This window comes from Symsagittifera roscoffensis, chromosome 3 (genome assembly GCF_963678635.1).
Source record: "Symsagittifera roscoffensis chromosome 3, txSymRosc1.1, whole genome shotgun sequence".
Classification (NCBI taxonomy): Eukaryota; Metazoa; Xenacoelomorpha; order Acoela; family Convolutidae; genus Symsagittifera; species Symsagittifera roscoffensis.
The window spans coordinates 50,089,133-50,161,221 of record NC_087064.1 but is presented as its reverse complement, the minus strand read 5'-3'; the positions used below and the strand labels follow the sequence as shown (position 1 = coordinate 50,161,221).

Here is a 72,089-nt window from a genome sequence, read left to right as displayed (position 1 = left end):
GTCATCAATCTTTTGTGCGGTATCTTTTTTATTCAATTTTTGTCATCCTACCTTAATTCCAATAAGTAGTGAAAAAAAAAATAATATGATAATAAATTGTTTCCAAGCGATATCTAGTTACAAAGTTATTTATGAAAACTTAGAAAATCAAATTAGAATTGTTCGGGCGAACACCATTAAGCCAACAAGGCCCGTTTTCAGGTGTCTCATTAAGCGGAGAACAAAAAAAATACTTAAATTCTTTAATCCAATGCAATGGATTTTCTACCGGTAACCATTTTTTAAATGTAAAACCTCTTTATTCGCACCTTTAAAGCATTCTCTATAAAAAAATTAATTTAGTTTTCTCAGGTAGTCTTTTCTACCCATAACTTAGAAACCAACAGAAACAAGTTCTACTTATTGATCAAAAAAAATCTCAAAGCATGCCCAGTAAAATCGTATTTCCTAGAATGTAATTATCCAAAAATTTATGATTAAAACTATTTAATTGAAACCGAGAAGCCCCTTTCAAGAAATTGACCCAGGTGGGAAAAAAAATTTATTACGAACATTTTTCTAATTTTAGGTGTAATCGACCCTCTGTTGAGTTTATTTCTGTTTATAGCTAACTTTTGATTTGTTTTTCGCTTTAAAAATATCACGTTCAATTCTTGCTCAGTAATAGAATATCTCAAGGTTTCAATTTGGCACTCTTTTCGAATAATTTTTCCGGTTAATTTCAGAACTTCCTAGGCAAACAATTCTCCTACGGTATATATTTTATTATCATGCATTATTTCAGTTATTGAATCCATCCTGTGTTTATAAAAAATTATTCTGATTAGCCTTCTGATTTTCATTTCCAGTTCCAACAGTTTGGTTTTGTCGGTATTTGCATAAACTAAAACTCCATATTGGATGATTGGTTGCACTTAACTTTTATACGCAAATATTATTTGCTGTCCAGTTAGAAACTTTCTCATTTGAAAAAACACACCACAGAATTGCAAAATTTTGTTCTTTACCTTATCATTATGCTAATGAAAATTCAATTTACGGTCAAGGAGAATTCCAAGATAGTTAAAACATTCAACATCTTCTATTTGGGTGTCATTTAAAAAATAATTTACTCTTCGTTCTTCAGTTTTCGTGCTCCGACAGTATCTCATGGTCTTGGTTTTTTTGACATTCAGTGTCAGTTTGTTCTTGTCTAACCAATCATTTACTTCAAGCAAAGCTGATCTATGTGCAAAAGCAATATAGTCTTTGTTGTTTGTGGATTTAAGAACAGTGTCATCAGCATACAAAAGTACCCCTGTGTTTTTTGTGGCTATTTGTAGATCGTTTATGTATAATATGAACAAAAGGTGGCCAAGGATAGATCCTTGAGGTACACCAAAGGATACCAGTTTAAATTCGGTCTTAAAAGAGTTAGTTTCAATTTACTGATAGCGATTGTCAAGATAAGATTCCAATAGATTTAAGACAGGCCCTCTGAATCCCATTTGTTCCAACTTTACTAACAAGTTAGAGTGATCAACTGTGTCAAAAGCCTTTGTTAGGTCTAAAAACGTATTCTGATAAATTAGTTAGTCGTTCGATAGCGATGTTGAAACTTCTTCCTACAATGTAAGGATGGCGTCAACAGTGCTTCTATTTGATCTAAAGCCAAACTGACTGTTTTGGATGATGTTAAACTTGTCTACATATGATTGGGCTCGTTTAAAAATTATACGCTCGAAAATTTTGCCCAGAACTGGAAGAAGCGAATTTGGTCTATAGTCTGAGGGGTCATCGATGTCTCCCTCTTTGGAAATTGGGACAATTTTTGCAATTTTTAAACAATTTGGATAGATTCCTGAGGTTAGGCAGTCATTAAAAATTTCAGTCAAAGGGCCTGCTAGTATAGTTTTTAAATGCTTGACAAGAACAAAGTTGATATCATAGCAATCTGTACTATATTTATTTTTTAAACTTTCGATGACTTCAGTGACTTCAATTAAATCAATTTTTTTCAAAAACAACGATTGCTGCTGACGTATAACATTTTTTTCCATGCAGTTTGATTTGCTCTGTGTAAGTCTGGCGCCAATATTTGCGAAGTATTCGTTAAAATGCTCAGTGTCCCCGTTAGATAGATTAAAAGATTTCGAATTTTTCCCTTTACCACTCATTTCCTTAAAAATTTCGAAAAAAGTTTTCGTTTTACAATTGGACTCAAGCATTAGTTTATTTTGATAGTATTTTCGTTTTTTACGGATGATTAGGTTTTTGACAATTTTATTTTGGGCACTATACTTATTCCGGTAATCCGTTGTTTTAATATTCAAAAACTCTTGTCGTAAACGTCGCTTTTTTGCTGCTGCATTTTTTACTTCATTGTCAATCCATGGATGTCTTTCTGATTGTACAAGTAAACGCTTTGGAAAAAAGTATCAACTACCTTCATAAGGTTCGAATTTATTTTTTCTAAAATCCTAGAAGACATTTGAGGGTCTTCGGGATTCCATAACTGCATACATTTGCCAATCTCATGTTGCAAATAAAAACTTAACTTCTCACTTATATCCCTTTTTTTTCAATTTTTTCCAGTTTCTAGCAAAAAGTTTTTCAGTAAAAACGTCTTTTTTCAGAAAATTTGAAAAAATCTGAACACCAAAATGATCAGACACAGAATTTTGATGGTTTTGGTTGAGAAACTTGATGTACAGAAAAATAAGTCAATCAAAGTGCTACTACGTTCTGTCACTTTTTTTGGGAGGCAGCTCATTTTGTTTTCTAACATGCCATTTCCTATCATAATATCCTCAATTTTTTTCGCTTTGTCGAGTTTAAGAGAAAATTTACGTTGAAATCACCACAAACTATGTGATCAGTTTCAAGCCCTAGCGCTAATCCATCCAAATAATTTTGCAGGCTTTCGAAGGTAGCGTTGTTTAGAAAATTTGGTCGAATGTAAAAAAACAGGTTACTACAACTTTTGGATTTAATTGTGTTTTTATGAGAACTGACAAGATTTGGATATTGTTATCTTTTTTTGTTTTATTATCCTATGATCTGACCTAGTGTTAACATATATGCCAATACCACCTCCTCGTTTATTTATAGCGCAACTATAGAGAGGATCGTATCCTTGAGTTTGGAAAATATCATTGTTAGAGTTATTTTTGAGCCAGGTTTCAGTTAAACAAATGATATCTGGACTTTGGGCCAACTGTTCTATTTCTAATTCAAATTCTTCAAAGTTTCGGGGCAGTGATCTGATGTTTTGTAAGAACACTGAAAAAGTTTTAGAATTTGTTTCCTCCATATCTCTGTTAACCATATGTTCTGTGTACAGTATAATTCTCGCGGGGTTTCTTAACTAGTTGAAAATTTAACTAATTTTTAAAAATCAATGAGTTGTCAGAAATCAGAAGCCACTCAGGGCAGTGCGGAAATCGCACAATCTCTAGGTAGTTTTTCCTCCTTGTCTAGAATATTCTTTTTCTTCGCAAAAATACGAATATTGCTAGCTTTCAATTTTATACCCGTATAAGGTTCTTTAATTTCTCCTCCAACCCCTCGCCTCCTTCTTTTCCTTTTTCAGCTTACATAATTTTCCTTTTTCCTGAACTTTTCCATTTTATTTTCATTGTTTTCCTCATGTTCAGCATCTACAATTAAAGATCGCAAGAGCAGCGCAGATCTCACGCAAGCTCTGGGAACTAAAAGGGCAGGATAATTTTTTTTTCGTTTAATTCTAGTTTGTTTTAAAAGAAAATAAAACATAATTTAGTTTAAATAACCACAAAGCAGCGAGGAAATCGCACCAACTTTTATTGGTTTTTCTTTTTTAAAGGAAGACTACTTGGACTGTTCTTCTTTATTAGGTATTAGACCAGCATTGCGGAAATCACACAAACTGACCTAAGGTCTTGTTAGAGAATAATCATTTATTTGTTTGCTGATAATTCCTAAGTTAAGAAAAATATGAAAACGAAACGCAAAAAAGAATATTTAAGAAAGAAAAAAATTATACGATAAAATGGAAAAAAAAATTGATTTTTGTCACTCGTATTTTTGCTATTTGTTGTCCGCCTAAGGGGAATAATAACAGAGAGTATTTCAACATGTTTTGTCACAAACATAACCACTTTGGGCTAGAATAGCAGTTCATATGCTTTACAGCTTAACTCAATTCATTTTGTGTTTTTCTGTCAAAGTTTAACAGGCGGAACACATTATCCGTTCAAAATCCAATCAATGAGTTGGTTTTTTGTTTGCAGGGGATTCCCCTTCATTGTTGTCATGACGAGAGTCGGTGTAGATTCGTTTTTTTCGCTTAACAGCATTAATCGTTTGCAATTCATCTACTGCGTCAACTCGCATAAACTTTGTTTCGCCCCGACGATTTTCATCATGGACAAGCACTGATACGATGCAGTTCTGAGTGGTAGTTATTAAATCCATATCATCGGCCGCTTTCTTAATTGTTGCCTCTTGTTCAGGAAGACGTTCCGTAATATATATGTTACGCTTGTTTAAAATGTTTTTTTTTCTGATATTTCAGATTCCTCCTGGCCTTGTATACAGCGTGCTTATCGTCGAAGTATACAAACTTGCAAATGATAGTGGGCATATTTTTTCCGTAAATTACCATATACATGTGACAAGGTTTAATTCCCCCACGAGAATTTGTTAACTTTCAGACTTGTCCTGAAAAAGTTAATTATCGCATCCGTAACGTCATCTACTGCCCTTGCATCGAACGGCGGATTCCATACAAGCACACTATTTTTGCTAGTATACCTTTCCTGAGCTCGCAGCCTGGTATCTATGTTTAACTGCTTAAGTTTAAGATCCGTAATTTCACATTCTTGTTTTTCAACTTTTTCCCGCAAAAATAACAGTTCCGTTTCCATTTTACTCACTTTTTTATCTCCCGTATTTTTACTCACGGATACCTCTTGGGTTGCTGAAACCTGAAGCTGAGTTCCACTGTCGGTTTCCATCATAATAACAAATTTTCAAATTGATAACAAAAAAAATCAAGGAAGAATCGCTTTTTTTTAAACGTCTGAAATAATTACTCAGTTTGGGAAATTATCTGAGAATTTTTGATAACAAACAGTGCTTATCAATTTATCAAGGCTTCCGAATTTTCCGTAGTTTTGAATTTATTTGAGGCTTGAGTCAATTTGAGGGGTTAGATTCGTAATTTTGTCATTCAAGTTTTTTATTGTTTGATCTTTTCTTTGTCGTTTCGAAACACGCGAGAAAAAAAAATGTTTAGAACATTTGCAAGGTCAACCGACCGATTTCCAAGTTTGAATTGCTCTTTTTTCACTATATTGGCACATTCTTTGATTTAGTGTAAAATGTTTGATATTTGGATAGCTTTTCATTGGTTTGGTATAGTTTTTGGCGAAACAAAAAATAATTTTTTTTATCTGAAATGTCCAAATTAAAAAAAAGAATTTTGCCTGTAATTTTCTAAAAGAAGAATAACAATAATGAGAGAGAAAAAAACGATGTTGCTAATCTAGCTTTTTGCAGTGTTGGCCCTCGCAATTTAAGCAAATTAACATATTTTTCTGCTAAAATGTGGTCAGAAAAGTACTATTGGTACTATCAAGGAATGAAAAAAGATTTCAGTTAGACAAAAAACTTCCTGAAAATTTTTAACAAAAAAAGTAACAGAAACGTTCCACAATTTTTTCTCACGCTTGCGAAGACAAGTTTTTTTTTGAATGAAAAACAGTTGTTGGAAGACAAATTTGTTTCCGAAAGAAAAAAAATGTAGTGGGAAAATAAATGTGGGTAATTTTTCCCTCTAAATATTGGTAAAACTGAAGCTTCGTACACTGACGTTTTGTAATACCTTTGAACCCTTTTAAGATGAAAAAACGGCTACAAAAATGCTGATAAAAACAAAAACTGAAAAATATTCAACCATTGAGACTGATAGTAAAATCAAGACAATTGACCGAGTTTTTTATAACAAATTTAACTTTTCGCAATGAGCCACTGTTTTATTTAGTCGGGAATGAGATAGTCTATGAGATAGTCTACTCTGAAAATAGATTGTTTGCTGTTCAAAAGTTACAGGAAAGAAGTTAATTTTTAGAACAGAAGAAGATTTTTTGTAGTTTCTAAAAAACAATTTTTCATTTATGAATCTTGCGTCCTTGTCCCTTCTGAAAAAAATATTCTTTGTGCTGAATGATAGTGGTTGTTAGACAGATAAGATTGTGGTTTGACTGTTAAGAGTTTGGACTGAAAGATTGTAGTTTTTGGACAGATAAAAAAGACCTGGAGAGGTATTAATGACCTGAGCAGATATGTTAAAATTATTTCATCTGTGATCATTTGGTAAAGTAAGGGGGGTGTAAACGTTGCCATCTTGACAAATTTGGGACAATTATTGTGGGAAATGTTTCGTTCTAATAACGCGAAAGCTCGTTCTAATAACGCGAAAGCTTTTTTGGAAAGTTCAAACATTTTTTGAAAGCAGACATTTAAAACATAGACGTAAAAGTGCAGTCGAAACGTTCAGGGCTTCACTTTGACACGAGCAGTTTTAATTTAATTTTTGTGAGCTGATCCAAGCTATCACCGTTTTCTGCTTTAACGGAAAATGAAGCCATCTTTTGAATTACTGAAGCTCTGCATTCTGTTATTTTATCAAATTTTGTTTGTGTGAAAAGCAATTGTCTGAAAGCAATTTTTTCGAACTACAAATGCGTGGCGGAAAAATAGACATGTGTAGATTTTCAACTTTAAATTAAGTAACACTAGATAAAAGTTTGTTGTGTCATTTTGAAAATCTTTTAACCACTATTTACGGGAAAATCAGCCTAAAAACTCTAATTAATAATTTAAAAGGAAGCAATTTTCTAAACTATTCAGATTGTTAGTCAAGTCAAGACAAAGAACGTTCCATTTAGTTTTTGCATCCAAACGCAACTGGTTTCAAAACAAGTTAATTGTTTTTTTTTGCACTGAGTAAATAATTTACTTCGTCGAGTCCTACCTATCATCCTACCGAACCCAAAAATCTTTTTTCAAAATCTTATATAATTGTCAAGAACTCTTCTTAATTGTGATCTTTGATAAATAGTTGACTTTTGAACCATTTGAACAACTTGCTGCGCTTTTAAATTTTTTCTTTAAGCATTTTTTGAGATAATTTTTGAAAATTAATTAATTTGATTGCTAATAAAAAGATAAGTAAAGAAGCTGGGTTCTTAACGCAGAACAAGTTATTTGTTTCATTTTTGTAAATATTGTCTCAGATATTGATTATAAGACATTATTCCGACTACTTTTGATAAAAAGGACAGAAGTTTTGTGCTTGTTTTTTTTTTGTTTCTCCCGTTAGTTCATAATTTTTAAACAAGCAGTAGTTAAATTTTTTTTGTCTATAATTTTGAACAATTTTTAAGGCCCTAAGTTCATGAGTACAAAAATTAATTCACTTGTCATCATTTGTTGTGACCTGTTTGGGGTGTAAGGATTGCCACCTTGATTACTGTTGCCACTTTGATGATACTTTGACAATTTCTACGTATCATTCTAATAAAACGTACGCTCGGATTTAATCCAACTTAGAAATTGTTCACTAATTTCGACCATGCAATAATGTCTTCTTAAAATTTTGCGCATGCAAACTATACCATTCATAGCATGTGGAAGGATGATTTGCATTTTTTCATTTTAAGAGCAACTATATAAACCATAGATCTTAAAACTCTGACAAATTTTTCAAAGTTTTGCCCTAATACGAGATTTATGTTTTTTTTTCGAAAGCTGAAACATCTGCCACCCGCATTCTGCTTTAAAAAAAATAAAGGTTTCGATTCGGTCACAGTTTCAATTAAATTTAAAGGTTTGATTGCTTGTATATAAAGGGAAAGTCTTGAACGTTTCACAGAAGTTTAAAGTCAATTGAAAAGTGTTTGGGTTGACAAACGGACAAAAAAACCGAAAAAAAATTATTAAAAACAATTTTTTTTTGTTGCTTCTTTAATTGATCCTCTCGCCAAGTGAATTACAAAAAAAAACTGCTTAGTGTCTCTAATTGTTTTGAAATTGGTTCTGAATATTGGTTTTAATTCAATTTGTAGTGCATGAGTTATCTGCTTACACGAATTGTAAGAAAGCAATATATAGCGTGTTATCTATTTTAAACTGGTCAAAATAACAATTTTTACACGCTCATCATTTAGCAATAACGATAACAGGTGAACTATTAATCAGAAAATGAGCTCAAGTCAATATTATTTACAACAACAACTTTTCTTCGAAAAAATCTGAACAAAATTGCCTGGAGAAGAACAACCTTTTTGTCCAATTTTCAAAAAAATAACGGATTACTTGTTCTCGGGTTAGTTTTTAAGAAATTTGGATTCTTTAATCAAAGTTTTTTTCCGCAAAAGTTTTTTACATCATTCGAAAGGTACTGTTAATCAAAATTAAAATTTAAAAAGATCGTTTGCCTTTGATTAGTTTTCGGTTACCAGTTATTCTTCTGGGTCTGAGCACAACAGTGTCTTCGGTTTACAGTCTATTTCAGGCAGAGAATTACTTTTTCGCAGCGTTTGTTTGGACAATTTTATTTCAGTCAATATGGTCCATGAAAATAAAAAAAAAGAAAACAAAAAAGCTAGATTTGCTTTCATTTTTTTTTTCAACAGTACACTTTTTTAAATTTTCAGAATTATCCAGAATTGAAAACAAGAGCAATAAATGTTAACTAATTAAACTGTTTGAAAAACTGCTATTGCTAATGATTTTCTGACTATCATGCAAAAAGTTGACAAAAGTGCTTGTCATGCAATTTTTTTTACTGAGATGTTTTTGTCATGGAATCTTGTAGCATTCCATACGTACAGAAAAAGGCAAAAAAAACCCTCTAATAAGCAATTTTTCATTTACGGAAATTGTGCGATGAAAATGTTAAAATGAATAAGTTTTTGTATTACAATTATTTTTTTGAACGAATTATGTTATGTCCAAAACACAATCGCCAAAGTTAATTGACAATAATCGCATTTGAACTGCAAGTGAAGGTTCGCAAAGAAAAATGATTATTGAATTTCACTCAGAATTATAATTAGACAAATTAAGTATAGGGCTAGAGAATTTTAGTTATTGATTTGCATAAAAAGCATCTTGACTTTGGATTAATCGGTACAAAAAAATTAGCGTGGACTTTGTTATAGACAAAACAGAACAAGTTTTGCGCGCAACAATTTGTTTTTGAAATTGTTTGTTTGAGCATAGAATTGACTATGCAAAAAAATACCCATAAAGCACCAACATTTTCAGTGGTCAGAACAGTAACGAGTTACAATGCCAAGCTCTTCCAAAATTTTCGCTGGTGAGATATCCTGAATTGAATTGGGGATTTGAAGTTTTAAAAAAACGTTGCAACCTCTTCTAATAATTTTAAAATCTGGTCAGTCGCAAAAATGTCAACAATCTTGACTGCGGTCTCGTTTTTTAATTAACATTTGTCTCATTCTTTGATTTAGTGTAGAATTTTCGATAATTGGATAGCTTTTTCAATGGTTTGGTATTTTTTTTGATTGAAACAAATGACAAAATTTTATGGAAGTTTTCTAAATTTATAAAAAAGAATTTCGCCTGCAATTTCCTAGAAGAGTACCAACAAAGAAAAAAAAACAAAGAAGTTGTTTATGTAGGTTTTCTTTTCAAAATAGGCAAATTTACCTGTTTTCCTTCCGAAACATTTTGAGAAAAGTACTATTGTTTTTTATCAAGGAGAAAAAGAAGTTTTCACTAATACAAAAACTTTCCTGAAAGTTTTAAACAAAAAAAAAACAAAAACATTGCACGATTTTTTCCTTGCGCTTGCGAAGACAAAACTTTTGTTTTGAATGAAAAACAAGTGTTGAAAGACAAACTTGTTTCCGAAAGACAAAAATAAGGTGGAATAGTAGATGTGAGTATTTTTTTTCCATTTGAAATTTGGTCAATTGAAAAATCGTACAGTGACGTTTTGAAATAACTTTAAAATCTTTTTGAATAAAAAACGGCTATATGAATGCTCATTAAAAAACGAAAAACATTTATTCAACCATTGAAACTGATACTGAAGTCAAAACAAATATTTTTCATTATACGACCAAATCCAAAACGTTGCTGGTTCGATAAAAAATTTAAATTTTTGAAATACGCCACTGTTTTACTTAGTCGGTTCCTATTTATCCCAACGGACATAAAAACAGACAAAAATTGAAAAAAGTGTTCATTTTATTAACAATAATTTTTTTTGGTGTGCTTCAATTACACTTCTCAATTTTTCAATAAGGTTGTCAGTCTATTGTGGAAGTTGATTGTTTTGGTATTAAAAATACAGGAACGAAGTTAAATTTTTAGGACAGAAAAAAAGTTTTTTTTTTTAAATTTCTAAAAGACAATATTTCATTCATAACTCTTACCTCCTTGTCCCGACTACTTCTTCTGAAAAAACGAATATTTGTGCTGAGAGTGGTGTATGCTTTTTGGACAGGTAATAATGACCAGGAGAGGTATTAATGACTTGTGCAGAAATTACAAATTATTTCATCTGTGATCTTGTTTGTGAAGTAAGGGAGTGTAAAGGTTGCCAATTTGACAAATTTGAGACAGTTATTGAGGGAAATAGTTCTTGTTATTGACGCTGAAGCGGGGTTTTAATCTGTCTTAGAAATAGTTTCAAATTGAATTGAAGCATGCTAATTGGTGTTTCTAAGAATAATTAAACCCTTTTGTACTTCCCATAGCGTGTGGGTTGATAAATTTCAAAAAAACTGAAGTTTTCCAATTATTTTCTTTTTTCTTTTTTTTTTCATTTTTAAAAGCAGACATTCAAATCATAGACCCGAAATGCAGTCGAGATATTCAGGGCTTCTCCTTGATACGAGCAATCTCGTTTCAATGTTTGTAAGCTGATCCAAGCTGCCACCAGTTTTCTGCTTCCAGGGAATTTGAAGCCCTTTTTTGAGGAAAACTGAATCCCCGTTTTTTTTAATCTATTTTTTTTGTGTGAAAAATAGTTGTTAGAAAACAATTTTCTTTCCCAATTACAAAAACGTGGCGGAAAACTACACGTGCGTAGAAATTCACTTTAAATTTAGTTAACATTAAAACTTCGTCATATTTAAACCCCAATAAACACTTTTTAGGGGAAAAATCAGCCTAAAATTTTTAATTAATAAATTAAAAGCAGAGAATTTTTCAAATAATGGAAGTCAGGTTGCTAGTGAAGTCAAGACAATTAATTTTCATTTTAAAAAATCCATCTAAGCGTAACTGGTTTTGAAACAATTTAAATTTTTCGCACAGAGTAATTTTTTTACTTCGTAGACTTTTAACTCAAAAAGAGAAAAACAATTTGAACTTTTTTATAAATTGAATTCAGAAGAACTTCTTTTCTAATTTTGTTTCTCTTTGAAAAACAGATTCTTTTTGAACAATTTCAATAACTAGGCGAGCTTTTAAATATTTCTTATTTTTTGAGATAATCTATTGTGAAAGTAATTGAATTGCTAAAGCAAAGTAAAATAAAATATTGGATTTTTAAAACAAGGTTTTTTTTCATTCTTGTAACAATATTTCAGTTATTAAAATTGCCTCAATATTCCGACTACTTTCGAAGAAAATGACAAAAACTTTGTTCCTGGTGCCCTCCCGACAGTTCATATTTTTTAACTAACAATTGTTGAAGGATTTTAAAATACAACTTTTGGAGGTTTTTTCATACACTGAAATCAAAAGTACAAAAGTTATCCACTTGTGATCATTCTTTTTTTAATATTTGAGTTGTAAAATTAACACTTTGATGACTCTGTGATATTTTTTTGCAATTATAACGCGTAAGCCTGTATTTAAATCACCTTTAAAGTTGTTCAAATTGAATTGAGCCATGCAAAATGGTCTATTTAATAATTTGCATATGCGAAACATTCCATTCTGTACTTGAGCATTAGAATGTGGAAGAATAATATTCGGGAAACAATTTTTCCTTTTCAAATCGTTTTATCCATTTTTTAAAACATTTATGTAGACCATAGGTCTTAAAATTCAGACGAAACTTTCGAAGTTTGCCCCTACACGACCTTTTTTGTTTTTTTTTGTAAACTGAAACAATCTGCGCCCTACATTCTGCTTTAAGGAAATGAAAGCTTCGAATCGGTCACTGTTTCCAAAATATACAAAAGATTGATAAGACTGCTTGTATACAAAGGCAAGCAATAATTTTTTGGCTGCAAATTAAGGTCAAATGATAATTGTTTGGCCTGACCAGTGGACAAACTAACCACAAAAAGAATTAAAATTTTGTTTCATTTTTTTTATGAAACAGTGAATTACAAAGGACGTGCTTATCGTCTCTTATTGAATTAAAATGACTGAAAAGTTGATTGTGATTCTTTTTTTAGTGCATAAGTTTTTTTGCTTACATGCCTTGTAAGAGAGCAACAGATAGCACGTTATTTATCTTAAACTGGTCAAAATAGCAAATTTTACACCCTCATTATTTAACAAAAGTGATAACAGGTTAACTTTTTTTTATAAAATTGAGCTCAAGACAATATTGTTGACCACAATAGCTTTTCTTCAAAAATCTGAACAAAATGCCTGGAGAAGGACATTTTTTTGTTCGGGTTTTAAAAAAATTACTTGTGCTCGGGTTACAAGCAAATTATTCAACATATATATTAATATGGTGTATGAGTTGACGGAGTTGCCAATAAAACCACTTCAAAAATTTTGCAAGTACGACATGTTTTTTTAATTCGAATTGCTTTTTGTCTCAAGAACTAAGGTATATAAAAACTCATGGAATTTGCTCAATCAATGAGTTACACGTATATGAGCTGCTGAAATTATTTTCTAAAGTAATAAGACGAGAACATGAAAATGGCAGCGTGAACAATTTCATTTCAAAACAAGCGTTAGAATGAAAATCAACAAACAAATTAACGCAAAATCTTAAAAAATTAATATCTGCTCGAAAACGAAAACTATATAATTCTCTAAATATTTTCAATATGAATGTCACTAAAGAAATTTTAATCGAGCCTAACCAGTCTAAAGACAATCTCATGCTTAAAATCAGAGATATTTTTTAAAATTATTGCGACCACTTCAACTGAATGTTTTGTTTACAAAGGTTTGAGCAGTTTTTTTAATAACTGAGCTATATAGCGAACACCCAAAACAACATCGTACTAATTGAAATGAAGCAAATATTATAAAATTTAATTTTCAAGTCTGATAATAGTTTTTTTGCTACTTTTCTTGGATTGTAAATAATACTGTAAAAATATATCAATTAAATGCAAGCTAATGGAAATGTTCGATTTTGACAATTATTTTCTTTAAATCTGTTATTTATTTTTTTCAGTATGAACGTTACTTAGATTAAGCAATCAAGTCGATATAAGATAGTTTTTAAGAGAAAGTTCTCAGTGGCGCTTCAGCAGGTTGAATTAGCTTCTGCGCTTGCTCAAAGTTGGTGCTCTATCAATGATTGTTTCTCTATCTTGGCGGGTTATCGCACTACTTGAAATAAACTTTGTATTATATTTATTGTTTTCTTTTGGTACCACGACAGCATCCATTTTCAACTGGTCAAACATAATTTTTTTAAATCCGACTTTGGCATCAAACTGGTTACCAATTTGGACTGTTTAACCGCACAAACTTTTTGAAACCGACTCGTTCCCCAAAATATACTCATTTTTAGATGAATGTGCTTTTTTGATCAAAATTTTTGATTATTGCCCAAAAAGGCTTATTTTGTCAAAATAGTACGTATTTGTTTAAATTATCAAGACTGAACTTGACGACACAATGTCAAGGAAAGTAATAATATAGCATTTCACAGAAATTAAGTCAGAATAATTGAATTTGAACCAGTCCATTACTTCAACTAAGTCGTCCTATATTTATTTTAGCAATCTCTCTAAAAATCACAACTGATTGGTACATCCTCAATTTATTTGAAATATCTTTGTTTTTCGACATCTCCTATTGTTTAGAGCTATCTTCATTTATTCAATACTGACCTTGCGCTTAATTTTTTTCCCAACCGTTTGGTTTTCTTACATCCAGCTCTTCCTAAAAAAATGATGAGTGGCCTCTTTTTTCGAAAATTTGTCTGTGGAGGAGAACATGCAGCAAAAATGGATTTCTACAATGTTGTTTTTTGAGAGAGCTCAATTGACCTAAAGAGATTCCGTCTCTATTCCGTCAAAACGTTATTTAACAACTGGGTTTACACTTCTACTAAACTCTATAGAAGCCATGATAAAATTTGAAAAAAAAATCTACTCCAAACTCCCCCCATTCTCTGTTCAAACTTAATGGGGAAAAGCAAATTTTCCCAGAGTTTGCTGTTCATTATTTAATGATTTCACTGTTTGACCTTCAGACATGTGATCTGAAAATGAATACAGCCTGTTAAGAAAAGATCCGAGAGAAATCTTGATCGCGATCAAATACAACAGAATATTTGCCTTGAACTAAAGTTTGAAATTTGTTCTTTTCTTAGAGAAGCTCGGTTAGAACTACTATTCAAATATAACAATTAATTTTATAAGTTTGTGCAAATTAAATTGTCACCAATAAATGAAGTTTCATTCAATTTTAAATGTGATATTAGCTATTTGTTTATCGAAAACAGTCTCTATTGATTTCGAATTACCCCTCAATGGTCATGGACTTGGCTCAGATGATCGCAATATATCTATGGTTAATGGAAGAATTGTGGACATAATCCATGGATTCAACAGTCCCCCTCGGTTGTTCTACGTGAGACTGAAACGGATATCTGGGTTTTGTGGGGGGACAATTATTAGCGCCCGATGGGTACTGACTTCAGGCCACTGTGTTTTTCAGCTAAGGCGTTAGTATTTTAGAAGTCAATTTTCAGTCGTTTCGTCTTCGAGCAAGAAAACACCCTGTTTCTCCTTATTTTTTATTTTTAGAGTGATTTTCTGATAAAAAATATCTAACTCTGGTCAAAAACCTGAATTTTTAAATCATTCAAAACGTCAATTGAGAGTTACTGGATAGTGGGAAGTCTCCAAGTGAATCAATATGCATCAGTGGGATTGAAGAACGATGCAGATCAACAATTGGTGGATTAATTATTACCTAAAAACTTTGTACACACACCACCCCTCCACATACAAACACGCACTTTTTTATCATTCCAGTTTTCGATTTTTCTGTACTCCGAAAATGATTCTTTTCAAATGTAAGATAAAAAAGTATCGGGCTCCATTATAAAGTGTCAATATACTTGATGAAGTTCATTCTTAGTTGAAAATTTTTAATGCCGAGCGCCATTCAAGGATAGGAATGAAAAAAAAAGTTTTTCGTGCGACCGCTTACTGATGCTGCCCAAAATAGAGGAACTACAATATGGCATGGACGACACATCAAAAACAGTAGCATGCATGCATTGGAATTTTGTGACAGGGCAGCTTTTATAAAATAGCTGTTGACTTTTTCAAGATAATTGTTAAAGCCAATTTCTATTTTTTTTAGCTCCCAAAAAAAAAATTTGCTCCGAAAACCCAAGATTGACAAAGTTCGACAAAATTTCTGAAAAAATTCCACTTTTTTGAACGAATTGCCAAATTTAAGACAGACCACCTTTCTTCCACCATTCGCACGCTCACGCATTTTATCATATTGTGAAGCCGTGGTTCAATCTGCAACTTGACAAATTTGATCAAAAACCAGTGTCAGAAAAAACACTGGATTTCTAAATTTCGCTTTTCAAACAAATTTAGAAGGAAAGAGCGGATAGCTAAGTCCCTTTGGACGGGGAGACCCAATGATGGAAAATGATTTTTAGGCAATCAAGCATTACGAAGCCAAACTTTGCACTGGATATAGGAACACAACTTGGTGTTTGTACGTCTCTGAAATCCAGAGACAAGTGTTTAAACATGTTAAAATTTTGTCGAAGCATCTTTAAAAAATGAAAGAACAAAAGAAGAACAAAACAGAGCGTTTTTGTTGCGGAGTTAGCTTACTTTTCACAAAATACACAATTTGGACTTGTTTTTAAATTTAGTATTTAAAAATTTGATGTGAATAGCATTGAAACAAGGCCAATAAAACTGACCGGTTACAATAAAAGCAGATTTCAGATTCATGAATTTTCGAACAGTGTTAAATGAAAGACGCGATGGGGGAAAAACTTAACATTTCACAGATACCGATTTACAGAAGTTTGAACGACTATGCCCAAAACTCATTGTATATACATGCACTTTTTCATTTTTTTATGCATTTTTTCATTTTCTGCTAATTTTCTACCAATTCTGCTTTTCCGCATTGGCAAAAATAAGATTGCAATTGATTAAAAAAGACTTTTACACAGATTTTCTACAAATAGAAAATCGATTTCATGCAGCCCAGTTAGATACTAAAAGTAATAAAATAGGTACTTTTTACAGTTCAGAAAAATCGATTACCTGCATAAAATAGGTACTTTTTACTTTTTACAGTTCAGCAAAATCGAAAACACACCCACAAAAATTATCTGGGGAAAAAACTAGAAAATACCAATGATTGCTAGTTTAATTGATATTAAGGATAATCAACGAAAACATTGTAGAAATCAAATAAACATAAGAAATACTGAACAGTCGCAAAGTGAGTTTGTGTGAAAATTGAGTTTTTTTTCAGATTTTGATGATTCTCAGTTTCAAACCAATTCAGGTAGTCAGTTGAAGTTTATGGTAACTTAATTAATTTTTTATATTTCAAAAAGCTTCAGTTTGTCATTCAGAGCTTTATTTGATTGATTGCTCAAAGTTATTTTGCGACTGATAGTCATAACTGATAGTTTGAAACAGATAGTTCTTTTGGAGAACATTTTCAGCCTTTGTTATGTTGATCCACTTTCTGACAAAACTTGAACTTCCAGGTGTGTAAGCACGATTGCAGAAACATTTTCATATTAACAACTCTAAAAATATTCTTGACTTTTCTATCAACTAAAAATAAATTGAAACACATGATCAAATAATGAAACACATGAAACACATGTGCGAAAAGAAATTGAAGGGGACAGTCTTTTTTGCTGAATCCGCTTCCTAAAATTTCAGTTCGGCCAAGTAATGTTCTTTCGAATTTGTAAGAACATTACAAGGCCAAACTGAACATTTTGTGAGCGGATTCAGCAAGAATACTTTCTACTTCAATTATTTTTTGTTCATGTGTTTCCTCTGATTGTGCCTGCCGAAAAAAGTTTTCATCTTTTTTTATTTATCTAGGGATTCCAGGAGCTTGCACTCACCGTATCTTACGTACGTCCAAGGAACAGTTTGGCCTTGCGATTTTCCAGAAAAAAAGTCGGCGATTGTTTTTTTGAGTTCGATCGTCTATTTTTTGAGCGCTCATACTAAACGACTTGGCAGCCTTTTTCGCAAATTTGAGCCTCCTTTTTGTAAATAACTTCGTCGAAAAAAAAAAATTTAGCTTTTCGACAACCAATTGCACAAAACTAGCCCTGTATGGGAAAGTTAAGTTCAAGAGTGATTTAAAATGTTGTTTTGGGTGCCATGAAGTTACCTAATTTCAAGAAACCGATCAAAAAAAGTTGTTAAGGTTTGCTGAAAAGTTGTTAAGAATGAAGTTAACAAATTTTGAGCTTCATTTTTCTTCGCATTTTGTATAACCTGAAAAATTGTTTAATTTGCATCTAAAATTATAGAATTATATTTGAGCTAGTCGTAATTGTTTTCTGTAATGGTTTTAAATCGTTTTTTTTTTCGTGATCAGTCGATTGAGGCTTTTTGAAAGTTTGAGTTTGTCTTATTTAATAAATTTTAAAAAAATGAGCTTCACAAAAGTTTTGGACAAACTTAGAGCTGTCAACTAACAAAAAACAATGAAGCACATAACCGAAACAGCGTCTTTAAGTAAATTTGAAACTTTTGAATGAACAAGTTTCAGTTAAAACAAACTCTTTTTCAGACTTTTTTTCCTAAATTGTTTTAAGAAAAAGATTATGACAAGCTTTTTTCACAGACTAAGTGTTTAAATTGTAAATGAAAGTTTTTTCTTCTGGCATTGGTGTGAACTCGGGTTTTGCAAAGCGCAAATAATGACAACACTGATCATCAGACTAATCGGTTTCCGTCTTTTATAAAAATTACCCGGGTTGACTTTCATACACCGAAAATGCTTATCGCACAATTCCATACAACAAAAATCAATATCATACAATTCCATACATCAAGTTTAGGGAGAAAGTGCTTGTCATACAATTTTCATGAGTTTTCGAAAACAATAGAAATTAAAATTAAACAAGTTTTGCGGCTTTTCAACAGCAGTTGAACAGGCTGGTAACGGAAAAAAAACTGACTTAAATTTTAAAAAATGATTACCAGATATGAAAATTGTATGACAAGCATTTTCGCTATAAGGAATAATTTTTTCAAAAAAATTTTTCAAGCCAGTTTTTGGAAACTTCAAATATATTGGTGGCATATTTTTCAAGGAATGAGAATAAAATGCGAAAGCAACTCCGTTCAAATCCAAGTGAAGGAGAAGCAATCAAGAACGTAAAAAAAATAGAAAATTCGTTTAATTTTTTCTCTCTCGAAAATGCTTTGATGCAAGCAACCTTTTCTGGATTTTGTCACCCTTTAGCGTTATTAGGGATTTTTTTGGGGGAAAATAGGGGACTTTTTCAGTTTCTACCAACTTTTACATCTATCAATTTTTTTTCAAATTTCTCAAAATTCACATTGATTAGCAATATTAATGCCGTCTAAACCACGGATTTCTTATTTGTTTGTTGGGTGTCGTGACAAAAACTAAAAACAAAGCGAAACTTAAAAAAACTATTTTTTTTGTTAAAAATAGCTAGTTAAAAAGTCGAACTTTATCTGGAGAAAAAAAAAACACCCCGAGCACATATATATTCCATTTATGGGAAATGTTTATTATAGAGATTTTATACACTTTTCTTTACGTATGGAATTGAATTGAATTGTATGACAAGCAGTTTCCCATTTATGAGAATTGTATGATAAGCATTTTTGGTCAACCCGGGTACCTCATGTTGACCGCAAAGTTTCCTTCATAAAGTTTTATACGAACGACCTGAAAAGGAAGACCTCTGAGAGTAAAAGTGATGTCATGGCATCATACAGATCCTCAAATGATAATGAGGAAAATAACACCGCTCAGCCAACCTTTTTCAAGAAAAAAAAATAAAAGAAGATTTCAGATTTTCTGCTCAGCACTATGTGGTTTTTCCTGTTTAGCAGCCATTTTTTCTAATTGCTTCAACCACTCTCATAAAGTGGGAACGTTTATAGTGTAAGATGTTTGCCGAATAAACCCTCACAGTTGTAGCTTTTATTGAGCCATGACAGTTGTGATTCGAATCCAATAAAAGTTGCCTTCAATAAGAGTTGATTCAGTTTCAGCTGGTGCGTTTCGGGTGCAAGTGCAAGACTTCTCAGACACTGAAGCAAATCCAGAAGAAAAAGAGGTCATAAAAGTCATTCTTCATCCTGGGTAAGAAAAATTTGATATCAAAGCAAATAAATCCAATTTGAAGGATAGCCGGTTGCTGTGTGGATAGCCGGTTGCTGTGTGGATAGCCGGTTGCTGTGTGCGGGTAGCCCAGAATATTCCGCCCATAGTCTTAATTATTACAATAAAAGTTTTTCTAGAATTTAGGCATATCCGACAGTCATAATAAAATAGATGCAAAGTGGAACCAGGTTTTTTAGACAAATGAATAAACAAAACGAAAAAAATATATCTGAGGAAAAAATCAAAAAAAAAAATTTCCCAAGTTTTTTTTTCAAAACTTTTGTAGATTTTTTTTGGTTTTGAAATCTTGTTTTTTTAAATTCTGATTACCAAAAAGGCGTAAACAAACTCCAAAAACTAACTTTACTCGAGTTACACCTAATATCACCATAAATAAGTTATTGTAAGCCTGCTCGCTCGCTTTACCTGCTCGAAACTAGACAAAAACTGAAAATTTTAAACCGGTTTTTCTCGACATTGGGAAATAATTTTCAAATAACTTCAAAATCGTTCAAGTCACGACTGAAAGAGCTTTATGATAATATATCACTCAACTCATTCCGATGGTTGTTTGTGGTACCTGATTTTGTCTGAAAAAAAAACTAAAAGACAACCGAATAGAGAGTTCCTCCCCATTTTCAATGATCAGAACAAAAACAGAATAAATTAAAACACCCAAATACACCTATCTTTCCCTTTTTCATCGGTGGGAACAACAAATTGTTGACAGACGCCTTGCCTGGACTGCTCTCGCTGTGTAAATCAATACTGTTTCAGTAGTGTTTCAAAGAAATTCAGTAATGGGTCTGTGTCATTTTAACATACTGATTGGAGATGGCAAGAGAGATAAACAATGCAGCTCTGAATTTTACTGATCCCCTGCGACGTTTAAGTATTTTTCTTACTTTGGTCCGAGAGAAACCCGGGTCGGGGTCGTGGTTTTATGTTCAGACATAATAAGTCTGAATCGATCCGCGTGGGGACCGAAAACTCCTAGTCGCCTCGCAGGTCAAAATCTGCAAAGTCTGAACATAACTCCGCAAAGTCTGAACACAAGTCTGCAAAGTCTGAACATAGTCTGCAAAGTCTGAAAATATCTCCGCAAAGTCTGAACATAAGTCTGCAAAGTCTGAACATGAGTCTGCAAAGTCTGAACATAAGTCCGCAAAGTCTGAACATAAGTCTGCAATGTCTGAACATGAGTCTGCAAAGTCTGAACCTAAATATGAACATAGTGTTGTTGTAACGCCTGTAATTGTCGGTGAAGATTTTTCTTCAAGATACTATGTTAGCAATTGAAAACCTAAATTCATAAAGTAGCTAATAAAACTCTAAATATAAAAGTTTGTGTTGGCTTTTGCCGTACGACCATGAAACTTTTGGTTATGTTTCTTTGTAGTCGTATATCGTCTCTTGTCCGAGGTCTTTTTCCAATACCGTGTAGTTCTCGTATCGTTCGGAATAATGGCTCTGATCTAATGAGTCGTAGAGACAATTCAGTTAAACTATTGTCGTGTAACATTTTTGAGAATGTTTTTTGTCTAAGTCTAATCTATTTTTGGTTATTTCTAAGCTATTTTGTTCCTTAAGGTCTTATTCGAGACTTATGGTCGCACCAGATGAGTTGGGATGGATGTCTAACTCATAGAGTATTTTCAGATAAGGTACACCGTCTGCTCATCACGCTATCTTATTTTCGGCAGGATAGATTCGTGCAACTTCTTAGTCTAATACTGATCTTAATCGTACTCTTATATCTCTTAGTCTCAATAGATCTAGAGTATACTGGTTTTGTTACAAGTCGGTCTCTTGGAAAAGGCCACTATTTTGTAAGTTAAATTCAATATACTCTGGTGCTGAAATTACAAGTAATTTCAGCACTTACAAATAAGTGGGTTGTTAGTTAGATGGAGTGTGATTGGTTAGTCTTTAATATTTCACAGGGATAAAATATCTAATTTATAACCAATAATAATATATAGTTTGGATCAGGTTCCACTACTTAAGTTAGTTTGGGCTTTCTATCACATTTAATTAAAATCAAAAATGAAATGTTACTTTCATTAATTAGACAAGTTTTTTGTTTCTTTCATCTCACTGAGCTAAGCTTACCCCCATCCGCACTTGTGACAATGCTCACATCGTTACAGTTACTCCAACTCCTCATACAAAAAGTGTATGTATGTGGGGTATGTGTATGTGTGTATGTGCTTGTGTGTGTGCGCGTGTTTTTGGGGGGAGGTCAAGTCGAAATTGAATTTGAGTTACAAATAATTGAAATGGGGCTTATTAAAAACAATTCCATGAGCAAAGCTTCAAGCAAGATTGTTGCGGCAAAAACCGGCGTCAAAGAAGACCAAAACGATTTTCAAGAAAAATCTCCTGGGAAATAATCGTGCCTAACTCACGCGCAGTGGAGCCGAGCGTAGCAAAGCGAGGCAAGCTGTCGCCAGCTGTGTTTTGATATCAGTTATGATTTTTTGTGACAAAAGAACTACAACGCCGAACCCAGTTCTGCAACCAAGCAAATTTTTGTGCCAGTCCACATCTACATTCCGCTGCAAACCGCTAAAAACTTTTTGTGGCACTTTTCAATGGAATTCATTTTCCAATGAAAGCTGAACAAATTAGAAACTATTATTTTACTGTCTGTGGAAGCAAATCCAAAAAGTTCAACGGACTTGGTTGAAACATCTTTTGAAAACAACTTTGAGGGTAGAAACTAATTATTGATTCCATGGCTAGAGCCGTAATAGCAAAACGATGAAAAAAATTTTGCTAAGAAAGGAAAAAAATGACATTTTGCATTTATAAATAAATAACTGGCAAAAACTTTTTAATTACAGCTGTACTTTTTTAAATTACTAACAAAAACAATGTGAGCGACTTTTTTCAAATGCTCGAGCAAAATAACCACTGGAAAATATGTAAGTTTGTGTATGTATGTATGTATGTATGCATTTTTAAATGTAAGTATGTTTGTATCTATGTATGTATATATGTATGTATGTATGTATGTATGTATGTATGTATGTATGTATGTATGTATGTATGTATGTATGTATGTATGTATGTATGTATATATGTTTGTATGTATGTATGTATGTATGTATGTATGTATGTATGTATGTATGTATGTCTGTATGTATGTATGTATGTATGTATGTATGTATGTATGTATGTATGTATGTATGTATGTATGTATGTATGTATGTGTGTATAGATGTATGTACGTATCTTTGTTTATATCTATGAGCGATTTTTTTATTATATATTAAAAAAACGCTCAAAAAACCGCTCAAGATTTGAGCGGTTTGAGCGGTTTTTTTAGACAATCTTTCAAGATTTGAGAAGTTTGTGCGGTTTTTGAAAGGTTTATCTAAAGAAACCGCGCAAGGTTTGAACGGTTTTGAGCGGTTTATCAAAAAAAACCGCTCAAAAACCGCGCAAGGTTTGAACGGTTTTTGAGCGGTTTTTTCAGATTAACCGCTCAAAACCGTTCAAATCTTGCGGAACTTTTTTTTCGATAAACCGTTCAAAAACCGCTTAAACCGGTCATTTTGATTAAAATTAGGTGAAAAATCTCGACTCTGGAGTCAAAATTAGAGGCCTTTACTTTTTGGCATCCAATGAAGGTTTGGTAATTCTAAAACACTTTCGGCAAAATAAGAATTGAACGTAGAATGTATTTTCTTTGGACTTGCATGCCGTATAGTAAGGCTAATGGTAAGCTGAGCGTAAGATTGATTAGTCAATAATTTAGTTAGTACAGCAAACAACAGAAACAGTTCAATTTTTGAAGATGTATTCCCTCCTGTGCCAGAAACTAAAAAATGACAAACTCGGTAAACCGCCCCCTCTCCCATATTGCAACTAAAGAAGCCAATGCTATGAAATTCAGAGGAGCGGTGCAAGAGATGATTTGACCTGTGCATACGTCTGCTGTAAAGTCAGTTTGCATTGGTCATTTTGCTGTTAGCATCGCTCCGGATAAGGTTGATGGTAGCTCCAGTTTCCAGTAAGGCTCTCACTGGAGTTCTTCCGACACGAGCGTCTGCTATCAATCCGAAAGTGCTTTGAGTACATGACATACACCAACTCCGACTCATTTCTGCAACCAAGCAAATTATTGTGCCAGTCCATATCTACATTCCGATGCAAACCGCGAAAAACTTTTTGTGGCACTTTTCAATGGAATTCATTTACCAATGATGCATTTTAAATTGTCTAAAAAAACGCTAAAATCGCTCAAATCTTGCTTCAAATTCAGTGAAAAATCTCGATTCGGGAGTCAAAATTAGAGGCCTATACTTTTTGGCATCCAATGTAGGTTTGGTAATTCTAAAACATTTTCGGCAAAAAAAGAATTAAACGTAGAATGTATTATCATTGGACTTGCATGCCGTATAGTAAGGCTAATGGTAAGCTGAGCGTAAGATCGATTAGTCAATAATTTAGGTAGTACAGCAAACAACAGAAACTGTTCAATTTTCGAAGATGTAGTCCCTCCTGTGCCAGAAACTAAAAATTGACAAACTCGGTGAACCGCCCCCTCCCCCAAATTGCAACTAAAGAAGCCAATGTTATGAAATCCAGAGGAGCGGTGCAAGAGATGATTTGACCTGGGCATACGTCTGCTGTAAAGCCAGTTTGCATTGGTCATTTTGCTGTTAGCATTGCTCCGGATAAGGTTGATGGTAGCTCCAGTTTCCAATAAGGCTCTCACTGGAGTTCCTCCGACACGAGCGTCTGCTATCAATCCGAAAGTGCTTCGAGTACATGACATACACCAACTCCGACGAACTCCAATGCTGGCGGACGGACTCCAATGATCTCTCCGTCTGGTACAGGATACTGGAGATCTGTTTAGAAACTGTGGCAGTGGGGGTTGGAGTTGATGAAAAAATGACTGAAATTGCTCCGATCCAGTTGTCCTGTCGATGCGTTAGAGAATCCGAGGGGGCATCTAGATATTCGGTGTTTGATGAGGAGAGCCGCTATGAAGGTGTTTCCTACCACTTTATTGTTGGTTCTCAAAGTGGGCCGGTACGAAACCTCCTTGGTAATTGCTCAGTGTCCCGGCCCTCGGTAGTTTAAGTGGTCCGCGATCTTCTGAGGGCAATCTTTTGCGCAGCGTCCTGGCTGGCCGCATGCATAGCATCTGTCACGGGGTATCTGGTTCTTCACTCTGTGGCCTCCGACTCCGTTGTTCTAGTATTGCCGTCGATTCTCGCCGGGGTATGGGTCAAAGAGCTGCCCGGGTTGTTGGGTTTGATCAGGGCGGGGCAGATTCTCCGGATGGGGCTAAAAAAATCGACAAACCGACTCATATTCTACATCTGTGTCACGAGATCAGTCTGGGCACTCACCAATTGGCAAATCCGGGGATCAGTGGAGGTCTGCAGTTATGCTGAATTGGCCCCACCTGTGGTACCTGACTTTTCTGCTCACAACAAGCGCGAATCGCCTCAGCCGTATGCTCTGGTAGCTTCTCGGTCAGTTTCGTAAAATGCAGCCTCTTTCTGTTCCACGCTCGCGTCATCTTGTTGAGTAGCTCAAGTGCTTGGACCCCAGCAACGACTTGAGCTTGGTTCCAAGATCATCTTTGTAAAGTTGGACTTGGAGCTCCACGTCGATGAACTGCTCGCGGTTTTTGTCATCTCCATCCTGAGCTCCGATGTTTGCATTGGCTATATCTCCGAGGGACCGGACTCGCCTGGAGAACTCCCTAAGACCTTTTTTTTACCTTGCATCTTGAACTCCGCTCGGGCGCCTGCGTGCGTTTGGCTTGGCATCATCCTATGATAGAGCTTGGCGAGTATCTTAGCCAACGTTGGCCCTATATAATTTCGAGATTGAACGAGTATGCTTGTGATCTCGTTCAAAACCCAGCACGTCAAACAGCTTGGCACGGCCATCCTGGCCTGCTCGTCCTCCTAGCGATTGGAGTCTACGATTCAAGCGAAATGTTTCCTCCAGTTTGCCAATTTCTGATAGCTACGTGGAGGAAAGCGATCAGGTCGTATTTTCGCGAATCTAAAAAAGCCTTGTTGCGTGCCCAGAGCGTTCGCTTTGCCGCCTCAGCAACCAACCGTCTGCCCTGATCTTTCATGTCGTATTGCACCCGATTCGTCAATTGGCAACCCACGCTTTGCAACTGCAACCCAGAATATGGCCAACCCGGGAGCATCAATCAAGATTTAGGGCAATTCTTCTCAAGTGGTCCCTTGAACAGCGAACTCAGCAGAGCGACTGAGAATAACCACTACCTACAATAATGAAAGGGTTAGTTTGATGGCAACTAATCTGTACTGCACTTAGGGCTATCTCGTCAATACAATCGCAATAATCTCTAATTGTAAATTACTTCAAATGAATATACGTCCAATTAAAGAAGGATCTGAATGGCCAGGATATAATCTGTCAGTCTAATAGAAGGAAAAGGGTCTGCGATTTCCCAGCGCAATTGCTCGATTGGATGTTAAATTCCACTATTTCTACTAACACTAAATTGTTCTCTCTCTCTCTAGAGAATCTCTGTTGAGAAGCAACAATATACTGTTTCCGCTATAATCAGTATAATAGAATCAGAATAATCTATAATCCGAGAACCAACTACTCGATTCACTAACAATAATTGTTCTGACTCTAAAAGGATATCAGGTACCTTCCAGTTCCTTATCTTTCTTTTTACTTAGTTTTAGTTATGTCACGCCTAACCCATCAGTCCTGGCATCCGCTCAAACCACCCGTCCGCACTTGTTTTAAGACTATATCCCCCTTCCTGTCAACTCTGCTACGTGCCGAGTTCGGTATCTTTCATCAATCTTTTCACGCTCATTAGATATCCGATATGCAGTAGGTGTCTTAATTTTGACCAAGCAAACAAATGTCATACCATTCTAATCAACTAATTCCTGAACTCAGTGAAGATAAATAACAAGTTAAACCAAAAAGTAAAAAAAAACAATAAATAAATTTTTTTCTGATTCTCAATTTTTTTTTGAAATTCTGATTTTTTTGATTCCTAAGATGAAGCTAAAAACTATTTCTGGGCTTAATTCAGGCATAAATAAGCTAATGTAAGCCTGCGCACTCGGTCGAAATTAGACAAAAATCAAAACTTTCAAACCGGTTTTTCTCGACACCGGGAAAACGTACCGAAGTTTTTAATATCGTTCAAACATGACTGAAAGAGTTTCAAAATGATATAGCCTTCAACCCAGTCCGACGATTATTTGTGATAGCTGATTTTGCCCGAAAAACACAGAAAACTAATTCACACCCGAAAACAAAGTTCCTCCCCATTTTCAATGGCGGGAACAATTAGTATTGCACTTTTTGAGTTTTAAAACACAAATAGTTTACGAGTGTGACAATAAAAAATTTGTAGAAAACAATATTGAAAAAAAAATTTTTTACGAATTTTTGTATAAAAAAGATTTTTTTTCCGAAAGCTTTTTCAATCGTAATTAATTTTATTGACTTCACTTTTTAATCATATTAATTGGAAACAATTGAGAAATAGATATTTAAATCAACGTTAAAGAACAGAGAGAAGAAGTGCATGTGGTTTTCCTAGCAGAATCGGCCAATTCAAGTCAAATACTTCGTTTAGAGTTTATGGCACGATATAGACTGTGGCGTGGCATGGCACAACCATGAACCTCCTCAACCGTCGGATATCCATAAACTTTATGATTTTTTGTTTTTTCAATCATTGTGTAGTATGGTTTTGTTGGTGATACGAAATCACAACAAGTGCAACTTTTTATACGATAAAGCAGCGTATCAAAAACAATAGGATATCTAAAGCTCAATACAGACTATTGAGAAGAAAAATTTAGTGAACAACAGTACAGTAAAGTCAGGGAAAATTGTTTTCACAGTATTCGAAATGAGAATAGTGATCTACAATATTAGAAAATTCTACAAAATTATCAAAATTTGGACTTCAATTTGCTACTTGTGATCAAGAATGGATCTGCCTAGGCAAACAAAAAACAACGGCATACTTACAAAAACATATACGATTTTGCGATTTTTGTCCGCTGTAGACGTACATCATGGATATCTTTACCGGTATTGAATTCCGAATGTTATTTTTCAATAGAATATCCATGAGTTGCTAGTTTGTTCTTACTCAACCCAACGTATGATCCCTTTCAAAGCAGCTTTGTGAGCGTGTGTTTTTCAGAAGTGTGGAAAATTTCCTTGTTCATTATATCGTCGGAGTTGAAAAACGGATTATATAGAGCTTCGAGATAATTCAACATTCCAAGCATCCATAAGATTTCTCAAAATTGCAAGAAATTAATTTTTGCCGTCGATTAATAATTTTGCTTCAATTTTCAACTGCATACTCTTTAAAACTAACTGAACGTTGCGATAGACACTCAATAAGAACACTACCACTGTAGCGTTATCGGAGAAGATGGGAAGTGTCTTCTGTTCATATTCATTGTCAAATCTCACCAGCTCTTTGGGTACGTTGAAAAAAAAATGATTTTTCAATGGCGTGCTGCTTGGCTTTTTTCCATATGAATAGAAAAAAATCTGAAAATATCAGATTTTCTTTGAGAAAGATTTGTGGATATTTTGGATGGGATGATCGACTATTTCTGGGCTCTGATTTTTGGGAAACTGTCTGTTTTGTTTGTTTTTGAATGAATGGTAAATACCAATCTATGGGTTTGCTGTTCATCTGGCTGCCTGCTTGCTTGAAAGCTCTGCTCACGCTTGTTTTATTTTCAACCATTTCCATAACTTCTGGCAACAAGTTTGCATCAAGCTCTTTTTGCTAATTTGTCCGGTAGATGGTATAGCGTAATGTGATGGTAGAGCGTATTTGGAACGACATACATTGAGAGCTACTGCCTTGAGAGCTACTGATCCAAGATCACAACGTTTTTGTGTCGCAGAATCGCTAAAATTTTGTTTAGTGCTTGTTGCTGATGAAAGCGACCATCCATAACGAGGTATTTTCAAACTAAGTTGTAATAACTTGTTATCTTTTTAAAACAAATTCGTTAATCTCCTAATTCATTTATTATTATCATTTTTTTCATCCTTCAAAATATATGCTGCTGCTGGAGTTGAACAAATTTAAACAATTTCACAAATTTTATCGCTGAGTTAACGCTGGTAGCAAATACTGAAGTGCGCTTTCAATGATGCAGTATGGATAATTCAGAAATTTGTTTGGCTGTAAAACTTACAGAATGAAAATTTGTCACGTCACACGTTTTCAATCCAAACCTCTGCTGACTCGATCAATATCAATCCTTGCCCAATCAATATATTGCAATTTGCCGTTATAGTACTACATTCATTTTTTTCTCTAAGTTTTCACAAGAAGCACTTTTAAAGATCTGGTTGATCCTTCTGCCAAAAAACATTTGCATCACCACTGTGAGTTAGGACCGATGGGTATAACTCATAGAGTAATTTCGGATAGGGTACACCGTCTGCTCGTCACGCTATCTTATTTTCGGCCGGATAGATTCGTGCAACTTCTTAGTCTAATACCAATCCTAATCTTACTCTTATACTATCTAGTCTCAGGTTGTTTAACTAGTCTCTGCTAGGCTCGATAGATCTAGGGTATACTGGTTTATTGCGGTTGCTGAAGTACTCGGGAGAGTTCAACTAATTTCTAAGTTAAATTCAAATCTCTCTGGTGCTGAAATTACAAGTAATTTCAGCACTTACAAATAAGTGGATTGTTAGTCAGATGGATCATGATTGGTTAATATTAAATACTTTACATTGGTAAAATATCTAATTTATCCAATCATAAAATGTAGTTTAGATCAGGTTCCACCCATCCGGGTTTTACAGAGTTTTTTAGAATAGTCTTTCTGCAATTCAAAGGATGGATGATGGACGTTGGTATTTGGCGAACATCATATTTCTTCTGGGTTCTCTTGTTAGAGAAGTCCCAGATTCAATCGTTGTGTCTTCTCAAGACAACGACTGGGTTTTCGCAACAAACTCAAATCTGATTTCAGAATGGTTGGCTATGTCAGGTTTTTCTGTTTCATTGGTGAGAACTTCTTTGTGTTTGACCTTGTCTGGGAATGGCGTGGAGATTGTGCGTGGAGGGGATGCCTGGTTACTCGGATCTGTACGTATACTTGAACATCGAGGTGGTCATTGGTCTAGTTCAATGAAGTCCTTTTCTGCGAAGTCAAGTCGTACTCTAAATCCTTTGAGTTGTGATTGTGGGCGGCATATTGATTGTAGTTGGCCATTCTTTCTCGAGTGTAGTAGGGTCGTTTTGTCTTTGGATGTTCGTCCTTGGTGTTGTATTCTGATCTATGTATTGCATAATGTAATTTACATTTTATAAAACTTTTATTAATTTAATATTTTTTAATTATGATTTTAGTTAGTTGTTTTCACAAAAGCTTTTTGTTTTAGTTCAGTTATTTTGAAGAGTTACTCACCCTTGAGTAGCTCTTATTAAAAATAGGAGTATGGTCACAAAGCGTGGATGTAGCGCGGTGGGTTAGGCCGGCTATAGAGCATGCTCAGGACGTCCTTCCTGGTGGGTTAGGCCAGGAGTGGGAGTATGATTGCATGCGGTTTTTGTGAGAGGTCCTGTTATGTGACAACGTTTTATGTTGGGTTTGTTGTGGTTTTTCTTATGTTTTGTTGGTTGTGTCCTTTTTTCAAAAATCAAATTGTTTGTGGTATGGGTTTGTCTTTCGACTTTTTTGTGTTTTATTATTTCTTTCTTAGACTTTATAATAGTCTTCAAAAGAATAAATTATCCAGTTTTAAACTGGGTTAATCCGGTTTGGGTACCGTTGGTTTCCTTTTCTTAGTCATGCTGTTATGCTATATGTTGTGGTGTTTAGTAAGCTGCATTGGTTAGTTTTGTTTAGTATATAATTCCTTTCCAACCGGGTTAAAGGAAAGTTTGAAACTTGTTATCGTGTGTTAGAGTTGTTGAGTTGTGAAAGCTTGAAACTGAAATTCATTATTTAAACAATTCTTCGTGGGCGAGCTGTGCGAGTTTGGATAGAATTCTTGTGCGAGTGAATGAAAATATCAAAAGGTTAGTACTGCATTTGCTTCTTATTAATTTACTACATAGAATTGTAATTTTACTGCTAGTTGTTGGGGGAAATTAAGTTACAAATTTTCATCATTATTAGATTTACTGCTTGTGGGGGAAAAATTTATAAATTAATTTACTGCATTGGTATTATATTTATTTAATTGTTGGTGCAAAAATTTAATAGGGTTTTAAACAGTTTTGAAGAAGTTTGCTATTTTTTATTTTTCTTTTGTGAATTTTTCAGATGATCTAGGATGAAGGCTAAAATTCTAAAGAAAACATGGATAAAGAATGGTGAGTTTCTAATATTTAAATTAGTTAGTAATATGTATAATTCATACTTACCTGTTAGTCGTCGGGGAAGAAACCGTGGGGGAAGATGTCGTGGATGAGATCTGATGTTGTTAGTAATTTAGCTAAAATGCGGATGATATTTTTAGTTTGAAGCAGTGGCCAAAGCAATTGAAGTGCCTTAATGGTGGTTAGTTCTTCAGTGCCAACTGCAAATTCATAAGGTGTGTTTTGGATTAGATTATATAATTTGTGGTTGAATTTAGTGTTATGGATGAATTCTAAAATGGGGATTTCTATAGGTTGTACAAACTCGTGTGGGATGAGGAAGGGTCGGGATTCTTCTGCGTTGAAGGTCTTGGTGATGGGACAAAAATATACATTTGGGTTATGGGATCATAATTTCGAAGAATACCATGAAGGTTAGTATCTTTAATACAATATGTGAAGTTAAGAATGGTGAGGTGTATTTGGAATTGATGAATTGAAAACGATGGTGTGGTTGTCTGGAGGGAGTGTGTAGGTCAAAGTGATTTTGGATGAAATGATAATAAGTATATGTGTGTGTTTGTTTAGTGCGCAACATAATATCGTGTGAGCAGTGCAAATCTCTTTCATGTGGTGCAAGGAAATGAAAGGTTAGTGAAAATATTTGGAAGCGTTCTTTAAAACTTTCGTAGGCTTGTGTGTCTGTTAGTGCTTCTGAAATAATGTGGTCAAACTTGCGATCGAAGATATTTTGTGTAAATACATATGGTGTTTTAATGAAAAATTTCTCGGTGATTTGTGGGTTAGCGAAGCGATCGTCGTCTAAGAATTGATCTTGGTTAGTTCTGATGATGTTATGATCGTAATATTCTAGTGTATATTCATTAGCTCGGGGTGCAGTGTGTGTTTTTAGTGATTTTTTATATCCAATGTAAGTAAATTGTCTAGGTGTTAGTGTTGTAGTGAGTCGATATAGCATGTCCTTATTTCGTTCTATATCGATATGAGTGTTAGATAAAGGTAAGCAAAGGGGATTTGTAAAATGATAATATGAGGTCCGAGGAAGGGTAGGCATTAAAACGTATTCGTCTACAAAGTTACGTGTCTCGTTAGTGTCATGAGGGGTGTTTAAGGTGTATTGTGGAAATGAGGGTAAGGTGATAGCTAAAAATTCTTTTGTGTTAGTGTGTTGTGGATGGTTGATATATTCACGGGCTGTTCCTGGTTTCGCTGGGAAAGGATGGTTGGGGAACTTCCTTTTAAAAGTGCGGTAAGCTCTATTAGTGCTGAGTGAAGATTCAGTAGTTGTGGATGATGGTGCTAATGATTCAGTATAAATTGAAGAGGGTGTAGGGGTAGGAGGGTTGGATGAATCTATTGTGGATGAGATTTGGTTTATGGTTGGGGTGTCAAGGTGATAGGGTTGTTGTTGTAGGGTAATGAAATTATCTAGTTCTGGGGAGATTCGGGGGGTGTCTGGAGAATGAGATGATTGGTCTGAGTGAAGTGAGGAGTAGGTTGGAGTGACTTGGGAAGCATAAGAGGGTGTAGAATTGGTTGGGTCAGGGTTATTTGGTAGTATGGGTTGAAAAGGGGGTTGGGAAAAATTTAAGGAATTGGTGTGAAAATTATTTGATGGAGATGGTTCAGAGTCGGCAAATTCATCGGGGGTTTCAATATTCGGGTTATTGAGTTGTGAGATGGAGTATAAAACTGAGATGTGTGAATTAGTATCGGAATTCATGCCGGATGTTACATTACTGGATGGGAAATCGGGTGGCGGGAAAGCAAAAAGTGGTATCATTGGGATTGGAGTGGTGAGGTTGGTTGGGTGGGAATTTGATCGGTGTAGGGATCCAAGTTGTCGGCTCATCGTGGGCTAAAAAAATTATTATTTTGAGACTGAAAAGCGGTGGTATAATTTGTTCATAAGTATTTTCATCTTGTGAGTGGTGTGGCATTATATGTTGGATGGGACTTTGTGATATGGTTGGTCTAAAATTATTATGTCTTATGGCTAAATTTCGAAAATTAAGTGGGACTAGGGATAATGGATGGTTATGTGGTAGGGGTGGTAACTGTGGTGCTGTTGGTGTTGGGTCTACATTGTTATGTTCTTCGTCGTATGTGTTCTGTCTTGTTGTTTTTGTCTACATTCAGAAATACTATGTCCGTATCGTCGGCAATAATTACACCATTTTTTGAAAGATGGTTTGCCTTTAAAGTTTGGGTGTTTTTCGTAAATATTGAGTATTTCAGTGATTTTTTCAACGAGGTCTGTATCTGATTCCTGTATATTGTTTATATTTGTGGAAGCTGTTTCAATTCTGTTAACGTATTGTAATTTCAGATTTTCCGTTTCTTCGAGTTTCATTGTGATTTCTGCTTGTTCTAGTTTGTCTACTAGTTTTCGAAAATCTAAATCGGGTTCTCGAATTGACGAAGGATGGGATGCTCTCTTTTTTATTGCTATTTTCCTTAATTGTGGTGTTAAGGTCATCATTAAGATTTCTGTCATCTTTGTGTTTTTATAGTCATGTGTATTTAATGAATATGCTTTTCGAACTAGTGTTTCGATTCGTACTGCTAATTGCTTGATGGTTTCGTTTGGTAATCTGCGTATTTCATTACATAAAACTCTTTGTTGTTGTTTGTTTCTTTCGGAGTCAAACATTTTTGAAAATTCTTGTGTAAATCTTTTCCAATTTGATTTTATTTCTATAGGCAATACTGAAAACCATTTTGGGCTGCGCCATCTAGAGTTGTTTGTATTAACGCTGTGCGTCGATGTATCCAGTTTTGATGTAGTGGCGTATTAATTGGTTCAGGTCCTATATTTAAAATCAAATTTGCTGTGACTGCATTTAAATAATCTTCTACAGAATATTCAGGGTCTGTTCCTGTGAATACCATTAAAGGTTTATTTGATGTTATTGATGATCCACCCATAAGGTATGGATTCATTGTCATTTGTAATGATTCTGCTGCATTTGGCATTTGAGAAAAATTTGAAAGTTGATTTCTTGTTATTTCGTGTTGTTGAAGATAATATGGGAGTGGTATTTCATTTTGCATTTGTGCTGGTTGGTACGAGTTTGCAATCATTGGGTTTTGTTGCTGAGTTGGTTGAAAAGATTGTGTATTAATTGGGTTTTGTTGTTGAATTGGTTGTTGGTTTTGTGTATCTATTGGTTGTGGAGAAAAAATTCTATTATATGTATGTGGTTTCTGTATTCCTTGTCCACGATATTCTTGATTATAGGGTGTAAATATATCTGGTTGTAAGAAATCATCATCTGAGGATAAGTAATCCATTTGATAAGATGTTTGTTTTTTATTTTCATTTTGTTGAAAAAATGGATAGTTTTCACTACGATCCTGTGGAGGATGTAAATTTGTTTGGAAATTTACTGAATTAGGTGGTGCCATTGGGTTATCCCAGTTTCGAGATCTTGTATAATTACTGAAATTTTTTCGCGGTTGATAATTTGATTTTGATGGATGTGTGTAATTATAATTATGGTCTGCAAAGTTGTTTCTAGTGAACGTTTTGCGTGTTTTTGGCGGTATTGTCATGGGTCTGTATGTTTGGTAATCCATGTGTGAATATTTTGGGGCAACCGAAGGTTTAACGGTTGATTGTAAGGTTACCTGTGTTTGTGAAGGGTTTGTATTTCTTGGTGTTGTTAAGTTTGGACGTATTGGTGAAATACTTTGTTGTGTAGTTCGTCGCACCAGATGAGTTGTGAATCAATGTGAATTTGATACTTTTTAGTTGTCATAGCTGTTCAAAGTCTTTTGATGATGCGTAACAGTCTTTCCGCTGACATGTTCACACTTTGTTAGGCGTAATGGGCGATCCAAGAATCATCCTAGCCAAAGCTTCTTTTGCCTGTAGAGCCTTGCCTGACTGCTTTGACTGTGTACGATCAAAGCGAGATAAAAAACAACTTCACAAACCAAAAAAAATCTTGATTCAACATTGGATGAGCAATTTTATTAAAGTTTAATAAAAAAACTATTGGTTATATCATTAACAATTACGGGTGGTCGAAAAAAGCCATGTCTTTTTGAATTTAAAACTTTATGAAAGCTGCCTTTCTTTACAAGCTTTTTTCAATATCACGCTGGTTGATTTTTGTAGCTTGCCGTGCTGAAGAGCTAAATTGAAATTTATAATTAAACAAACTTGGTTTGATAATGAAAACGTCTAAATCAAGCTTATTTGAAGAGACAACCAACGCTTCTACAGTCAGGCAAGTTTTTTTGTATTTTTTGGACATGACAGGCACGTCAAAAGGATTGACCATTCGTTCACGCTCAATTTGATATGTTGATTAGCAGGCCCTACTCCGTTGCGCAGTAGACATTTCTTGAAAAACCATAAGTTTGGCCATGTGCGCAAATCACTCCTCCCAAAAATTTCAGATTTTTCATCACCAACACTACCATTAATACGACTATAAAAAAAGAAACAAATTTTTTAAAAGTACAAGCACTCGAATGATCATTGCGATAAGCAAGCCAACAACAAAAACCTTTTTCTTCTTATGTTTCTTTTTCATTATCTTTAACTTTGGACAAGGAGAATCTATAAACGAACATGCCCGGGTTGACCAAAACTTCTTATCATACAATTTCCATATATGAGAAACTTCTTGTCATACAATTTCATACAATTCCATACGTACAGAAAATTGTATGAAAACTCTATGATAAGCATTTTTCCATATATGAAAATTGTATGATAGGTGTTTTCCCATAAACCAAAAATTTTGATTTTTTTCTTTCTAAATTTAGTTTCTGCAAAATTTTTGGTTGTAGTTGCAACCGAATACAAGTGACATAGACCTTGGTTACTCAAAACACCAAAGGTTGGACGGTCTTGCATTTACAATGCATAGAAAACGACCTTGATTAGGCCGTCTTTCACAATTTATATAACAAAAAGTAACAAACTTTTATTTTTTGGCAAAATTTTTTAATGATGATTATATTAAATTTTGGAATTTTCAAATTATCAGACATTGATCAAGGCGTACATCAACACCCCATACAAAAGAAAAAGGAATTTTCAGCGTTTTTGAAAAAAAAAAATTAAGTGAAAAGAAAGTAAAAGCCAATTTTATCGCATCCAGGACTACGTTATGCACACAAAATATTAAATTTTGCATGCAAATTTTTTTTCGAAAAATGTTTGTTTGCGTACGAAAATCGATTTGCGGTTGAAAAAAAAACAAAAAAATTTTTGGGCCAAATTTTCAAAATTACTTGAAAAATTTTTTGTGTCGCCATCAAAAAAATGCCAGTCATACAATTTCCATATATGGGAATTGTATGATAAGCATTTTTTTCAAAAAACGAAAACCTCAGTTTTTTATCACCAGACTGTTATATTAGAATCAAACAGCCACAGAAAAGAGTTTATACCAGTTTTCAACCATTATTAGAAATTGTATGAAAATTGTATGACAAGCATTTTCCCACACACTTGATGTATGGAATTGTATGATAAGCATTTTCGGTGTATGGAGGTCAACCCGGGTGGGTAAAATTGTTAATTGCTGCGATACTATAGACTTTTTGTCTATTAGCATGATAAATTGCATGCTTCAAAAAGATTGATTGTAAAAACTTGTCTAGCTGTATAATAAATATCGTTTCATCTGATTCTGTTTCAACAATTAGTTAGCCATTTATTTTGTCTATCTCACGTTCTATTCAGTGGTCAAAGTTTTGTGGCTGTTTTCCCATCTGTCCACTGATCACAGTCAATTGGATTGAACATTCGTTCACGCTGAAGTTGATTTGTTGATTAGTAGGCCCTACTGCGTTGCGCAATATATTGACCTTTTGAAAAATCAAAAGTTTGGCCTTTATATTCAAATACTTTCAGCCTCAGCCTCATTTTGCGTTTTGTTTCATTTGGGTTTTGTTTCAGGGATTTTTATGTATATTAAGTAAAATGAATATGAATCAAAAACGAAATTGAAATGAACATAAGAGATGAAGTGGAACCTGATCTAAACTATATTTTATGATTGGATAAATTAGATATTTTACCACTGTAAAGTATTTAATATTAACCAATCATGATCCATCTAACTAACAACCCACTTATTTGTAAGTGTTGAAATTACTTGTAATTTCAGCACCAGATAGATTTGAATTTAACTTAGAAATTAGTTGTCTCTCCAAGAGAACTTCAGCAGCCGCAACAAACCAGTATACCCTAGATCTATTGAGCCTAGCAGAGACTAGTTAAACACCCTGAGACTAGAAAGTATAAGAGTAAGATTAGGATCGGTATTAGACTAAGAAGTTGCACGAATCTATCCGGCCGAAAATAAGATAGCGTGACAAGCAGACGGTGTACCCTATCCGAAATTACTCTATGAGTTAACCACATTGGTCTTAACTCATCTGGTCTTAACAACATCCCAAGAAAACCCGACACCACCTACAACTACCCAAAACCCCCAAACATCTACACGAATTTCTTTCCAAGATAACCCATATACTTTTGAAGAACGACACGCTCGCTTATCTGAACCACTAGAACCAGTTCAGCGACAGGCACCTCTAAGTGAACCAACACATAACTTGCACCCAACACTACCACAAGAATTAAGTAGAATACGAAATATTTGTCAAAACCAAAATACAGTTGAAATAAATAGACAAATTATACATCCACGACGAAATAGAAATTTTCAAACCCCCCGAGTTCATTTTGATATACCCCAATCCCCATCACCAAGTACTCTGGAAAACCCAATTAGCATATTACCGGAAACCCCTACACTTCTTTCACAACGTAGCACCTCAAAACTACCCTCAGATTACTTAGTTTCAACACCAACATCTGAACAAAAACGTGAAAATCCCTTTAACCCCCCAAACCAAACATCACGACTACCATATTGGACAACACAATCATTCACAAAAGGTGAACCAAATTTAATAAATGATCCAATAGATATTTCTACAGATACAACAACATCATCATCACTACCAGAAACATTATCACTACCATCAACACCATCAATAAGCCAGATTTCACCGACGCCTTTTCCTTTAAATTTCCCAAATAACCTCGACGCTAGATATCGAGAACAATCATCAACAAATATCCCTTTAAGATTAGACTGGACTACATTCAAAGCACCCCCATCATTATTTGGACAACACCCAGAAAGTAACCGACTCCACAACTGGGCACTTAATAGATTACAATATAGACAAGATATCCACGAAGACATTCGTGACCATAACATCCAAATACTCCAACAAAATAGTCTACAATTAAAATTTGAAATCACGGTTAAACTAAACAACATTGCTCAACATCCTTACCCATTAAACCCACCAAATATAACAGCTCAATCGCTACCACCACCATTTATAACAACTGAAGTAATATATAAGTACGACAGATATACCAAAAAGACAATTGGCTACATAACATTTTATAACCCGTACTCAGGATTATCATACACATGTATATTCTAAAAATATTGATTTTTCTCCAACTCCTTTTTCTAATAATCTCCGATCAGAACATAAATCCTTCTCCCCGCACAGGACCTCAAGACTTATTAGTAACACATTACGATTGTGAAGAAAATGAACAAAAAACACTACACAAATATGCAATACATCAAGTATCACAATGCGAAAGAGAACCACAAGCTATAGAAACTACAAATGTAATAGCGACACTCTATTCAAAAGCCCGAGCAACAACAGTCATAGGATATAAATTTACAGCAACATTTTCCGAAAAGAAAGTACATTGTTCACAAGTTTCAAACGGAAATGAAAACCGACTTGACCATGAATCATTCTACCAAAGTAATATAGAACGACTTCTACATTCCAATCCCGATGATTGTAAAAACGACCTACTCAGACTAAACATCACAAGAAATAAAAATACTGACAGGAAAATAGTATATTTTCAAGTCTTTGCCGATTCTGTACATCAAGCAGAACTTGAAAGATATCAAGGACACATTAAACTAGATGAAAAATACCCATACAACGGCGCACACGGAAGATTAACTTATGACATACACGATAAGCACTGGATACCACACATTGGTATAAATAATCCATCAAACTGCAAAGCAGACACAAAAAATAAAGGATATCAAGAAATAATGTTTTTCGATTGGAAAATACAACTCACACGAGATTTATCTGACAACACAATGATCTATCAAGGAATTAGACTACCTTGTAAAAACGATCAAGGTTATTGTGACCCTACAACACGAACACAAGCAACAATTGTTTGGTTTCCCGAAGATACATGTACAACATTTCAAGTAGCAAAAATACACGCTCGAATGATAAAATTTCACGAAAAATATTTTATACAATCAATTCCATATGAACAAGTAAATCCATCACGAAAACAAAGTACTGATTTTCGAAACATCCATAATATAGAAAATAAATTAACACATTTTCAAATATATCAAGAAACAGAACTCGCATGCAAATACAGAAATCCACTTCACAAAACACAATATTCTGAAATATTAGTTGAATACGAAAAAGGTTTCGACATGACCACTGGAAAAATAAAAATTGACCCTTATGCCACAGGTCATCCTCTAAACGAAGGAACATCATATATACCAGTTAACAAAAAAGTAATGTTCAACCTGGTGGACATCTGAAGCCACATGACACTAGAAGCACACGTTTACAAAAACTATCACTAATGAATAATTCTTATTTTGGTAATATCCACTACGATATCCACTTAGATATGAAATTAAACTACACAATTAGCCGAATTTTTCAGGAAATGTCACTCTCTGAGTTAGAAACACTTCACCAACTATGCGAATTAGAACGAACACAAATCCTACAATCACTTGCACTAGCAGTATTAAAAATACCCTACGCAGGATATTTACTATCAGGAAATAGATCAAATTTTTTAGACTACGACGGAAACATTTTATGTTTTTATACTTGTACTAAAAAAGTATCACCAGTATATGTTTTTGAAGATAAAAGATGCTATAAAAGAATCCCTATCTTTTATAAAAATAAAATACATTTTGTTGACACACTTTCAAGACGAACATAATTCTGGGATACCGCAGTCCCATGTGGATCAGAAAATAGCCACAATGTAATACAATTGAACCCAGATGAAGATAAATATTGTCTTCTTACCCCATACCCCACATTAATGCAATCACTCAAAAAATTTTCACCCGAAAGCATTAGAGCTATTGCTCGAAACCCAAATATCGATTTACAATCAATTGGAATATATTCAAAATCCGATATCCAACATCACATTAGAACACAACAATTCCAGGAATTATTAACACAAATGGACACTATACAAAGACAATCAATTGACCAAAACTTACGCAAACTTGCCGAAACCGCAGGATTTGCAGATATCTATACACAAGATTATAGCGGATATTTTAAAGACATTAAAGACTATGTATATCCGAACATTGAAAAATACAGACCACAAGATATTTCACCAGTATTTTAACTTTTAACTTTAACACCAGTATTCACCAAATAATTTTAACTTTGTTACACTAAAAAATGAAATTCTCGATTTTCTAGGATGGCCCTATTACATCTTAGAAAAATTAACTATCTTATACGCAATGTTTAACTTTATAGGATTTCTTTTTTCACTTTTAAAAGGAATCTATAATACATGCGCTATACACACACAAGTAAATAGACAAGCAAGTGTAGCAAGCATACTATTTTCAGGATTTTTTGGAATTTTTTCATCATCGATAAACAAAATTCTTCTAGACGCACAATTAAAAGAATATAACACAAAAATAGCGACAAGACAGAACACGTACGACGAAGAACATAATATTATAGAAGTAACGCCTACAGCACCACAGTTGCCACCCCTACCACATAACCATCCATTATCCTTAGTCCCACGAATTTCCGAAACTTAGCAATAACACATAATCCAATATTTAGACCAAACATATCGCAAAGTCCCATACAACATATAATGACACATCATTCGCAAGATGAAAATACATATGAACAAATTATCGAACAACCCCATACCACCGCTTTTCAGTCTCAAAATAATAATTTTTTTAAGACCACGATGAGCCGACAACTTGGATCCCTACACCGCTCAAATTCCCATCCAACCAACCTCAACACTCCAATTACAATAATTCCACTTTTTGCTTTCCCGCCACCCGATTTCCCAACTAGTAATATAACATCAAGCATGAATTCAGACACTCATTCAGGTATTTCAGTTTTATACTCCATTTCACAACTCAATAACCCTAATATAGAAACCCCTGATGAATTTGCAGACTCCGAACCATCTCCATCCAATAATTTTCAAACCAACTCCTCACATTTTTCAAAACCCCCTTTTCAACCAATCCCACCAAATAACCCACTCCCGTCCATTTGTACCCCCTCTTATGCTTCACAAGTAACCCCAACCTACTCTTCATTTCATTCAGACCGATCATCCAATTCTCCAGATATTCCCCAAATCTCCCAAGAACTCGATTATTTTATCACCCTACAACAACAACTATTACACCCTAACACCCTCACTATAAATCTGATTTCTTCCACAATAGATTCCTCAAACCCACCTACCCCTACACCCTCTTCAGCTTATACTGCATCATTAGCACAATCATCCACATCCACCGAATCATCAAATAGCACTAATAGAGCTTATCGCACTTTTAAAAGAAAATTCCCAAACCATCCATTCCCGACCAAACCAGGAACAGCCCGTGAATATATTAATCATCCACATCACACCAACACGAAAGATTTCCTAGCAATCACCCTACCTTCATTTCCACAGTATACTTTAAACACCCCTCACGACACTAACGACACACGTAGTTTTGTAGATGAACATGTTTTAATGCCTACACTTCATTGGACAACATATTATCATTTTACTAATCCCCTTTGCCTACCGTTATCTAATACTCATAACGATATAGAAAGGAATAAAGATATGCTATATCGACTCACCACACCACTAACACATAGACAATTTACTTATATAGGATATAAAAATCACTAAAAACATTCACTGCACCCCGAGCTAACGAATTTACACTAGAATATTACGACCATAATATCATCCGAACTAATCAAGACCAATTTTTAGATGACGACCGCTTCGCTAACCCACAACTAACAGAAAAAATTTTCATCAATACACCATATGTATTCACACTCAATATATTTCATCGAAAAAATGATCACATCATTTCTGAAGCACTAACTGACATGCAAGCTTACGAAAGTTTTAAAGAAAAATTTCAATTATTTTCACTAACCTTCCACTTCCTTGCACCACATGAACGCGATTTGCACTGCTCACACGACATTATGTTACGCACTAAACAAACCCACACATATACATATTATCGCTTCATACAAAATCATTTTGATCTACACACTCCATCAAGACAAACACACCACCGTTTTCAGTTTCTTAATTCGAAGTACACTTCGCCATTTTTTCTAAATTTCACATATTGCATCAAAGATACTAACCTCCACGGCATCCTCCGCAATTATGACCCAATAACTCAAATGTATATATTTTGTCCCATCACGAAGACCTTTAATGCTGAAGAATCCAGACCCTTCCTTATCCCACATGAATTTATCCAACCTATAGAAATCCCTATATTAGAATTCATCCATAATACTAAATACAATCACAAAATATATAATCTCATTCAAAACACACCTTATGAGTTTGCAGTTGGCACCGAAGAACTAAAAACTATTAAAGCACTTCAATTACTTTGGCCACTGATTCAAACTAAAAACATCATTCGCATACTATCAAAATTACTAACAAATTCAGACATGATACACGACATCTTCCCCCACGGTTTTTTCCCCGACGACTAACAGGTAAGTATAATTTATTCATATTCTTCACTAATAAATTTAAATTAATACTAACCATTCTTTACTCATGTCTCATTTAGATTTTTAGTCTTCATCCCACGATCATCTGCAAAAAACAGAAAAGAAAAATAAAAAATAAAAAACTTGTTAAAATTCTTCTAAACTCTATTAATATTTTGCACTAGATAAATATAATAGATTTTCATACGAATGTAGTAAATTAATTTATAAATTGTTTCCCCAAAAGCAGTAAATTCATTAATGATGAAAATTTGTAACTTAACTTTTCCCCAAAACTAGCAGTAAAATTAAAATTCTATGTAGTAAATTGATAAAATAAAAATGCAGTACTAACCTTTTGATATTTTCATTCACTCGCACAGGAATTCTATCCAAACTCGTACAGCTCGCCCACGAAGAATTGTTTAAATAATGAATTTCAGTTTCAAGTTTTCACACTCAACAACTCTAACACAAGATAACAAGTTTCAAACTTCCCTTTAACCCGTTAAACACCACAAATCATAAAATAACAGCATGACTAAGAAAAGAAAACCAACGGTACCCAAACCGGATTAACCCAGTTTAAAACTGGATAATTTATTCTTTTGAAGACTATTATAAAGTCTAAGAAAGAAATAACAAAACACAAAAAAGTCGAAAGACCTACCCATAAGAAAAACAATTTGATTTTTGAACAAAGGACACAACCAGCGGAACATAAGAAAGACCACCATAAACCCAACATAAAACGTTATCACATAACAGGACCTCTCACAGAAACCGCACGAAATCATACTCCCACTCCTGGCCTAACCCACCAGAGAGGACGTCCTGAGCATGCTCTATAGCCGGCCTAACCCACCGCGCTACATCCACGCTTTGTGACCAGACTTCTATTTTTAATAAGAGGTACTCAAGGGTGAGTAACTCTTCAAAATAACCGAACTAAAACAAAAAGCTTTTGTGAAAACAACTAACCAAAATCATAATTAAAACACTGAACTAATAAAAATTTTATAAAATGTAAATCATACTTTGCAGCATATAGATCAGCATACAACAACAAAGACGAACATCCAAAGACAAAATGACCCCACTACAGTCGAAAAAGAATGGCCAACCACAACCAATATGCCGTCCACAATCACAACTCAAAGGATTTAGAGTACGACTTGACTTCGCAGAAAAGGACTTCATTGAATTAGACCAATGACCACCTCGATGTTCAAGTATACGTACAGATCCGAGTTACAAGGCATCCCCTCCACGCACAATCTCCACGCCATTCCCAGACGAGGTCGAACACAAAACAAGTTCTCTACATAATACAGAAAAACCCGTCATAGCAAAACATTCTGAAATCAGATTGATTTCGTTGGGAAACACAGTCGTTGTCACAAGAAAACACAACGATTGATGTCCCTATCTCCAGCATCCTGGAACTTCTCTAACAAGAGAAACCGGACAAGAATACGATGTTTGCCAAATACCAACGTTTATCATCCATCCTTTGAATTGCAGAAAGATAATTCTAAAAAACTCTGTAAAACCCGGATGGGTGGAACCTGAACCAAATTATATTTTATGATTGGATAAATTAGATATTTTACCACTGTAAAGTATTAAATATTAACCAATCATGATCCATCTAACTAACAACCCACTTATTTGTAAGTGCTGAAATTACTAGTAATTTCAGCACCAGAGAAATTTGAATTTAACTTAGAAATTAGTTGTCTCTCCAAGAGAACTTCAGCAGCCGCAACAAACCAGTATACGCTAGATCTATTGAGCCTAGCAGAGACTAGTTAAACACCCTGAGACTAGAAAGTATAAGAGTAGGATTAGGATCGGTATTAGACTAAGAAGTTGCACGAATCTATCCGGCCGAAAATAAGATAGCGTGACGAGCAGACGGTGAACCCCATCCGAAATTACTCTATGAGTTAAACACATCGGTCTTAACTCAGAAGATTTTTAATGAAATATAAGTTAGTGCCTTGCTCAGTTGATACATGCTGCTAAAAAATTTGATACGCTTCGAAATTCGTGAAGCTTGTTTAAAAAAGGAAAACATTTTTCAATTTAAAAAAAACGCATTTTTGGCAAAAAAAGGTTAAAGGAAAATGTCTAGAAAAACAAAGAAGTTTGAAAAAAATTCAAAACCTTTTTTGAACTTTCTTGCAGTTTTCTGAATTTTCAAAGTTTTTGATACCGACAAAACTAATTTCACTCTACAGCTAAAATAAAGCTACTGTAAGCTATTAAGCTTTTATACTAAGCCTGCTCGCTCGCTTTCCTCTCTCTTTTTAAGACTAAAATTCAAACAATTTCAAATAGTTTTTCTCGATACTGAGATGTTTTTCAGAAAATGTTTTAGTCTTAAATCGAGCAAAAAGCGAGCTAGCAGACTTTCCAAATTTTAGTTTAATAGCTTAAAAGCTTTAAAAGCTTTTTTTAATCGTGGAAATTTACTTTAGCTCGAGTAAAGTTAAATTTGTCGGAATCAAGAATTTCAAAAACTCAAAAACTGCAAAAAAGTTCAAAACCTTTTGGAATTTTTTCTTGTATTTTTTCCACAAAGACTTTTGTCCAGTTTGCATAACTTTTTGTTGAACGTTTGCTTATGAATGTCAAATATGCCTAAGCTCTAGTTTCTTGTTCAGATCCTGTTATCTTACCATGCAGTAGAAGAAAAAACACACTTGAAAGCTTTTTGTCGTTTTCTTAAGAGTACATTAAGTGTCATTACATGTCGTTTTCGAGTACATTATGTGCTCTCTGCCCGTTAACCGACTATGCTTGCTATCCTTGAATCCACCAATGAAGTTTGTGGGATTTATAAAACTAAAACATATCCAAAGCGTTCGCCAAAAGTTTTATCTGGCCGGGCAAATTAGCATACAATCATACCAGCGTGACTGCTATTTTCAAGTCAACAATCAGGATTCTTGTAAATGAGGCAAGAAACTCCCGGCTCGAAGTTTCGACAGGCTGTTCTAACCCGCGTGACCATTATAGCATTGTAGTATTTTTTATCTTGACAATTTTTGCGTGTTGGATGAATTGATTTTGAGTTTTGTAATTGAAAAAGACCCATTGACCTAGTTTCATTCAGTTTCATTATTTTTTTGTAAAAATTGTCAATCATAGGAGATTCTGAGACTTTTTCTTCAAAAGTTTTGAGCTCGCTGAAGTTTTTCTTGACATACTGTTGGCTATGAGGAATGTTGTTTTTCGAATTTATCATAGAAATATTTTGATCTGCGAGGAAAAGCTTTAGCAGGTTCTTTCGTCACTTCATATTAGTTGAAAGTACATAACAAAAAAACTATCAAAACTTTTCAATTTCCTGATAATACACCCAGTTACACATTTTTTAGCTTTCGTGTTTATAACTGGGCTCCTAATTACGACTTAGCTTTGCTTAAGCTTCGTACACCAGTAGACGAGAAAAGAGTGATCCAAATGTGTCTTTCGGATCAATTGAACGAGGGACCCTTGGTGACGATTCTTGGCTCCTGTGGAAGTGGTTTAACCAGGGCTGTTGAAAGTTTTGCAGAAATTTCACTTGTTTATTAATAGTTCTCATGAAAAAAAAACAAATCTTGATTCGAAAAAACAAAAATTCATTCAAAAATGGGACATATTTTGGCAAAACTATTTCGACAAAACTTATTTTGGATGCGCTAAACTGTGTGTTAATTTGTGTATCTGAGCTTTGAAAGCGTTTCTAAAAAAGTTGTTCCAATTCTTTCCTTACACTGTCCATGGGATGGCAAAACTGGGGCAGGGTATAGTGAGGCACGGAATGGCTGAGGGCGTTGCTAATTTAACTACTCCACCCACGGGATTGCAAAACTGGGGCACGGTCTTGTGAGGTAAGGTATAGCTGAGGGTGTTGCTAGCTTAACTACTCTGCCAACAGGATGGCAAAACTGGGGCAAAATTATTTTGCGAAAGCTTATTTTGCATGCGCTAAATTTCGTCTTAATGTGTGTATCTGTGCATTAGAGGCGTTTCTAAAATCGTTGTTCCAATTCTCTCTTTACACTGTCCACGGGATAACAAAACTGGGGCAGGATATAGTGAGGCAAGGTATGCCTGAGGGCGTTTCTAATTCAATTTCTCTGCCCACTGGATGGCAAAACTGTCGCACGGTATAGTGAGGCAAGGTTGGTGCGGCACGGTATAGTGAGGGCGCTGCTATTGTAATAAATCTGCCCACGGGGTTGCAAAACTGGGGCAGAGTATAGTGAGACAAGGTATGGCTGAGGGCATTGCTAATTCAGCTACCCTGCCCTCGGGATGGCGAAATTGAGGCACGATTTAGTGAGGCAAGATATGGCTGAGGGCGTTGCTAATTTGACTACTCTGCCCACATGATTTGCAAAAAGTGGGGCAGGGTATAGCGAGGCAAGGTTTGGCTGAGGACGTTGCTAATTTAACTACTCTTCCCACAGGATGCAAAGCTGGGACACGATATCGTGAGGCATGGTATGGCTGAGGGCGTTGCTAAATTAACTATTCTGCCCACGGGATGCCAAAATTGGGACACCGTATAATGAGGCAAGTTATGGCTGATCGCGTTGCTAATTTAACTTCTCTGCCCACGGGATGGCAAAACTGCGGCACGGTATAGTGAGGCAAGGTTGGTGCGGCACGGTATAGTGATGGCGCTGCTATTGTAACAAATCTGCCCACGGGGTTGCAAAACTGGGGCAGGGTATAGTGAGGCAAGGTATGACTGAGGGCGTGGCTAATTTAACTACTCTGTCCAGGGGATGGCAAAACTGGTGCAGGATATAGTGAAGCAAGGTATTGCTGAGGGCGTTTCCAATTTAACTACTGTGCCCACGGGATGGCAAAACGTGGGCACGTTAAAGTGAGGCACGGAATGGCTGAGGGCCTTGCTAATTTAACTACTCTGCCGACGGTATGCAAAACTGGGGCACGGTATTGTGAGGTAAGGTATAGCTGAGGGCGTTGCTAGTTTAACTACTCTGCCAACAGGATGGCAAAACTGGGGCAAAATTATTTTGCGAAAGCTTATTTTGCTTGCGCTAAATTTCGTCTTAATGTGTGTATCTGTGCATTAAAGGCGTTTCTAAAAACGTTGTTCCAATTCTCTCCTTACACTGTCCACGGGATGGCAAAACTAGGGCAGGGTATAGTGAGGCACGGTATGCCTGAGGGCGTTGCTAATTCAACTATTCTGCCCACGGGATGGCGAAAATGGGGCAGGGTATAACGAAGCAAGGTATGGCTGAGAGCGTTGCTAATTGAACTACTCTGACCACGGGATGGCAAAACTGGGGCAGGGTAAAGTGAGGCAAGGTATGGCTGAGGGCCTGGCTAATTTAACTACTCTGTCCAGGGATGGCAAAACTGGGGCAGGATAAAGTGAGGCAAGGTATGGCTGAGGGCGATGCCAATTTAATTACTCTGCCCACGGGATGGCAAAACTGGTGCAGGGTATAGTGAAGCAAGGTATGGCTCAAATCGTTTCCAATTTAACTACTGTGCCCACGGGATGGCAAAACGTGAACACGTTAAAGTGAGGCACGGAATGGCTGAGGGCGTTGCTAATTTAACTACTCTGCCGACCGTATTGCAAAACTGGGGCACGGTCTTTTGAGGTAAGGTATAGCTGAGGGCGTTGCTAATTTAACTACTCTGCCAACAGGATGGCAAAACTGGGGCAAAATTATTTTGCGAAAGCTTATTTTGCATGCGCTAAATTTCGTCTTAATGTGTGTATCTGTGCATTAAAGGCGTTTCTAAAAACGTTGTTCCAATTCTCTCCTTACACTGTCCACGGGATGGCAAAACTGGGGCAGGGTATAGTGAGGCACGGTATGCCTGAGGGCGTTGCTAATTAACTACTCTGCCCACGGTGTGGCAAAACCGGGGCAGGGTATAGTGAGACAAGGTATGGCTGAGGGCGTTGCTAAATTAACTATTCTGCCCACGGGATGGCAAAACTGGGACAACGTATAATGAGGCAAGTTATGGCTGATGGCGTTGCTAATTTAACTTCTCTGCCCACGGGATGGCAAAACTGCGGCACGGTATAGTGAGGCAAGGTTGGTGCGGCACGGTATAGTGAGGGCGCTGCTATTGTAATAAATCTGCCCACGGGGTTGCAAAACTGGGGCAGAAAATAGTGAGGCAAGGTATGGCTGAGGGCGTTGTTAATTTAACTGCCCTGCCCACGGGATGGCAAAAGTGGGGCAGGGTATAGTGAGGCATGGTATGGCTGAGGGCGTTGCTAATGTAACAAATCTGCCCATGGAGTGGCAAAACTGGGGCAGTGTATAACGAAGCAAGGTATGGCTGAGAGCGTTGCTCATTGAACTTCTCTGACCACGGGATGGCAAAACTGGGGCAGGATAATGTGAGGCAGGGTATGGCTGAGGGCGCTGCTAATTTAATTACTCTGCCTACGGGATGGCAAAACCTGGACAGGGTATAGTGATGCAAGGTATGGCTGAGGGCGTTTCCAATTTAACTACGGTGCCCAAGAGATGGCAAAACGTGGGCAAGTTAAAGTGAGGCACGGAATGGCTGAGGGCGTTGCTAATTTAATTACTCTGCCCACAGGATGGCAAAATTGGGGCAGAGTATAGTGAGGCAAGGTATGGCTGAGGGCGTTGCTAATTTAACTGCTCTGCCCACGGGATGGCAAAACTGGGGCTGGGTATAGAGAGGCATGGTATGGCTGAGGTCGTTGCTTTTGTAAAAAATCTACCCACGGGGTTGCAAAACTGGGGCAGAAAGTGAGGCAAGGTATGGCTGAGGGCGTTGTTAATTTAACTGCCCTGCCCACGGGATGGCAAAAGTGGGGCAGGGTATAGTGAGGCATGGTATGGCTGAGGGCGTTGCTAATGTAACAAATCTGCCCAAGGAGTGGCAAAACTGGGGCAGTGTATTACGAAGCAAGGTATGGCTGAGGGCGTGGCTAGTTTAACTACTCTGTCCAGGGATGGCAAAACTGGGGCAGGATAAGGTGAGGCATGGTATGGCTGAGGGCGATGCCAATTTAATTACTCTGCCCACAGGATGGCAAAACTGGTGCAGGGTATAGTGAAGCAAGGTATGGCTGAAATCGTTTCCAATTTAACTACGGTGCCCAAGGGATGGCAAAACGTGGGCACGTTAAAGTGAGGCACGGAATGGCTGAGGGCGTTGCTAATTTAATTACTCTGCCCACAGGATGGCAAAACTGGGGCAGAGTATAGTGAGGCAAGGTATGGCTGAGGGCGTTGCTAATATAACTGCTCTGCCCACGGGATGGCAAAACTGGGGCTGGGTATAGTGAGGCATGGTATGGCTGAGGTCGTTGCTTTTGTAACAAATGTGCCCACGGTGTGGCAAAACTGGGGCAGTGTATAACGAAGCAAGGTATGGCTGAGATCGTTGCTCATTGAACTACTCTGACACGGGATGGCAAAACTGCGGCACGGTATAGTGAGGCAGAGTTGGTGCTGCACGGTATAGCGAGGGCGCTGCTATTTTAACAAATCTACCCACAGGCTGGCAAACTGGGGCAGGGTATAGTATAGTGAGGCATGGTATGGCTGAGGGCGTTGCTATTGTAACAAATCTGCCCATGGAGTGGCAAAACTGGGGCAGTGTATAACGAAGCAAAGTATGGCTGAGAGCGTTGCTCATTGAACTACTCTGACCAAGGGATGGCAAAACTGGGGCAGGGTAATGTGAGGCAAGGTATGGCTGAGGGCGTTGCTAATTTAATTACTCTGACCACGGGATGGCAAAACTGGGGCAGGGTATAGTGAGGCAAGGTATGGCTGAGGGCGCTGCTAATTTAACTGCTCTGCTCACGGGGTGGCAAAACTGGGGCAGGGTATAGTGAGGCATGGTATGGCTGAGGTCGTTGCTATTGATACAAATCTGCCCATGGGGTGGCAAAACTGGGGCAGTGTATAACGAAGCAAGGTTTGGCTGAGAGCGTTGCTCATTGAACTACTCTGACCACGGGATGGCAAAACTGGGGCATGGTAATGCGAGGCAAGGCATGGCTGAGGGCGTGGATAATTTAACTACTCTGTCCACGTGATGGCAAAACTGGGGCAGGGTATAGTGGGCCAAGGTGAGGCTGAGGGTGTTGCTAATTTAATTACTCTGCCCACGGGATGGCAAAACTGGGGCAGGGTATAGTGAGGCAAGGTATGGCTGAGGGCGTTTCCAATTTAACTACTGTGCCCACGGGATGGCAAAACGTGGGCACGTTAAAGTGAGGCACGGAATGGCTGACGGCGTTGCCAATTTAATTACTCCGCCCACGGGAATGCAAAACTGGGGCAGCGTATAATGGGGCAAGGTGTGGCTGAGGGTGTTGCTAATTTAATTACTCTGCCCACGGGATGGCATAACTGGGGCAGGGTATAGTGAGGCAAGGTATGGCTGAGGGCGTTTCCAATTTAATTACTGTGCCCACAGGATGGCAAAATGTGGGCACGTTAAAGTGAGGCACGGAATGGCTGACGGCGTTGCCAATTTAATTACTCCGCCCACGGGAATGCAAAACTGGGGCAGGGTATAGGGGGGCAAGGTGTGGCTGAGGGTGTTGCTAATTTAATTACTCTGCCCACGGGATGGCAAAACTGGGGCAGGGTATAGTGAGGCAAAGTATGGCTGAGGGCGTTGCTAGTTTAACTACTCTGCCCATGGGATGGCAAAACTGGGGCAGGGTAAAGTTAGGCAAGCATTGGCTGAGGGTGCTGCTAATTTAATTACTCCGCCCACGGGAATGCAAAACTGGGGCAGGGTATAGGGGGGCAAGGTGTGGCTGAGGGTGTTGCTAATTTAATTACTCTGCCCACGGGATGGCAAAACTGGGGCAGGGTATAGTGAGGCAAGGTATGGCTGAGGGCGTTTCCAATTTAACTACTGTGCCCACGGGATGGCAAAACGTGGGCACGTTAAAGTGAGGCACGGAATGGCTGACGGCGTTGCCAATTTAATTACTCCGCCCACGGGAATGCAAAACTGGGGCAGGGTATAGTGGGGCAAGGTGTGGCTGAGGGTGTTGCTAATTTAATTACTCTGCCCACGGGATGGCATAACTGGGGCAGGGTATAGTGAGGCAAGGTATGGCTGAGGGCGTTTCCAATTTAACTACTGTGCCCACGGGATGGCAAAATGTGGGCACGTTAAAGTGAGGCACGGAATGGCTGACGGCGTTGCCAATTTAATTACTCCGCCCACGGGAATGCAAAACTGGGGCAGGGTATAGGGGGGCAAGGTGTGGCTGAGGGTGTTATTAATTTAATTACTCTGCCCACGGGATGGCAAAACTGGGGCAGGGTATAGTGAGGCAAGGTATGGCTGAGGGCGTTTCCAATTTAACTACTGTGCCCACGGGATGGCAAAACGTGGGCACGTTAAAGTGAGGCACGGAATGGCTGACGGCGTTGCTTATTTAATTACTCCGCCCACGGGAATGCAAAACTTGGGCACCGTCTTGTGAGGTAAGGTAAAGCTGAGGGCGTTGCTAGTTTAACTACTCTGCCAACAGGATGGCAAAATTGGGGCAAACATATTTCGCCGTAGCTTATTTTGGATGCGCTAAACTTTATCCTAATGTGTGTATCTGTGCATTAAAAGCGTTTCTAAAAATGTTGTTCCAAATCTCTCCTTACGCTATCCATGGGATGGCAAAACTGGGCCAGGGTATAGTGAGGCACCGTATGCCTGAGGGCGTTGCTATTTTAATTACTCTGACCACAGTGTGGCAAAACTAGGGCAGGGTATAGTGAGGCAAGCTATGACCGAGGGCGTTGCTAATTTAACTATTCTGCCCACGGGATGGCAAAATTGAGACACCGTACGGTGAGGCAAGTTATGGCTGATGGCGTTGCTAATTTAACTTCTCTGCCCACGGGATGGCAAAACTGTGGCACGGTGTAGTGAGGCACGGTTGGTGCGGCACGGTATAGTGAGGGCGCTGCTATTGCAACAAATCTGCCCACGGGGTGGCAAAACTGGGGCAGAGTATAGTGAGGCAAGGTATGGCTGAGGTTTTCGCTAATTTAACTGCTCTGCCCACGGGATGGCAAAACTGGGGCAGGGTATAGTGAGGCATGGGTATGGCTGAGGGCGTTGCTATTGTAACAGATCTGCCCAGGGGGTGGCAAAATTGGGGCAGTGTACAACGAAGCAAGGTATGGCTGAGAGCGTTGCTAATTGAACTACTCTGTCCACGGGATGGCAAAACTGGGGCAGGTTATAGTAAGGCAAGCTATGGCTGAGTGTGTTCCTAATTTAAATACTCTGCCCACGGGATTACAAAACTAGGGCAGGGTATAGTGATGCGAGGTATGACTGAGGGCGTTGCTAATTTAACTACTCTGTCCACGAGATGGCAAAACTTGGGCATGGTATAGTGACGCAAGGTAAGGCTGAGGGTTTTGCTAATTCATCTACTCTGCCCACGGGATGGCAGAATTGGGGAAGGGTATAGTGAGGGGTGGTTTTGCCGAGGGCGTTGCTATTGTAACAAATCCGCCCACGAGATGGCAAAACTGGCGCAGGCAAGGTATGTCTAAGGGCGTTGCATATTTAACTACTCTGCCCTCGGGATGGCGAAACTGCGGCACGGTGTAGTGAGGCACGGTTGGTGCGGCACGGTATATTGAGGGCGCTGCTATTGTAACAAATCTGCCCACGGGGTGGCAAAACTGGGGCAGAGTATAGTGAGGCAAGGTATGGCTGAGGTTGTTGCTAATTTAACTGCTCTGCCCACGGGATGGCAAAACTGGGGCAGGGTATAGTGAGGCATGGGTATGTCCGAGGGCGTTGCTATTGTAACAGATCTGTCCAGGGGGTGGCAAAATTGGGCAGTGTACAACGAAGCAAGGTATGGCTGAGAGCGTTGCTAATTCAACTACTCTGTCCACGGGATGGCAAAACTGGGGCACGTTATAGTAAGGCAAGCTATGGCTGAGGGTGTTCCTAATTTAAATACTCTGCCCACGGGATTACAAACTAGGGCAGGGTATAGTGATGCAAGGTATGACTTAGGGCGTTGCTAATTTAACTACTCTGCCCACGGGATGGCAAAACTCGGCCATGGTATAGTGACGCAAGGTAAGGCTGAGGGTTTTGCTAATTCACCTACTCTGCCCACGGGATGGCAGAATTGGGGAAGGGTATAGTGAGGCGTGGTTTGGCCGAGGGCGTTGCTATTGTAACAAATCCGGCCACGAGATGGCAAAACTGGCGCAGGGTGCAGTGACGCAAGGTATGTCTAAGGGCGTTGCATATTTATCTACTCTGCCCTCGGGATGGCAAAACTGCGGCAGGGTATAGTGAGGCAAGGTATGGCTGAGGGTGGTGCTAATTTAACTACTCTGCCCACGGGATAGCAAAACTGAGCCAGTGTATAACGAAGCAACGTATGGCTGAGAGTGTTGCCAATTCAACTACTCTGCCCACGGGATGGCAAAACTGGGGCAGTGTATAACGAAGCAAGGTATGGCTGAGAGCGTTGCCAGTTTAACTACTCGGACAACGGGATGGCAAAACTGGGGCAGGGTAAAGTGAGGCAAGGCATGGCCGGGGTCGTTCCTAAATTAACTACTCTGCCCACGGGATCGCAAAACTGACGCAAAGTAGAGTGAGGCAAGGTGTGGCTGAGGGCGTTGCCAATTTAACTACTCTGCCCACGGGATGACAAAACTGCGGCACGGTCTAGTGGTGAGACAAGGTATGGCTGAGTGCGTTTGTAATTTAACTACTCTGCCCACGGGATGGCAAAACTGCGGCAGTGTATAGTGAAGCAAGTTATGGCTGAGGGCGTTGCTAATTTAACTACTCTGACCACGGGATGGCAAAATTGGGGTAGGGAACGCAAAGTGAGGCAAGGTATGGCTGGCGGCGTTCCTAATTTAATTACTCTGCCCACGGGATGGCAAAACTGGCGCAGAGTAGAGTGAGGCAAGGTATGGCTAGTTTAGCTACTCTGCCCACGGGATGGCGAAACTGCGGCAGTGTAGAGTGAGGCAAGGTATGGCTGAGGGTGTTGATATTTTAAACACTCTGCCCACGGGTTGGCAAAACTGCGGCACGGTCTAGTGGTGAGACAAGGTATGGCTGAGTGCGTTTGTAATTTAACTACTCTGCCCACGGGATGGCAAAACTGCGGCAGTGTATAGTGAAGCAAGGTATGGCTGAGGGCGTTGCTAATTTAATTACACTGCCCACGGGATGGCAAAGCTGGGGCAGGGTATATAGAGGCAAGGTATGGCTGAGGGCGTTGCTAATTTAGCTACTCTTCCTCCGGGATAGCAAAACTTTAGCAGGGTATAGTGAGGCTAGGTATGGCTGAGGGCGTTGCTAATTTAACTAATCTGACCACGGGATGGCAAAACTGAGGCAGGGTAAAGTGAGGCAAGGTATGTCTGGTGGCGTTGCTAATTTAATTACTCTGCCCACGGGATGGCAAAACTGGCGCAGAGTAGAGAAAGGCAAGGTATGGCTGAGGGCGTTGCTAATTTAACTACTGCGCCCAAGGATGGCAGAACTGAGGCACGGTATAGTGAGGCAAGGTATGGCTGAGTTCGTCGCTAGTTTAGCTACTCTACCCATGGGATGGCAAAACAAGGGCAGGGTATAGTGAGGCAAAGTATGGCTGAGGGCGTTGCTAATTTAATTACTCTGCCCACGGGATGGCAAAAGTGCGGCACGGTTTAGTGAGGCAAGGTATGGCTGAGGGTGTTGATAATTTAACTACTGCGCCCAAGGATGGCAGAACTGAGGCACGGTATAGTGAGGCAAGGTATGGCTAATTTAACTACTCTGACCACGGGATGGCAAAACTGAGGCAGGGTAAAGTGAGATAAGGTATGGCTGGCGGCGTTGCTAATTTAATTACTCTGCCCACGGGATGGCAAAACTGGCGCAGAGTAGAGTAAGGCAAGGTATGGCTGAGGGCGTTGCTAATTTAACTACTCTGCCCACGGGATGGCAAAAGTGCGGCACGGTTTAGTGAGGCAAGGTATGGCTATGGGCGTTGCTAATTTAACTTCTGTGCCCACGGATGGCAGAACTGGGGCACGGTATAGTGAGGCTATGTATGGCTGAGGGCGTTGCTAATTTAACTACTCTGACCACGGGATGGCAAAACTGAGGCAGGGTAAAGTGAGGCAAGGTATGGCTGGCGGCGTTGCTAATTTAATTACTCTGCCCACGGGATGGCAAAACTGGCGCAGAGTAGAGTAAGGCAAGGTATGGCTGAGGGCGTTGCTAATTGAACTACTCTGCCCAAGGGATGGCAAAAATGCGGCACAGTTTAGTGAGGCAAGGTATGGCTGAGTGCGTCGCTAGTTTAGCTACTCTGCCCACGGGATGGCAAAACTGCGGCAGTGTAGAGTAAGGCAAGGTATGGCTGAGGGCGTTGCTAATTTGACTACTCTGCCCACGGGATGGCAAAAGTGCGGCACGGTTTAGTGAGGCAAGGTATGGCTATGGGCGTTGCTAATTTAACTTCTGTGCCCACGGATGGCAGAACTGGGGCACGGTATAGTGAGGCTATGTATGGCTGAGGGCGTTGCTAATTTTACTACTCTGACCACGGGATGGCAAAACTGAGGCAGGGTAAAGTGAGGCAAGGTATGGCTGGCGGCGTTGCTAATTTAATTACTCTGCCCACGGGATGGCAAAACTGGCGCAGAGTAGAGTAAGGCAAGGTATGGCTGAGGGCGTTGCTAATTGAACTACTCTGCCCAAGGGATGGCAAAAATGCGGCACAGTTTAGTGAGGCAAGGTATGGCTGAGTGCGTCGCTAGTTTAGCTACTCTGCCCACGGGATGGCAAAACTGCGGCAGTGTATAGTGAGGCGAGGTATGGCTGAGGGTGTTGATAATTTAACTACTCTGACCACGGGATGGCAAAACTGGGGCAGGGTAAAGTGAGGCAAGGTATGGCAGGCGGTTTTGCTAATTTAATTACTCTGCCCACGAGATGGCAAAACTCCGGCACGGTTTAGTGAGGCAAGGTATGGCTAAGGGCGTTGCTAATTTAACTACTGCGCCCAAGCATGGCAGAACTGAGGCACGGTATAGTGAGACAAGCTATGGCTGAGTGCGTCGCTAGTTTAGCTACTCTGCCCACGGGATGGCAAAACTGCGGCAGTGTATAGTGAGGCGAGGTATGGCTGAGGGTGTTGATAATTTAACTACTGCGCCCAAGGATGGCAGAACTGGGGCAGGGTAAAGTGAGGCAAGGTATGGCTGAGGGCGTTGCTAATTTAACTACTCTGACCACGGGATGGCAAAACTGAGGCAGGGTAAACAGAGGCAAGGTATGGCTGGCGGCGTTGCTAATTTAATTACTCTGCCCACGGGATGGCAAAACTGGCGCAGAGTAGAGTAAGGCAAGGTATGGCTGAGGGCGTTGCTAATTTAACTACTCTGCCCACGGGATGGCAAAAGTGCGGCACGGTTTAGTGAGGCAAGGTATGGCTAAGGGCGTTGCTAATTTAACTTCTGTGCCCACGGATGGCAGAACTGGGGCACGGAATAGTGAGGCTATGTATAGCTGAGGGCGCTGCTAATTTAACTACTCTGACCACGGGATGGCAAAACTGGGGCAGGGTAAAGTGAGGCAAGGTATGGCTAAGGGCGTTGCTAATTTAACTACTGCGCCCAAGGATGGCAGAACTGAAGCACGGTCAAGTGAGGCAAGGTATGGCTGAGTGCGTCGCTAGTTTAGCTACTCTGCCCACGAGATGGCAAAACTTCGGCAAGGTTTAGTGAGGCAAGGTATGGCTAAGGGCGTTGCTAATTTAACTACTGCGCCCAAGGATGGCAGAACTGAGGCACGGTATAGTGAGTCAAGGTATGGCTGAGTGCGTCGCTAGTTTAGCTACTCTGCCCATGGGATGGCAAAACTAGGGCAGGGTATAGTGAGGCAAATTATGACTGAGGGCATTGCTAGTTTAACTACTCGGCCCATGTGATGGCAAAACTGGGGCAGGGTATAGTTAGGCAAGCTATGGCTGAGGGTGTTGCTGATTTAATTACTCTTGCCCACGGGATTACAAAACTAGGGCACGGTTTAGTGAGGCGAGGTATGGCTAAGGGCGTTGCTAATTTAACTACTCTACCCACGGATGGCAGAACTGGGGCACGGTATAGTGAGGCTATGTATGGCAGAGGGCATTGCTAATTTAGCTACTCTGACCACGGGATGGCAAAACTGAGGCAGGGTAAAGTGAGGCAAGGTATGGCTGGCGGCGATGCTAATTTAATTACTCTGCCCACGGGATGGCAAAACTGGCGCAGAGTAGAGTAAGGCAAGGTATGGCTGAGGGCGTTGCTAATTTAACTACTCTGCCCACGGGATGACAAAAGTGCGGCACGGTTTAGTGAGGCAAGGTATGGCTAAGGGCGTTGCTAATTTAACTTCTGTGCCCACGTATGGCAGAACTGGAGCACGGTATAGTGGGGCAAGGTATGGCTGAGTGCGTCGCTAGTTTAGCTACTCTGCCCACGAGATGGCAAAACTGCGGCACGGTTTATTGAGGCAAGGTATGGCTAAGGGTTTTGCTAATTTAACTACTGCGCCCAAGGATGGCAGAACTGAGGCACGGTATAGTGAGGCAAGGTATGGCTGAGTGCGTCGCTAGTTTAGCTACTCTGCCCACGAGATTCCAAAACTGCGGCACGGTTTAGTGAGGCAAGGTATGGCTAAGGGCCTTGCTAATTTAACTACTGCGCCCAAGGATGGCAGAACTGAGGCACGGTATAGTGAGGCAAAGTATGGCTGAGGGCGTTGCTAGTTTAACTACTCTGCCCATGGAATGGCAACACTGGGGCAGAGGCAAGCTATGGCTGAGGGTGCTGCTAATTTAATTACTCTGCCCACGGGATTACAAAACTAGGGCAGGGTATAGTGAGGCAAATTATGGCTGAGGGCGTTGCTAATTTAACTACTCTGCCCATGGGATGGCAAAACTGGGGCAGGGTAAAGTTAGGCAAGCAATGGCTGAGGGTGTTGCTAATTTAATTACTCTGCCAACGGGATTACAAAACTAGGGCACGGTTTAGTGAGGCAAGGTATGGCTAAGAGCGTTGCTAATTTAACTTCTGTGCCCACGGATGGCAGAACTGGGGCACGGTATAGTGGGGCAAGGTATGGCTGAGTGCGTCGCTAGTTTAGCTACTCTGCCAACGAGATGGCAAAACTGCGGCACGGTTTAGTGAGGCAAGGTATGGCTAGGGGCGTTGCTAATTTAATTACTGGCCCAAGGATGGCAAAACTGGGGCAGGGTAAAGTGAGGCAAGGTATGGCAGGCGGTGTTGCTAATTTAATTACTCTGCCCACGGGATGGCAAAACTGGCGCAGAGTAGAGTAAGGCAAGGTATGGCTGAGGGCGTTGCTAATTTAACTACTCTGCCCACGGGATGACAAAATGCGGCACGGTTTAGTGAGGCAAGGTATGGCTAAGGGCGTTGCTAATTTAACTTCTGTGCCCACGGATGGCAGAACTGGGGCACGGTATAGTGGGGCAAGGTATGTCTGAGTGCGTCGCTAGTTTAGCTACTCTGCCCACGAGATGGCAAAACTGCGGCCCGGTTTAGTGAGGCAAGGTATGGCTAAGGGCGTCGCTAATTTAACTACTGCGCCCAAGGATGGCAGAACTGAGGCACGGTATAGTGAGGCAAGGTATGGCTGAGTGCGTCGCTAGTTTAGCTACTCTGCCCACGAGATGGCAAAACTGCGGCACGGTTTAGTGAGGCAAGGTATGGCTAAGGGCCTTGCTAATTTAACTACTGCGCCCAAGGATGGCAGAACTGAGGCACGGTATAGTGAGGCAAAGTATGGCTGAGGGCATTGCTAATTTAGCTAATCTGACAACGGGATGGCAAAACTGAGGCAGGGTAAAGTGAGGCAAAGTTTGGCTGAGGGCGTTGCTAGTTTAACTACTCTGCCCATGGGATGGCAAAACTGGGGCAGAGGCAAGCTATGGCTGAGGGTGTTGCTAATTTAATTACTCTTCCAACGGGATTACAAAACTAGGGCACGGTTTAGTGAGGCAAGGTATGGCTAAGAGCGTTGCTAATTTAACTTCTGTGCCCACGGATGGCAGAACTGGGGCACGGTATAGTGGGGCAAGGTATGGCTGAGTGCGTCGCTAGTTTAGCTACTCTGCCAACGAGATGGCAAAACTGCGGCACGGTTTAGTGAGGCAAGGTATGGCTAGGGGCGTTGCTAATTTAATTACTGGCCCAAGGATGGCAAAACTGGGGCAGGGTAAAGTGAGGCAAGGTATGGCAGGCGGTGTTGCTAATTTAATTACTCTGCCCACGGGATGGCAAAACTGGCGCAGAGTAGAGTAAGGCAAGGTATGGCTGAGGGCGTTGCTAATTTAACTACTCTGCCCACGGGATGACAAAATGCGGCACGGTTTAGTGAGGCGAGGTATGGCTAAGGGCGTTGCTAATTTAACTTCTGTGCCCACGGATGGCAGAACTGGGGCACGGTATAGTGGGGCAAGGTATGTCTGAGTGCGTCGCTAGTTTAGCTACTCTGCCCACGAGATGGCAAAACTGCGGCCCGGTTTAGTGAGGCAAGGTATGGCTAAGGGCGTCGCTAATTTAACTACTGCGCCCAAGGATGGCAGAACTGAGGCACGGTATAGTGAGGCAAAGTATGGCTGAGGGCATTGCTAATTTAGCTAATCTGACAACGGGATGGCAAAACTGAGGCAGGGTAAAGTGAGGCAAAGTTTGGCTGAGGGCGTTGCTAGTTTAACTACTCTGCCCATGGGATGGCAAAACTGGGGCAGAGGCAAGCTATGGCTGAGGGTGTTGCTAATTTAATTACTCTGCCCACGGGATTACAAAACTAGGGCAGGGTATAGTGAGGCAAAGTATGGCTGAGGGCGTTGTTAGTTTAACTACTCTGCCCATGGGATGGCAAAACTGGGGCAGGGTAAAGTTAGGCAAGCATTGGCTGAGAGTGCTGCTAATTTAATTACTCTGCCCACGGGATTACAAAACTAGGGCACGGTTTAGTGAGGCAAGGTATGGCTAAGGGCGTTGCTAATTTAACTTATGTGCCCACGGATGGCAGAACTGGGGCACGGTATAGTGGGGCAAGGTATGGCTGAGTGCGTCGCTAGTTTAGCTACTCTGCCCACGAGATGGCAAAACTGCAGCACGGTTTAGTGAGGCAAGGTATGGCTAAGGGCGTTGCTAATTTAATTACTGGCCCAAGGATGGCAAAACTGGGGCAGAGGCAGGCTCAGGCTGAGGGTGTTGCTAATTTAATTACTCTGCCCACGGGATTACAAAACTAGCGCAGGGTATAGTGAGGCAAAGTATGGCTGAGGGCGTTGCTAGTTTAACTACTCTGGCCATGGGATGGCAAAACTGGGGCAGGGTAAAGTTAGGCAAGCAATGGCTGAGGGTGTTGCTAATTTAATTACTCTGCCCACGGGATTACAAAACTAGGGCACGGTTTAGTGAGGCAAGGTATGGCTAAGGGCGTTGCTAATTTAACTTCTGTGCCCACGGATGGCAGAACTGGGGCACGGTATAGTGGGGCAAGGTATGGCTGAGTGCGTCGCTAGTTTAGCTACTCTGCCCACGAGATGGCAAAACTGCGGCAAGGTTTAGTGAGGCAAGGTATGGCTAAGGGCGTTGCTATTTTAAATACTGGCCCAAGGATGGCAAAACTGGGGCAGGGTAAAGTGAGGCAAGGTATGGCAGGCGGTGTTGCTAATTTAATTACTCTGCCCACGAGATGGCAAAACTGCGGCACGGTTTAGTGAGGCAAGGTATGGCTAAGGGCGTTGCTAATTTAACTACTGCGCCCAAGGATGGCAGAACTGAGGCACGGTATAGTGAGGCAAGGTATGGCTGAGTGCGTCGCTAGCTTAGCTACTCTGCCCACGAGATGGCAAAACTGCGGCACGGTTTAATGAGGCAAGGTATGGCTAAGGGCCTTGCTAATTTAACTACTGCGCCCAAGGATGGCAGAACTGAGGCACGGTATAGTGAGGCAAAGTATGGCTGAGGGCGTTGCTAGTTTAACTACTCTGCCCATGGGATGGCAAAACTGGGGCAGAGGCACGCTATGGCTGAGGGTGTTGCTAATTTAATTACTCTGCCCACGGGATTACAAAACTAGGGCAGGATATAGTGAGGCAAAGTATGGCTGAGGGCGTTGCTAGTTTAACTACTCTGCCCATGGGATGGCAAAACTGGGGCAGGGTATAGTTAGGCAAAGCTATGGCTGAGGGTGTTGCTAATTTAATTACTCTGCCCACGGGATTACAAAACTAGGGCACGGTTTTGTGAGGCAAGGTATGGCTAAGGGCGTTGCTAATTTAAATTCTGTGCCCACGGATGGCAGAACTGGGGCACGGTATAGTGGGGCAAGGTATGGCTGAGTGCGTCGCTAGTTTAGCTACTCTGCCCACGAAAAGGCAAAACTGCGGCACGGTTTAGTGAGGCAAGGTATGGCTAAGGGCGTTGCTAATTTAACTACTGCGCACAAGGATGGCAGAACTGGGGCACGGTATAGTGGGGCAAGGTATGGCTGAGTGCGTCGCTAGTTTAGCTACTCTGCCCACGAGATGGCAAAACTGCGGCACGGCTTAGTGAGGCAAGGTATGGTTAGGAGCGTTGCTAATTTAATTACTGGCCTAAGGATGGCAAAACTGGGGCAGGGTAAAGTGAGGCAAGGTATGGCAGGCGGTGTTGCTAATTTAATTACTCTGCCCACGAGATGGCAAAACTGCGGCACGGTTTAGTGAGGCAAGGTATGGCTAAGGGCGTTGCTAATTTAACTACTGCGCCCAAGGATGGCAGAACTGGGGCACGGTATAGTGGGGCAAGGTATGGCTGAGTGCGTCGCTAGTTTAGCTACTCTGCCCATGGGATGTCAAAACTAGGGCAGGGTATAGTGAGGCAAAGTATGGCTGAGGGCGTTGCTAGTTTAACTACTCTGCCCATGGGATGGCAAAACTGGGGCAGGGTATAGTTAGGCAAGCTATGGCTGAGGGTGTTGATAATTTAATTACTCTGCCCATGGGATTACAAAACTAGGGCGGGGTATAGTGATGCAAGGTATGGCTAAGGGCGTTGCTAATTTAATTACTGGCCCAAGGGTGGCAAAACTGGGGCAGGGTAAAGTGAGGCAAGGTATGGCAGGCGGTGTTGCTAATTTAATTACTCTCTGCCCACCAGATGGCAAAACTGCGGCACGGTTTAGTGAGGCAAGGTATGGCTAAGGGCGTTGCTAACTTAACTACTGCGCACAAGGATGGCAGAACTGGGGCACGGTATAGTGGGGCAAGGTATGGCTGAGTGCGTCGCTAGTTTAGCTACTCTGCCCACGAGATGGCAAAGCTGCGGCACGGTTTAGTGAGGCAAGGTACGGCTAAGGGCGTTGCTAATTTAGTTACTGGCCCAAGGATGGCAAAACTGGGGCAAGTTAAAGTGAGGCAAGGTATGGCATGCGGTGTTGCTAATTTAGTTACTCTGCCCACGAGATGGCAAAACTGCGGCACGGTTTAGTGAGGCAAGGTATGGCTAAGGGCATTGCTATTTTAACTACTGCGCCCAAGGATGGCAGAACTGGGGCACGGTATAGTGGGGCAAGGTATGGCTGTGTGCGTCGCTAGTTTAGCTACTCTGTCCATGGGATGTCAAAACTAGGGCAGGGTATAGTGAGGCAAAGTATGGCTGAGGGCGTTGCTAGTTTAACTACTCTGCCCATGGGATGGCAAAACTGGGGCAGGGTATAGTTAGGCAAGCTATGGTTGAGGGTGTTGCTAATTTAATTACTCTGCCCATGGGATTACAAAACTAGGGCGGGTATAGTGATGCAAGGTATGACTGCGGGCGTTGCTAATATAGCTCTCTGCCCACGGATGGCAGAACTGGGGCACGGTATAGTGAGGCTATGTATGACTGAAGGCGTTGCTAATTCAACTACTCTGATCACGGGATGGCAAAACTGGGGCAGGGTAAAGTGAGGCAAGGTATGGCTGGCAGCGTTGCTAATTTAATTACTCTGCCCACAGGATGGCAAAACTGGCGCAGAGTAGAGTAAGGCAAGGTATAGCTGAGGGCGTTGCTAATTTAACTACTCTGCCCACGGGATGGCAAAAGTGCGGCACGGTTTAGTGAGGCAAGTTATGGCTAAGGGCGTTGCTAATTTAACCTCTGTGCCCACGGATGGCAGAACTGGGGCACGGTATAGTGAGGCTATGTATGGCTGAGGGCGTTGCTAATTTAACTACTCTGACCACGGGATGGCAAAACTGGGGCAGGGTAAAATGAGGCAAGGTATGGCAGGCGGCGTTGCTAATTTAATTACTCTGCCCACGAGATGGCAAAACTGCGGCACGGTTTAGTGAGGCAAGGTATGGCTAAGGGCGTTGCTAATTTAACTACTGCGCTCAAGTATGGCAGAACTGCGGCAGTGTATAGTGAGGCAAGGTTGGCTGAGGGTGTTGATAATTTAACTACTCTGCCCATGGGAGGGCAAAACTGGGGCAGGGTATAGTAAGGCAAGCTATGGCTGAGGGTGTTGCTAATATAACTGCTCTGCCCACGGGATGGCAAAACTGGGGCTGGGTATAGTGAGGCATGGTATGGCTGAGGTCGTTGCTTTTGTAACAAATGTGCCCACGGTGTGGCAAAACTGGGGCAGTGTATAGTGATGCAAGGTATGACTGAAGGCGTTGCTAATTTAACTACTGTGCCCACGGATGGCAGAACTGGGGCACGGTATAGTGAGGCTATGTATGCTATGTATGGCTGAAGGCGTTGCTAATTCAACTACTCTGACCACGGGATGGCAAAACTGGGGCAGGGTACACTGAGGCAAGGTATGGCTGGCGGCGTTGCTATTTTAATTACTTTGTCCATGGGATGGCAAAACTGGCGCAGAGTAGAGTGATTCAAGGTATGGATGAGGGCGTTGCTAATTTAACTACTCTGCCCACGGGATGGCAAAACTGCGGCACGGTTTAGTGAGGCAAGGTATGGCTAAGGGCGTTGCTAATTTAACTACTGAGCCCAAGGATGGCAGAACTGGGGCACAGTATAGTGAGGCAAGGTATCGCTGAGTGCGTCGCTAGTTTAGCTACTCTGCCCACGGGTTGGCAAAACTGCGGCAGTGTATAGTGAGGCAAGGTATGGCTGAGGGTGTAGATAGTTTAAGTACTCTGCCCATGGGATGGCAAAAATAGGGCAGGGTATAGTGAGGCAAGGTATGGCTGAGGGCGTTGCTGGTTTAACTATTCTGCCCATGGGATGGCAAACTCGGGCATGGTAAAGTGAGGCAAGGTAAGGATGAGGACGTTGCTAATTTAACAACTCTGCCCACGGGATGGCAAAACTGCGGCAGTTTATAGTGAGGCAAGGTATGGCCGAGGGCGTTGCTAATTTAACTACCCTGGCCAAGGGATAGTGAAACTCAAGCATGGTCAAATGAGGCAAGGTAAGGGTGAGGACGTTGCTAATTTAACTACCCTGCCCACGGAATGACAAAAATTGGGCAGGGTATATTGAGGCAAGGTATGGCTGAGGGCGTTGATAATATAACTACTCTGCTCACGGGAAGGCAAACTCGGGCATGGTAAAGTGAGGCAAGGTAAGGATGAGGGGGTTGCTAGTTCAATTACTCTGCCCGCGGGATGGCAAAACTGCGGCAGTTTATAGTGAGGCAAGGTAAGGCTGAGGGCGTTGCTAGTTTAATTACTCTGTCTACGGGAAGACAAAACTCGGGCATGGTAAAATGAGTCAAGGCAAAGCTGAGGACATTGCTAAATTTACTACTCTGCCGACGGGATGGCAAAACTGGGGCAGGGTACAACGAAGCAAGGTATGACTGAGGGTGTTGATAATTTTACTCCTCTGCCAATGGGATGGCAAAAATGGGGCAGGGTATAGTGAGGCAAGGTTTGTTTGAGGACATTGCTAACTTAACTACCCTGTCCACGGAATGACAAAAATGGGGCAGGGTATATTGAGGCGAGGTATGGCTGAGGGCGTTGATAATGTAACTACTCTGCCCACGGGAAGGCAAAACTGGGGCGGGGTATAGTGAGGCAAGGTATGGCTGAGGATGTTGATAATTTAACTTCTTTGCCGATGGGATGGCGAAACTAGGGTGGGGTATAATGTGGCAAATTATGGCTGATGTCATTGCTATTTAACTGCTCTGCCCACGGGATGGCAAAACTGGGGCAGGGTAAGGCAAGGTATGGCTGAGGATTTTGATAATATCACTTCTCTGCCAACGGCATGGCAAAACTAGAGCAGGATATAGTGAGGCAAGGTATGGCTGAGGGCGTTGCTAAATTTACTACTCTACCGACGGGATGGCACAACTGGGGCAGGGTACAACGAAGCAAGGAATGACTGAGGGTTTTGATAATTTTACTTCTCTGCCAACGGGTTGGCAAAACTGGGGCAGGGTATAGTGAGGCATGGTTTGGCTGAGGGCGTTGCTAACTTAACTACTCTGCCCACGAGATAGGAAAACTCGGGCATATTATAGTGAGGCAAAGTAAGGCTGAGGGCAATGCTAATTTAACTACTCTGACCACGTGATGGCAAAATTGGGGTAGGGTATAGTGAGTTAAGGTATGGCTGAGGGCGTTGCTAAATTTACTACTCTACCGACGGGATGGCACAACTGGGGCAGGGTACAACGAAGCAAGGAATGACTGAGGGTGTTGATAATTTTACTTCTCTGCCAACGGGTTGGCAAAACTGGGGCAGGGTATAGTGAGGCAGGGTTTGGCTGAGGGCGTTGCTAACTTAACTACTCTGCCCACGAGATAGGAAAACTCGGGTATATTATAGTGAGGCAAAGTAAGGCTGAGGGCAATGCTAATTTAACTACTCTGACCACGTGATGGCAAAATTAGGGTAGGGTATAGTGAGTTAAGGTATGGCTGAGGGCGTTGCTAATTTTACTACTCTGCCGACGGGATGGCACAACTGGGGCAGGGTATAACGAAACAAGGTATGACTGATATTGTTGATAATTGAACTGCTCTGCCAACGGGATGGCAAAACTAGGGCAGGGTATAGTGAGGCAAGGCATGGCTGATGGCATTGCTAATTTAAGTACTCTGCCCACGGGATGGCAAAACTGGGGCAGAGTATACTGAGGCAAGGTATGGCTGAGGGTGTTGATAATTTAACTTCTCAGCCAACGGGATGGCAAAACTAGGGCAGGGTATAGTGAATCAAGGTCTGGCTGAGGGCGTTGCTAATTTTACTACTCTGCCGACGGGATGGCACAACTGGGGCAGGGTATAACGAAACAAGGTATGACTGATAGTGTTGATAATTGAACTGCTCTGCCAACGGGATGGCAAAACTAGGGCAGCGTATAGTGAGGCAAGGCATGGCTGATGGCATTGCTAATTTAAGTACTCTACCCACAGGATGGCAAAACTGGCGCAGAGTAGAGTAAGGCAAGGTATAGCTGAGGGCGTTGCTAATTTAACTACTCTGCCCACGGGATGGCAAAAGTGCGGCACGGTTTAGTGAGGCAAGTTATGGCTAAGGGCGTTGCTAATTTAACCTCTGTGCCCACGGATGGCAGAACTGGGGCACGGTATAGTGAGGCTATGTATGGCTGAGGGCGTTGCTAATTTAACTACTCTGACCACGGGATGGCAAAACTGGGGCAGGGTAAAATGAGGCAAGGTATGGCAGGCGGCGTTGCTAATTTAATTACTCTGCCCACGAGATGGCAAAACTGCGGCACGGTTTAGTGAGGCAAGGTATGGCTAAGGGCGTTGCTAATTTAACTACTGCGCTCAAGTATGGCAGAACTGCGGCAGTGTATAGTGAGGCAAGGTTGGCTGAGGGTGTTGATAATTTAAGAACTCTGTCCATGGGATGGCAAAACTAGGGCAGGGTATAGTGAGGCAAAGTATGGCTGAGGGCGTTGCTAGTTTAACTACTCTGCCCATGGGAGGGCAAAACTGGGTCAGGGTATAGTTAGGCAAGCTATGGCTGAGGGTGTTGCTAATATAACTGCTCTGCCCACGGGATGGCAAAACTGGGGCTGGGTATAATGAGGCATGGTATGGCTGAGGTCGTTGCTTTTGTAACAAATGTGCCCACGGTGTGGCAAAACTGGGGCAGTGTATAGTGATGCAAGGTATGACTGAAGGCGTTGCTAATTTAACTACTGTGCCCACGGATGGCAGAACTGGGGCACGGTATAGTGAGGCTATGTATGCTATGTATGGCTGAAGGCGTTGCTAATTCAACTACTCTGACCACTGTAAACTGAGGCAAGGTATGGCTGGCGGCGTTGCTATTTTAATTACTTTGTCCATGGGATGACAAAACTGGCGCAGAGTAGAGTGATTCAAGGTATGGATGAGGGCGTTGCTAATTTAACTACTCTGCCCACGGGATGGCAAAGCTGCGGCACGGTTTAGTGAGGCAAGGTATGGCTAAGGGCGTTGCTAATTTAACTACTGAGCCCAAGGATGGCAGAACTGGGGCACAGTTTAGTGAGGCAAGGTATGGCTGAGTGCGTCGCTAGTTTAGCTACTCTGCCCACGGGTTGGCAAAACTGCGGCAGTGTATAGTGAGGCAAGGTATGGCTGAGGGTGTAGATAGTTTAAGTACTCTGCCCATGGGATGGCAAAAATAGGGCAGGGTATATCGAGGCAAGGTATGGCTGAGGGCGTTGCTGGTTTAACTATTCTGCCCATGGGATGGCAAACTCGGGCATGGTAAAGTGAGGCAAGGTAAGGATGAGGACGTTGCTAATTTAACAACTCTGCCCACGGGATGGCAAAACTGCGGCATATTATAGTGAGGCAATGTATGGCCGAGGGCGTTGCTAATTTAACTACCCTGGCCAAGGGATAGTGAAACTCAAGCATGGTCAAATGAGGCAAGGTAAGGCTGAGGACGTTGCTAATTTAACTACCCTGCCCACGGAATGACAAAAATTGGGCAGGGTATATTGAGGCAAGGTATGGCTGAGGGCGTTGATAATATAACTACTCTGCTCACGGGAAGGCAAACTCGGGCATGGTAAAGTGAGGCAAGGTAAGGATGAGGGGGTTGCTAGTTCAATTACTCTGCCCGCGGGATGGCAAAACTGCGGCTGTTTATAGTGAGGCAAGGTAAGGCTGAGGGCGTTGCTAGTTTAATTACTCTGTCTACGGGAAGACAAAACTCGGGCATGGTAAAATGAGTCAAGGTAAAGCTGAGGACATTGCTAAATTTACTACTCTGCCGACGGGATGGCAAAACTGGGGCAGGGTACAACGAAGCAAGGTATGACTGAGGGTGTTGATAATTTTACTCCTCTGCCAATGGGATGGCAAAACTGGGGCAGGGTATAGTGAGGCAAGGTTTGTTTGAGGACATTGCTAACTTAACTACCCTGTCCACGGAATGACAAAAATGGGGCAGGGTATATTGAGGCGAGGTATGGCTGAGGGCGTTGATAATGTAACTACTCTGCCCACGGGAAGGCAAAACTGGTGCGGGGTATAGTGAGGCAATGTATGGCTGAGGATGTTGATAATTTAACTTCTTTGCCAATGGGATGGCGAAACTAGGGTGGGGTATAATGTGGCAAATTATGGCTGAGGTCATTGCTATTTAACTGCTCTGCCAACGGGATGGCAAAACTGGGGCAGGGTAAGGCAAGGTATGGCTGAGGATTTTGATAATTTAACTTCTCTGCCAACGGCATGGCAAAACTAGAGCAGGATATAGTGAGGCAAGGTATGGCTGAGGGCGTTGCTAAATTTACTACTCTACCGACGGGATGGCACAACTGGGGCAGGGTACAACGAAGCAAGGAATGACTGAGGGTGTTGATAATTTTACTTCTCTGCCAACGGGTTGGCAAAACTGGGGCAGGGTATAGTGAGGCAGGGTTTGGCTGAGGGCGTTGCTAACTTAACTACTCTGCCCACGAGATAGGAAAACTCGGGCATATTATAGTGAGGCAAAGTAAGGCTGAGGGCAATGCTAATTTAACTACTCTGACCACGTGATGGCAAAATTGGGGTAGGGTATAGTGAGTTAAGGTATGGCTGAGGGCGTTGCTAATTTTACTACTCTGCCGACGGGATGGCACAACTGGGGCAGGGTATAACGAAACAAGGTATGACTGATAGTGTTGATAATTGAACTGCTCTGCCAACGGGATGGCAAAACTAGGGCAGGGTATAGTGAGGCAAGGCATGGCTGATGGCATTGCTAATTTAAGTACTCTGCCCACGGGATGGCAAAACTGGGGCAGAGTATACTGAGGCAAGGTATGGCTGAGGGTGTTGATAATTTAACTTCTCAGCCAACGGGATGGCAAAACTAGGGCAGGGTATAGTGAATCAAGGTCTGGCTGAGGGCCTTGCTAATTTAACTACTCTGCCCACGGGATAGGAAAACTCGGGCATATTATAGTGAGGCAAAGTAAGGCTGAGGGCAATGCTAATTTAACTACTCTGACCACGTGATGGCAAAATTGGGGTAGGGTATAGTGAGTTAAGGTATGGCTGAGGGCGTTGCTAATTTTACTACTCTGCCGACGGGATGGCACAACTGGGGCAGGGTATAACGAAACAAGGTATGACTGATAGTGTTGATAATTGAACTGCTCTGCCAACGGGATGGCAAAACTAGGGCAAGGTATAGTGAGGCAAGGCATGGCTGATGGCATTGCTAATTTAAGTACTCTGCCCACAGGATGGCAAAACTGGGGCAGATTATACTGAGGCAAGGTATGGCTGAGGGTGTTGATAATTTAACTTCTCTGCCAACGGGATGGCAAAACTAGGGCAGGGTATAGTGAGACAAGGTCTGGCTGAGGGCATTGCTAATTTAACTACTCTACCCACGGGATGGCAAAAGTCGGGCATTTTATAGTGAGGCAAAGTAAGGCTGAGGGTTTTTTGAATTTAACTACTCCGCCCACGTGATGGCAAAATTGGGGCAGGGTAAAGTGAGGCATGGTATGGCTGAGGGCGTTGCTACTTTAACAACTCTGCCCACGGTATGGCAAAACTGGTGCAGGTTTTAGTGAGGCAAGGTATGGCTGAGTGCGTTGCTAATTTAACTTTTCTGCCCACCGGATGGCAAAACTGGGGCAGGGTATAGTGAGGCAAGGTATGGCTGAGGGCGCTGCTAATATTACTACTCTGCCGACCGGATGGCACAACTGGGGCAGGTCATAACGAAGCAAGGTATGACTGATATTGTTGATAATTGAACTGCTCTGCCAACGGGATGGCAAAACTAGGGCAGGGTATAGTGAAGCAAGGTTTGGCTGAAGGCTTTGCTAATTTAAGTACTCTGCCGACAGAATGGCAAAACTGGGGTAGAGTACAGTGAGGCAAGGTATGGCCGAGGGTGTTGATAATTTAATTTCTCTGCCAATGGGATGGCAAAATGAGGGCAGGGTATAGTGAGGCAAGGTCTGGCTGAGGGCATTGCTAATTTAACTACTCTGCCCACGGGATGGCAAAAGTCGGGCTTGGTATAGTGAGACAAAGTAAGGCTGAGGGCGTTTTTATTTTAACTACTCCGCCCACGTGATGGCAAAATTGGGGCAAGGTAAAGTGAGGCATAATATGGCTGAGGGCGTTGCTAATTTAACATCTCTGCCCACGGTATGGCAAAACTGGTGCAGGTTATTGTGAGGCAAGGTATGGCTGAGTGCGTTGCTAATTTAACTTTTCTGCCGACGGGATGGCAAAACTGGGGCAGATTATAGTGAGACAAGGTATGGCTGAGGGTCTTGATAATTTCACTTCTCTGCCAACGGGATGGCAAAACTAGGGCAGGGTATAGTGAGGCAATGTCTGGCTGAGGGCTTTGCTAAATTAACTACTCTGCCCACGGGATGGCAAAACTGGGGCAGGGTATAGTGAGGCAAGGTATGGCCGAGGGCGTTTCCAATTTAACTACTGTGCCCACGGGATTGCAAAACGTGGGCACGGTAAAGTGAGGCACGGAATGGCTGGGGGCGTTGCTATTTTAACTGCTCCACCCACGGGATTGCAAAACTGGGGCATGGTATAGTGAGGCAAGGTAAGGCTGAGGGCGTTTTTAATTTAACTACTCCGCCCACGTGATGGCAAAACTAGGGCAGGGTATAGTGAGGCAAGGTCTGGCTGAGGGCTTTGCTAATCTAACTACTCTGCCCACGGGATGGCAAAAGTAGGGCATGGTATAGTGAGGCAAAGTAAGGCTGAGGGCGTTTTTAATTTAAC

At 39.9% G+C, this 72,089-nt stretch overlaps 1 long non-coding RNA gene across 1 annotated transcript; it reads left to right on the top strand.

The window, feature by feature from the left end:
- The first annotated feature begins 14,587 nt into the window (after positions 1–14,587).
- On the top strand, positions 14,588–46,355 carry LOC134842635 (uncharacterized). The gene is made up of 3 exons (XR_010162520.1): positions 14,588–14,881; positions 19,431–19,527; positions 46,216–46,355. It is a non-coding gene; the product is annotated as an uncharacterized LOC134842635 (long non-coding RNA).
- Positions 46,356–72,089: the final 25,734 nt, after the last annotated feature.